Source organism: Saccostrea echinata, unplaced genomic scaffold (genome assembly GCF_033153115.1).
Source record: "Saccostrea echinata isolate AGI-Se365-2 ecotype Australia unplaced genomic scaffold, CSIRO_AGI_Sech_v1 ptg000027l, whole genome shotgun sequence".
In the NCBI taxonomy this organism is placed as follows: Eukaryota; Metazoa; Mollusca; class Bivalvia; order Ostreida; family Ostreidae; genus Saccostrea; species Saccostrea echinata.
Genome location: NW_026889776.1, coordinates 7797809 through 7869897, shown reverse-complemented (window position 1 = coordinate 7869897; position 72089 = coordinate 7797809). Strand labels below are relative to the sequence as shown.

The 72089-nt window shown below is 32.4% G+C and overlaps 1 protein-coding gene across 2 annotated transcripts; it reads right to left on the bottom strand.

The window, feature by feature from the left end:
• Nucleotides 1-17055: 17055 nt before the first annotated feature.
• LOC133193488 (lysM and putative peptidoglycan-binding domain-containing protein 1-like) lies at nucleotides 17056-63777 on the bottom strand. Of its 2 annotated transcripts, none has more exons than XM_061329458.1 (3): nucleotides 63543-63777; nucleotides 52108-52448; nucleotides 17056-19729 (listed from the first exon to the last, which is right to left on the bottom strand). In XM_061329458.1, exons 1-3 carry the CDS (start codon nucleotides 63744-63746, stop codon nucleotides 19498-19500), a joined length of 777 nt encoding a protein of 258 aa, XP_061185442.1. In that variant the 5' UTR covers nucleotides 63747-63777; the 3' UTR covers nucleotides 17056-19497. The 2 variants fall into 2 exon arrangements, with proteins under 2 accessions (XP_061185442.1, XP_061185443.1); XM_061329459.1 differs by lacking the exon at nucleotides 17056-19729 and adding an exon at nucleotides 32629-32725 and having other exon boundaries at nucleotides 63543-63776.
• Nucleotides 63778-72089: the final 8312 nt, after the last annotated feature.

The window sequence follows — 72089 nt, the reverse complement described above, 5'->3', positions numbered from 1 at the left end:
TTGCATCTTGCATTTTTCTCCTGGGTTTTAGATTCTCATTATCAAGTTGAATACTGAGAGAGCAGTGTCTCCTTCATGTTCATTAATTGATTGATGACTTACTTTGTCATTCACTGAATTCCATTTTAAAAAGTTGAAAACACATCATTAGGTCTTCCGTTCTCAACGGAAGACCTATAGTGATTCTACTGATTCTTTTTTTTTTTTTATTTTGACTTTCTAATTTTGTGCGCGCGATTTCTCAAAGACTATTGGATGGATTTACATGAAGTTTTCAGGAATTGGGTGTTGTAACATGAACTTGACCTATCTTAGAGAAATTATGAAATTCATTTCCGGTGCTAAGTTACGGATCATTTCCTGAATTTAAAATGACATTTTGTCCGCGGATAATCCAAGAAAGGCTAAAAATTTCAATGTCAAACTTTCAGGGATTATAGATCGTGATAGGTACAAGCCTGGTCGCTCCTTTTCGTTCGTCGTCGTCACATCAGGTCGCTCACGGAAGTGATAAAAGAAATCGTAAAATTTCAACTTTCCTTTTTAAAATTAATATTTACATCACATTATTGCATCTCTTTTGTAGTTTCGAAACATGTTGGTCCCACCGGAAAAAAAAACGCCAACTCCCGGTTATAAGAGAAAAACTACATTATTTGATTATTGAACTTTCCTATAAATATCGCTTATATATAAAGTATTTGAAATGATTTTTATATATGTTAGTCAGATTGGAAAAGTCTAGAGTAACGTCAAATATCTTTGTAAAATTTTAATTCCAGTTGCGCGTTTTCATGTCCTCAAAATGAGAACTTACCCGAGTGAGATCTCTGAAATGGTAAGTGATTAAAACACCAAACTAATAGAATAATAGACCTTGAGGAGTAGGCGAAACTATTGGGGTTAAGAGCGTCAGACGTCACTTCCGGTTGTCACAGGAAGTGATCAAAGAAATCGAAAAATTCAACTTTTCTCGTTTTAAATGAAACTTGCATCAAATAATTATATCTCTTTCACAGTTTCAATATGTGTTGGTTTCATCAGAAACAAAAAAACGATAACTTCCTGTTATAAGAGAAAAACAACATAACTGTTTTTTTTTTAACTTTCCTATCAATATCGGCAATAGATAATTTTTTTGTAATGATTTTTACATACTTTATTAAGAGTACAAGTGTCTAGAGAAATTTCAAATATCTTTGTAAAAATCACTTCCGGTCGCGTGCTTTTCTGTCCCCAAAATGAGATTTTGTCCACGCAATTGCTCAACAACAGTACAAAACTGAAGTCTAAAACCTTCAGGACTGATAGTCAGTTATCAGTTCATCTGCATCATCAAAATCGTACGTTGCCGTCACTTCCGGTCGTGACAGGGAGCAAATAAAAAAGTAAATTTTTCAATTATTTTTGTTTCTACGGATATTTTGGACTAGTACCGAAGTTAAATATGTCATGCCCATGCAAACTATTTCCGCCGAAAGTGCCAGGAAGTTGTACTTGTACTGTAAACCGGAAGTTGTCTCAAAACATGAGAATTTTTTTATGTAAACTAGTAGGGATGATCAAATGTGAATAATTTAGATGCAAAATAAAATTTTTATTCGTTTGGAGCACTTACGGTGATGAAGGAATTCTACCCACCTATTTCATTGTGATAATAATAAGCATTTCTTGAAAGCGTGTTTTTCCTGTGTGCGTCACTATAATTAGCATAAAATATAAATAAATAAATAAATACAGGTGACTCTCGATGGCTCGAACTCCGATCTCTCGAAGTTCTCGATCTCTCGAAGTGAACCTCCGGTCCCGTTTTTTTCCTCTATATAACTAAGCAAATTTACTTCCGATCTATCGAACTTCCAATCTCTCAAAGTTCTCTATCACTCGAACCAAGACCTGGGTCCCGTTACACATATTTCATTGTTTTTTACTCTCTATCTACACGCCAATCAAGCGTAAAATTAATGCAGCTTGGACTTACCTTGATAATCGTGAACGCCTGGGGCTGGCATGGAGGTGCTAATTGGGTGTTTACATAGATGACATTATACCTGTGAACATCCGAGTGTTGATATAAATAATTAATGGATTATAAAGGAATTGCTTCACAACTTATTTTGACTTGACAGCGAGACGAAAATTTTTAGAAAATAATTTAAGAGGCGTGTCAATAATTTTCCATAGATTATGAAGTTTTATTAGTGTGTACATAATCCCAGTATGACATACATTATGCAAATAATCCTATCTCAAGAATTAAATACCGATTTAATACGAGAAATCTGGTGAAGGACCCGATCAAGCCCGGAGGTAGCCATATCGACGATTGCTATTCAGATTTCGTGTAATCATGAAATGAAAACAAATAGATATTGAAACTTTAAGAGATCATTTTATTTATTCAAAATACGTTCATTATTGTTGTAATCAAGTGAATAACTTGTAAAATACGAATGAAAACGTGCAATAACATTATCAACATAATACTTCCGGTATTTATAAAAGTTGAACAATGATGATCAAAACAGAAAATTCCGGATTTTATTCACTTTCTATCTCTCGAACCCCTCGATCTCGAGAACTTTTCTTGCGGTCCCTTGAACTTCGAGAGATCGAGAGTCACCTGTATGTTTGTTGCATACAATAATACATGGATGGCGAATAGGACCTCTCGTTGCTCGCATCGAGTATCTAGTTTTTCTGTTATTGTTTCATGTTTATTTTTCTGGCGGCTACTTTTGCCACATGTTATTAGGTCTTTCCACCTTTCTGTGGAAAGACCTCTTGAAATGCTTATGTTTATTATTATTATTATTATTTTTCTTCCCGGACTTTTGAAACCGCAAGACTTATCGAAAAACTTTATAGTTCATGATACTGGATATTAAAAGTTATTCCGAAAAACGACCCCCCATGTTTGAACTTTGACCTCTTACGAAGTTATTGCCCCTTTCGCAAGAATAGCTTGTTATCGCTACTCCTTCGAAACCGTAAACCGTAGAGGTACGAAACCTTCACCAATGTCTTTGACTAATTGAGGGATTCTTCAATCTATTCATTGCGAAAGAATTCGTTGACCACTTCAATGAGTTATTGCCCCTGAAAGTTTGTGATATTCATGAAAAATTAAAAATTTTCAAAACCATAAGTCGTAGAGACATGAAACCAACTGCATTGAATTCTTTGACATTTGACCTTGAAATTTATGTCAAGGTCAAAGGTCAAGGTCATTCAAACTATGAGATATTTATAATTCTCTTGTCTTTCAACATATACTATATGCCTTTGCATCTTTAATATGTCCTTCTAAAACTATTTCAAAGATTTCATTCTTGTCCCCTAAACTTAACCCCTTTGAAAGTTATTGCCCCTTGTGCGAAAAACCTTGTTATCGCTACTCCTCTGAAACCGTAGACCGTAGAGACATCAAACCTTCACTAATGTCTTCAGGGTCTTTAGACACAACTTCAATCTATTCAGTGCGAAAGGATCTGATGACCCTTTATATGAGTTATCGCCCTTTAACGGCTTTGCGCTTAATAGTAGGCCTTATAACTTTAAAAGTATAAGTCCTAGAAGCATGAAACTAATTGCAATGTGATTCTTGACCTTTGACCTTTAATGTGTGGTAAAGGTCAAAGGTCAAGGTCATTTCAAAATTTTCAAAATTTTCATTTTTTTCTATTTTCAAGCCATTACTGGATTCTTTTTGTATAAAAATTAACTTTAGAGAGTAAAATATAAAAATTAAAGAAATTTAAAGAAGGTGGAAAGACCTCTAATTGTTCGAGAACAATTAGTCTACTAGTTATAAACTTCTTTAGACTTCAATAAGGAAGCACGGAAGTAATTTACATGGTGACGACAATCAGGTCATTTTTGCCATAGCAAAATATTCCAAAGTCATTGTCATGGAAACCAAGGAGGCACTGTCCAAAATTTACCTTAAAATAGTCTTTATATAGGACACTCTCTAATATTATATATAGTGAAAAAACAAAATTCCATGATAGTGCGTGGCCAAGCATTTTTGGTCCTTACAGAGAATTGATGTTTAGTTGTATATAATAAATTTTAGGTTCAAAACACAAACTTGAAAAATTTAGACATATATACGTTACTTAACCATTAATGAACATTGATTTTTAAATAGTGACTTTTCCGGGAAATTGTTCTCTCCTATAGTTCAATTCTTTTTAAATAGTGAATACATCCTTTCAGAGCTTGGCTTCATGCAGGTGACATCATTTGAACACACAAAGGAATTTAAACTCACAAGCAACAGTAATCCACAACTCTTCCTTTAATTTTCTCCGTTGAGAACAATCTCTACCCAGAGTTATCGTTCCCGCTTCGCTCCACTAGCGTAGCGTAGCGTAATACGCCCTCTGGTGAGAGATTGTATCGAGAATGATATGAAAAGTATGGAATCTTATAAGGGCATTCATTCTAAAACCATCTTTGAATAAATATCTTTTAAAATTTAATATTTAAAGTAATGATTTGCATCTGTAAAAGAAGCAGTGGTATTGTAAAAATATTTTTACAATATCTTTAAAAGAAATTATATGCAATGAAATTTCAGTGAATGATTTCATGTACGAGTTAGCAAGTGCTGAACGTATTCAATCTTACATTTTAACACCGATCTAGGCTTCCGTGAAGAAATCTATATCGTAGAAATATTTTATCACTCATTTTCAGCGTTCTGTAGCGGTAAATATTGTAGTTTTGAGTATACATACACTTAATAGACCATAAATATTTAGAGGATATGAAAATATTCTTGCACTTAATCTTTTACTCAAAGCAAACACGAGAATAGAGGGGAAACGAGTGAAAATTCCCGTTTAGAGTAATGTTTTTGATTACTGAAAAGAAGAAGAATTCCCTTTTAGCGTAACCCCCCTTCCCACCACACACACATACATACATTTTACCATCACTTACAGATTATACCTATCCAGCTAGTCATGTGATAAGAGTGGACACACTTTACACACACACAAAGAAGTTTTTTTTAAAGAAAACTTACAACTTAAAAGTACAGCCATCATTTTACTAATGAAGATTCAAGATGTATTCATATGGATTTGTATTTGCTGGCCAATAGTGTTGAACACCATCTGCATGAAATTCAGAGTTTTCCTGCATCACCATGAACCTAAAATAAATCAATTTAAAGCTGACATGAATTCTTAAAACCGCAACACTTTCATATATGTACGACTTGTTTCATACCAACTATAGTCGTATTTCAGATACCTAGTCTTATCTATCAATACGAGTAAAACGGAACAAACAAACAGTGTCTTTGCTGTGTATGAACATATGCAATTGATGCATGTCGAGAAAATGCGTCGAACACCGTAAACTTATCCATACCTCGAAATAAGACCACCGCACCGGTTCGAAGACGTGCATATGCCGAGTTATATACACCTTGTATTCCATGTATTGAAGTATGTATCACAAATAGTAATAAATTCAATAAAAACTCAAAAGTGGACACACTGATACTGCTTTGTACAACCTAGCATGTCAATACACTTAGTCCGTGCTGATCAGATTTCGGTCAGGGAAAATATCAGAAGTGGAAAGAGATTTAGTATTTGCGCGAGTATGGGAAAAAAGAATTGACTAAAATATTCTGATTGCTGTTCGTGAAGTATAATTAAAAATTGTCTAGTTCTAAATAAACATGTAAACATTCTGTGGGTGTATTGCATTTCTGGATTTATTTATCAATTTTTTACTGATTATTTTCATAATTATCTGAGAACTAAACCGAGTAATTTGTTAATCGAAAATTATTTAGTACATGACTTGAAAGCATTTAACCAGTATACAAATTAAAATAATGTACATCTGTACATTTCTTTAACACGCACGTGGAAAGGGGGGGGGGAGAGACACCCCTTTTTAGACTGACATTCAGGCCCTTAGCTTTGCTTTTCAGGCATGTTTAGAAAGGAATTTCGGGGGAGGGGGGGCACAACCATACATTTTCAATAGGGGGAGCACTATCAACTACAAATAATTCCTTGACAAGAAAAAAAAGGTCATTAGACGTTATTGCATATACAGAAAACCTGTCCACATTGGAGGGATTTCCACCTGACAGTCTAAATAGGTACCTATATAATTATAATTTCTTGTATTTGGAGAAAATCTGAATAGCTAGTGTAGGACTATTTTTCAAATTGAATACTCTCTCTCTCTCTCTCTCACGTGTAACCATCCGTTAGAGCAATATTGTATATAAAATCCTCTTTTCTATACATGCAAGTTAAAATCGTGGAAAATGCCATTATTACATTTTTATTTTTTTTTTTGACAGGAAAAAAAACAACAACAAACAAACAACACATCTAAACTAAACTAAATAGAAAGGTAACTAAACTGAAAACTACACGGAAAGGGAAACATGTGGACCCTTCTAACATACTTTCTCGGGGTCAAAGTCAGTTTTATATAGTTATACAATCTCGGAAGATCGCAGAGGGATGTAGACCAAAAAAAATATACAAGGGGAAAAATAAAGAGAAAAACTATTTTTGGGTAGGAGATTAACATTTTTCACTGGCAATTTGCTCTCCCTTTCTATATGCTTTGACTGTTAATTATTATATGTCAAGAAATAATTCACATTCAATTATATTTCAATCATTTAAGTACTACAGAATCAAAATAGTTTATAACTTACTAGTATTCAGGTTAAATTAGCTTTATATCTAAAACAGTTGAACCCAGTACATTGTACCCGGTACTTATTTGAATATTTTTGATCGTGAAAAATTCCGATCTTTTCCCGACGTTTGTTTAAAATATGTTTAGAAGAGTGTTATGCATGTTTCATTTGAACCCCCCCCCCCCCCCCAGGACATTTTCTTTAAAAGATTTAAGATTCGTAATAACGCGTATTTATATGGTAAATTTGATCTTTTTTTGCCACATTTATTAATATAATTTATACATCTACAGACAAAAGCAATTTCGTTTTGTAAAATGTTTGCGTCGCTATATACCAGTGAGATATCCCCCTTTGAAATTTTCCCTAACTAAAAAAGCTGATCGGAAGGGATCACGTGTGACCAAGTGCTATAACAGTGACAAAGAGTTTACCGCTGAGTTATAAATGGAATTTATCAATTTTTGATGCATATTTCAATAAAAGTAAACTAGGATGTAGTTCGATCGACATGTGCATGGACGGATACAGGATTTGTGATTAGGGTGGGCGTGGATAACTTCGATCAGGCAGGGGGTCTGGGGGCCGCCTTAAGGCCCCAAGTTGGTCCAGGGCGAAGCCCGGGGGGGGGGGGCAGGGGGCGAAGCCCCCGGAAGCTCCTGAGTTTTCGTGAATTTTAAGAGTAAAACCAGGCACAAAAATAGTGGTGTTGATTAGTTATGTACGCTATGATATTTCACTTTTTAAAAAAAAAACAAAACACACACACACACACACACACACACACCCACACACACACACACACACACAAAACCCAACCCCCCCAAAAAACAACGAACAAACAAGATCAGATTTTAAGAATAGCATTTTACCTAGATATACAAGAAGTCACAAAAATCAGAATGTATTAGCCTCAGATTCAATGGAATTGAATGCATAACAGATATGTATGGGCCGAGTACTCAGTATATTTACACATAATTTTCATGTTTTAGAATCAGTATGTAAGAGCGGAACATGCCCTAATTTTTGACCTTGTCCTGTCCTTGAAGAGTTATCTCCCTTTGATTTTATTCAATAAAAATCAATTCTAAAAAATATATACAGTGAAAAATAGTTTTTAATTGTTTTTCTATTCCTTATCATCAAATACATCTTTCCATCATAGCATTTATTGATATTCTAAGTATTTAATTTTTAAATTTTAAAAATTTACTTTTTTCCATAGAATTCAATGCAATCTTCAAAGATTAATAACTGCTTAGGTAGTTTTTTTTTTGAAAATTTCTCTTGGTAAATCCTTTTCTATTCTAAAGTGCTTTGAAATAATATCATAGTATTTTAAACACGACTAATATTTAAGGTTAGAAAATTAGGTCCTAATATGGGTCGGATACCTTAATCACCAGTGGGGTTTTCAAGCAGCATACGTCTTGGATTCCGTGAAACAAAAATATCAATGATTTTACTGATGTCAACCTGGATGTCCCTATGTATAAAATTATATGGAAAGATTATGAAATATGTGTAATGAAAAAAGTCTTGTATCTATGTAAGTTTGTTTGTTTATTGTTGTTTAACGTCCCTCTCGAGAATTTATGTATGAAATTATTATTATTAGTCATGTCATACTTTGAAAATTTGGGGGGGGGGACGATCCCCCCCCCCTTAAATCCGCCAGTGATGTGCACATTCCTGTAACAATAGCAGTATTTCAGGCAAATGTGTGTTACCACAGCGTTCGACACGTTTTCTCGGCATGCAAATCTAAACAGCTAAATTTATTGTACATGAATGCATAATATATGCAAATACCGTGTATCTCGCAGATAGCTTTAACATTACATACAGTGCAATTGGAAAAGATGCATTGAGTCGCCCTTTCCTGTGTATTGTTCGGAAATTTACGTGCATGAAAACATGCACGTGCCATTCTTGCTTTCTCTACATTGTAGCTGAAGTATTCAAAATTTATTTACTTCTAAGTAGTTCTAGTTTTGGATGGATTTTTATGTATTTGCTCAGTTCATGATGTGTCCCAAAACTATGCTATCGGAGATGTGTACATGTCGACAGCCAGGCTAGAAAATCACTCAAGTGTAACAAATATAGCAGGTACAGGTTCCCAAATAAATATGGCGGAAAGGGGCGTATAGGAATGAAATAAGGCGTACAAGGATGAAAAACAATGCCTATTTAAGAGTTCCTGTCAGCTTTAATAAATGGCACAATAATTATCAGGCTCACAAAAAAAACCTACATGCAAAACATTCACATGTGCAGACAGACAGACAGACATTAAAGGTGCTTAGACACAGATTTGAAGTTAATATTTACTCAAATTTTCTGTGTAATTTCATGACTTATATGTTGCTATAGCATTTCATACGAAAATTTGATAAAAATCTTATTTTATCTGGAAGTTATTGAAACTTCGAATTTCTGGACGCGTTTGATAGACACATCCTTGCACTTTCACAGATTTTAACTTCATCCTTATTACTTTAGAAAAGTAGTAATTTTATTGTTTATTATTAATGAAAATTATTAAAACTATAATGCAGAAATTTCAGAGTAGAAATGTAGAAAGCAAAATCCTCTCACCAGTATTTTCAGTCCGTGCTCAGTGGTGTGTGCAGAGTTTAACAATCGAACCCATCCGATGAAACGTAAACATTAACAACAACAGAGCTCGTGCCCTGTTTACAAAAACAGTTTACGTTTCACGGGTGTATTCAATTTGTTAAACTCTGTACACAACTACACAAAACTGAGCACGGGCTGACAATACTTAAGTGAGTGGGTTTTGCTTTCGCACATTTTTACTCTGAATTTTCTGGATTATAGATGTAATATTATTCATTAATACACAACAAAATTGCTACTTTCCTTAAGTATTAAGGATAAAGTTAAAAGTTGTGAAAGTGCAAGGATGTTTTAATCAAACGCCTCCTGAAATTTGTAATTTCAATAATTTCCAGACTAAATAAGTTTTTAATTTTATTTTCGTGTGAAATGCTATAACAACATATAAGTTGTGATATTACACAGAAAATTTGAGAAAATATAAACTTCAAATCTGTGTCTATGCACCTTTAAACATACAATCATACCATATTCCTTTTATGCCCATAACTTGAAATTAATTATTAAATTATGACTTTCCTCCCACTTTATTTTGCACTGATTAGTCTCAGCATTGTAATGCAGGTAAAAAGCATGTTTTACTTACAATAATTGTACATTAAACAAAAACATGTAATGCAATCATTAAATTATGGGAAAATAAATTGGTAACGTGCTTGTTCACATACACCGTTTAATTTCCAAACAACTGTAGCTTGACCGACTGCTTTGAAAGAGTGTACATGTGTAAGATTGTCCTCATTAATGTAATCCTGTTCCCGGAGAATTTAAGTTTTCATAACAAATACTGTGCAAAGGCATGAAAACTTATTTTTTCTTATCTCCTGTTTAAAAGGACAAATGCATATCACCTAAATACTGCAAGACTCAGTCACTCTGGACTAACAGTTTTGATAACTTTCAGCCACTCTACTTTCACTTTGACCTTGTCCATACCGATTCCGACCTCATTTGTGAATTTTTGTGTATTTGAAAATTAACTACATTGGGGCATGTACTTCTAAAATAATTACTCCCTATCTGAATATTCAATTGTTGCTCTGAATAAAACCAGAAGTCTCTGACGAGACTGTAGCTCTAATGGTTTGTACTTATAACAAAGGAAAAGAAAAGTATGACTTGGACTTGAAACTTTGCAACAGCAATAAATAGAGTAATGATCCTTGGTTTAGTTTCTTTTTTGTGGCAAGATTTATTGCAATCAGACTAAAACTGTAGGAAGAAAAACCCTTTAAGAGATTATAACAGAAATTTTGATTTTAGTAACCTTGGCAACATTAATCATCAAAATAAAAAAAAAAAACTGATCAAGACAATTATGTATCTCAGTGTAGCCTATTTGCATGCCAAGTTACAAAAACCGAAGCAGTGAATTATGTATCTTAGTGTAATCTATTTGTGTGCCAAGTTATAGTGAAATCAAATGAAAACTGTAGGAGGAGTAGCGTTTTAAAGGAATTTCACAGAAATTTCTATTTTTAGTAACCATGGCAACACCGTTCATCAAAATCAAAAACCGGTGCACTAAATTATGAATCTTAGTGTAGTCTACTTGTGTGTCAAGTAATATTAAAATCAGACCAAAATTGAAGGGGATATAGCGTTATGAAAAATTGTTTTACAGACAGACGGACAGACAACTAGACGGACGGACGCCAGACACCTTACTAACGCATAAGCTCTTCTGGTCTCTGACCAGTAGAGTTTAAAAATGATATAAAATCAATAGACTGCCGATACATGCTGCATGTGTAAACAATGGGAGGTGTGAGCATAAGGTGTCTGTTCCTATCGTGGGCGGGGGGGGGGGGCACTTAAGGTAGTACACAACACCAATAAAATATGTTTTAACGCATATCTTATGAAGTACACGAGAAAAGAATAATTTCACTATAATGCCAATGATCAAGGATCTTTGTAAGAAAAATAAGCTGTGACGTGTTTTCATCTTATTTTGAAGAAAAATTAAAGACATCGAATATGTTGGTCATTGGGAAGTCTGCATTTTGGATCTTGTTTATGCCATCTACGTGCCTTATGACTGTCTGTTATTAAATGCAAAGTAACTTTTGATCCATTTATAGTAGAAACCTGATATTTAAATATATTTATAAGGAGTCTCCATTTTTTTGTACAATAAAGGTCAAGGTCATATTAAGAGGTCAAAGGTCAAATATAGTGACGTCATCTACTAAATCTTTACATTTTTTTGCATTTATTTAATCGTCAAAATATCTGAAGCCACCGACTCCAATTTCCTTATTTTTACATATTTTAATCTTGGTTCCATTTTAATTATTCTGTTGATTTTTTTGTAAAAATGTAATTCTACATTTTCTTTAAAAAGGGAGTATTGTGTGGCATATTTACATGTGAATTTTCAATCCCCGGGCTATGTATGTTCTATTTTTACATCAAATTTTACTCAGATATACCGATATCAAAATATTTAACTAGATTTTAGTACAAAGAGGTTGTCTGTATAAACAACAACACACAAGTCTGCAATTAGTTATTTTTAAATAAAGCATAATCTCAGGTCGACTGTCTGACCTCACACATTTCTTACAGGGGTCTGATAGGCCATATTTCAAGCTATGTGGACAAATAATGTATGGTTGAATTTCTTTCATATTACATTTTAAAGAGAGATTTTGTATCCTATAACAAAATATCAAAGTTTGAGCAAAAATGAATTTGAGGAAAAATTGGCCTGAATATTTTCAAAATATGTATAAACAAATTAAAATTTGTTTCTTTCATAAATTTGAGCAATTAGTAGTAGTAAACAGCAACTTCAAAACAATGTAAAGATCTTTGAAAAATGTTCTCTTACCAATAGGCTCAACAACATACTTTAATTTGAAAAATATTTCATAATTTTAATTCTTGGTAATTGTCATTTCTTTCTTTCTTTTCCTCTTTTTTTTTTTTTGACAAATACGGAAATTTTGACAAATAGTAGCGATACAATTGTTGGTCGGACATAACATAAAAGTGAGAAATATCTCATTAGTATCTTCAGTTTTTCTGTATTTCTTGCAGGAAAAATGTTTTAAAAAAAAGTCTAAGGAAAATGGAAAATACCAGGGGATTTTGACTTGCAGAATTTATTCTTAGCCAAATTCGTTGTACAGATAACTCAATGATATACACATTCCAATTTGAAAAGTATTTCATTAATTTTAATTTTTGGGAATTGTAATTTTTTTTAATTTTTGGACAAATACCGTAATTTTGAAGAAAAGTAGCGATATAATTATTGCGGGGCCATGATATGGGAGTGTCAACTATCTCATTTGTACCCTCAGTGATTCTGTATTTCATGCAGGAAAAAAGTTTTGAAAAAATAGCCCAAGGCAAATGGAAAATACCCCAAGAGATGTTGAAAACAGTTTGACAGAGCAATTCGTTTTACAAATACGTTACTGATATATTTAAGAACCTCAAAAGATTAGTACATACTCTAATTTGAAAAATATTTCATAATTTTCATTTTTGTGAATTGTCAGTTTTTTTTGGACAAAAATTGTAATGTTGAAAAATAGTCGAGATATAGCTGTTGCGGGGACATGACGTAGAAGTGACAGATATTTCATTTGTACCCTTAGTTTTCTGCATTTCTTGCCAGAAAAAAGATTTGAAAAAATAGCCCAAGGCACGTGCAAAAAAGTCCCAGGGATCTTGAAAACGACTTGGCTTTAGCCATTTTAGCCAATATAAGGACCCTAGTGAATCTACTAATAACGTTAGACATTTTAAGCCCTCTAGTACCCTATATATTGAGATGCAACTGGGATTCCAAAAGTAGGCTATTGTTACCTACTTTTTAGTTGATTAAGTCCAATGAAGTGCTTTTTTGCTTAACATGCTCTAAGAATTCAAGATGCATCAACTGACAACGTTTGATGATCTAAGCCTAATTGAAATATATAGATTTACACTTCAAATTGCTAAAGAAGATTACTGGGACCCATTTTTTAGCTGACAAACTCTGAGGAGCCAAGATGCATCAACTGAAAGTTAAATGATTCTAAACAAATAAGTTGACCTCGACGCAAAATATAATAACGCAAAATGTTATACATGTAATTCAAAAAGTGTGTTATTACATTTTGCGTTAATACATTATGCATTGATAAAGACGCAAAATGTAATTGCACAAAATGTAATAATCTGATTGTTGCATTTTGTTTCATTATTACATTTTGCATTGCAACAATTCATCAACTAACAAGATTTGATAATCCTAGTCATTACAGTTGGCAAAATATCCAAGTTTTAACAAAACTTTGAAGTGATCTCGATACCAGCCCTTTGCCCCAGTGTAATGCCTTGAACAATTTTTAATCTACAATATTTCTTCAGCCTTATGTGGGTAGATTTATATATGTGAAATTTCGCATTTTGAATAAATGTTTCTATTTCAAATAAATTAACGATGTCAATGAGAATAAAAGTTAAGCTAGTTTGTATGCGCAGGTGGATTGTTGATGAACACTTGCTTTACTACTGGCTACGACTTCTCATTGGCTTTTGTCATAATGAACTATCAAATAAAATCATTTCTTTTGTAATAAAAGCGAGCCAAGTCTCAAATTTAAATTAATGCGGATCCGACGATTTCTGACTGTAGACTTTACCACCTCGCACAAGGTACTTTATTATGTGTTAATAACTTTACAATTTTTCTTAGTAAATAAATAACTAAGATTATAATAAAGTTGGAATATATATTTACTTGTCATACGTAATGCACTACTATGTATAAATTGTATATATTTATATGTACTTATATTTCTTTGTAGAATCACCTTTTAGATGTCAATAAACTATAGAAATAATTTCCGTATCTCTATATAACTCGGACGTCATAAATGAGGTCGCCGGTATTTACAGTCAAAGGTGCATATGTTTGGTGATAATCTGCCCAGTGGTTCTTGAGAAAATTTTAACAACCACTAATTTCTGTAATTTTCTCCCCTTGTTTAAAGGTCACATCCCTATTCTTAGTATAAATAAAAGCCCTTGGGCCAAGGATACTCTGTGAAAAATTGAAAAAATAACCAAGGGTTTCTTGAGTTAAGGCCTATATTCCAAGATGTTGACGCACATCCACAATTTTGGCTCAGAAGAGCTAAAAATATGAGTGATACATGTAAATACATTGTATTTCATTTGATTTTTTTTAGTTTTGTTTTACGGTATTTAGTGTACAAAAAATATTTTGACAAAATCACCTAAGTCAACAATAGCCCCAAGGATTTTGAAAACGATGTGAATTAGAAGGAAGTTTACGCCAAATTACACAGATAATACCATAAAGTTATCTTTGTGTGAAGAACATGTATGAATTTCCAATCTTCTTCATCAGAAAGTTATCAAACACACGCATATATTACATTATATCTTCTGGTGACTTTGAACTTAGGTTGAGGTCAGGTCATAAGCAATCTTTGTATCTATATAAGATCTTAAAATGTTTACTCCGTTACAAAGTTATGGCCAGGATGCAACTGCACTGACAGGCAGACAGACCGTCACTCATAACTGTAGTTCTATAAATTTAATAAATATAAAGTCTCTCATTTCTATGGTTCAAAAGTTATTAGGCAGGTTAAAGTTTAGAACAGAAATTGAGAATGACAGATTTTCAGACCTATAGAACAAAAACATCTTCCATCTTGGGTTATAAAAAGAACTCTCTGACGAGACTGTGGCTCTACTGGTTTGTCCTTATAACAAAAGCAGAGAAAAATGTAGCACTTGGGCTTGAAAACCATAAAAAGAATAATGATCCTTGGTTTAGTTTCTTTTTGTGGCAAGATTTAAATTGCAATCAGACTAAAACTGTAGGAGGAGTAGCCTATTGAAATAATCTCACAGAAGTTTCTATTTTAAGTAACGATGACAACACCGTTCATCCAAATCAAAAACTGATATGCAGAATTATTCTACTTATGTGCTAAATTATACTGAAATCAGACCAAAGTATAGAAGGAGAAGCGTTTTGAAAGTATTTCACAGAAATTTCTATTTAAGTAACCATATCAACACTGTTCATCGAAATCAAAAACAGAATTATGAATCTTAGTGTATTTGATTTGTGTGCGAAGTTATACTGAAATCAGACCAAAACTGTAGAAGTGGTGGCATTTTGAAAGTATTTCACAGAAAATTCTATTTTTAGTAACTGGCAACATCTTTTATCCAAATGTAAAAACTGATACACAGAATTATTTATCTTACTGTACATGTATTCTACTTATGAGCCAAATTATAGAAATCAGACCAAAACTTAAGGAGGAGGAGTTTGAAAGTATTTCACAGAAATTCCTATTTTAGTAACCATGGCAACACTGTTAATCGAAATCAAAAACCGATAAAAAATTTATGAATCTTAGTGTATTCTTCTTGTGTCAAGATATACTGAAATCAGACCAAAACTGTAGGAGAAGTGGCATTTTGAAGTATTTCTCAGAAATTTTTACTTTCAAAAACTGATAAACAGAATTATGTACAGCTGTATCTTAGTGAATTTTACTTCTGTCGCCCGCGAGGTCCTGTGTCGCAGTAGAAGCTGGCACGAAAAAGATCCCTCACTGCTCAATGGCCCTTAGTGCCTAGTATAGGTCAAAAATTTGCAGCTCTTCACCGCAAGTGGTGGCGTCTCCATGTGAATGAAAAATTCTCGAGAGGGACATTAAACAACAAACAAACAAAACTTATTTATGTGCCAAATTATATTGAAATCAGGAGGATTAGCGTTTTGAAAAATTGAGTACAAATGGAAAGACAGACAGATGGACTATAAGCTCATCTGGTCTCTGACTAGTGGAACTAAAATATGCCAAAAATGAATAGTCAAAATAAAATGAAGAGAAAAGAAAGAAAGAAATAAACACAAAACTAGAAAAAACAAGATGTGTTTGTGAAACACTATGCCCCCAACGGTAACACAGTTCTGGAGTGGGAGGTAGACTACAGTGCAATAGTTATGGCCAATGTTTAAGTTTTTCAAATGTAGGTCAAAGGTCACAGTTGAAGTCACATGATCAAAAATTTATGTAACAATGGAAAGGTCTTGTCATAATGAACACTCATGTCAAATATTAAAGCCTTACCCTTGACAGCGCAATAGTTATGAGCTAGGTTAATTTAAGTTGACAACCTACAGACAGACAAACAGACAGACAGGACAAAAACAATATACCTCCGGGATCTTTTGATCCGGGGGCATAAAAACTAAAAAATAAAAGAACTAAAGAAGGTATGAAGTGGGTAATATCCTTAAAATTCAAACTTGCCATGAACCTCAACATTACAAAGAGTAATGCCAAATTAGTATTGTGTTTCACAATTAGCATGACAAAACCCATTCATCTGAATTGTAAACAAACAACACAGGTATAATCAATGCAAGGTGTACATAAAAACAAATTATTATTAGCTCTGATATTGTCACTTCAAGGAGGAATAACATGTGTAATCAATGCAAGGTTTAATAAAAACAAATTATTATTAGCTCTGATATTGTCACTTAAGGAGGAATAACATGCAATAAAACTGTGTTTCAAACAATCGTGCTTCACAAATATATAATTAAATATCAATAATGACACATAACTTATGAACCTGTATATAATCACTCTATTCTTTGGAATAACTTCAGATCTAAATGGCATAAAAAACAAACAAAGAATATTAAAAACAATATATTTCAAATTTATGTATTGTAACTTTATTTTCATACAGATGTTTTTCCATGGCATACATTTGTACATACTAAATTAAATACTTGGCAAAAATCCCCATTTCAGAGGTGATTGGTATTCAAATTCTATTGATAGAATACTTTCTAAGCACAGAGAGATTGAAATAATTAATATTATATGCATGTCTGTTTCTAACCAACTGAAGAGTCAGAAAACATCTGAATTTCAATAATAATAATAATAATAATAATAGTAAATGTATTAAAAGCCAAATTTCACAAAAAATTATTCAGAGATAATTTAATTATCTTTATTCAGAAAATTGTGGTCTCCTGCTTTCAGGGTCTTATTGGATATGGTGCAAATCTATCATGATAATATATTGTAAATGTCTTGTCTATCATACTTAAATTTGAAGTCTTTCAGGAAGGTCTTGGTACAGATAATGCACATTTAAAATATAAAACTCCTGTCATTTCAGGTGCAAGAACAGACAAGGTTAATTTTTTTGAAAAGGTCAAAATTCAAGGTCAAGGTCAAAAATGATAAAACATTCAGAAAGGTCTTAATAAAAAGACTTTTGAGAACTGATTTATCAATATTTCAAAAGATTAAGAGCATATGTATGCAAACATTTAAGTCAAACACTACTCATGTAGTTAAACTGTTACCTTCATGACAAATATTTTTTTACACAGAACAACCTTGTCTTAGGAATGACAATTATACACTGCAGTAAAAATAACAGTGTCAAGTATTAAATTAAAACTTACATATTTACTAATACACTATCTAGGATATACATGTACAGTATGAGAGTAATTATACAGTAAATATGACCATCATCTTCTAATCTGCTACTGATTACTATTTGTGTCTCTTCAATCAGTTTTCGCCTGGTTAGTATGAATGTCACAATATCATATCTGGGCCCTTATTGTATTGTCCAAAAGAAAAAAAATAAAAATTAGTTATGCATAGTTTTACTAAAATAATACATTGTACTGTATTGATTCTAAAAACACATATATCTTTCATACTGAAGCATTTCAAATGATGAACTCTGAATTCAACATCAGCTCCAATAAGTAACAATGGTCTTTATTGGACTAAATACAGTACTTAAGTAACTAATGTGATTAAAGGTTATCGGCACCAAAAATGAGTTTGGGACTTCTTATACATGTATGTTCCAAGAATTGCTTATGTATTGCTAGACCTATATGTGAAATCCGCATCTGGTGCATCTAAATTGGTACCGTATATGATTTAAATTATGACACCTGGGTCGAAGCCTCTGCTGGTGGACTGTTAGTCCCCTAGGGTCTCTACAGCCCGAAGCAAGTAAAATTTTATTTTATAATCAAAATTATTTCAAAAGTTAAATCGATTTGAAATTTTGATACAACGAGGCACGCATGACTTTATGCAGCTTTGTAATATCATGCAGTCGTATGTGCAACATTATACCTATCCTAAGTATTGTGATTTTTATAAAAAATTAACATTATCTGTAACATGTATTGGTCTGAAAACATGCTTTAATGACAATAACTAGGAAAAAAAAACTGCTGAATTTGGTGAAACGATGTCACTGTTTTCAGATTTTTGTAAGCAATGCAAGGACGCTAAAGAATGATATTATGACTCGCTTGTGTATTCAAGACGTCCATGAACATTTTACTAAAAACTTGACAGAACATCAAAAGAAACATAAGCAATCTAAACATTGTTATTTTTTACCAAAATAATTCATATGCACTGAGAATTCATCTGCAGGGATAAATATGTATATATTATACCACAATATTGCAATTTTAGAGGTATTGGGCATTGAAAAAATAAAATTTGTAATTATTCCTAGACCTTACTAGACGGTCGACTTTTATGAAATTTCACAATTTGGTGAATTTTTACGATAACTTTCATATACTTGACTTAAAAAAAATCTGTAGGGCAGAAATACAACACAGATGGAAAAAATGTGATAATTTGGCGATTTTCAATGCAAATTCCCATAAGGTCCAATAGTAAAATTTGACAACTTTTGAGATGGCCCCCTCAGAAATCATTCCATTATTCAATCTTAAAACAATAAATATAATAGTGAAAATTTAATTTAAAAAAAATTATCAAGATATCTAGGGTAAAAATAATTAGACTCAGCCTTGTTAAGTCTGTTCTCAGTTTATGGTCTTGGGGCCAGGCTACAAACTCTGATGAAAAATTACACTTGTTGAGATATTTCTCTTACCTGAGGGACTAATGAATCAGCATTTTTTAAAAACGTTTTAATTCAATTCAAAGAAAAGTTTTTATATAAGTGGCTGGTAACCTTTAATTGAAATCCCAGAGTTCCGTGTTACAGCTCTGGCATTTATGAGAAAGGGTTGCATGCTTATCTATAATACACTGTATATATACACTGCTGTACACTTTCAGTTGTCATAACTGGAAGAGTTCATCATTTGTCTGTTCTAGCCTACTACTGACTGAGGACTCAAGTTTGTGAGTTTTAATACGTAACACTGGTGATTCTGCCCTGATTTGGCCCCCATTGCATGATGAACTCCAGTGAGCGGCAGATGTATTGGTTTGTGGAGGATACATACGATGAGAGGCAGATGTATTGGCTTGTGGAGGATACATCAGTGGATTGTGGATGTCATCAGAAAAGCTAAATAAAAACAGAACAGTTATAACAGTTTTACATTTTTTTTTTTTTACAAACTATACAGAAATTTGTACTTAATTGAAATGCACCTTTTGTTGAAGTGTTAATATACTGACATACTTCTAAAGGACAGTCCATTCTGAAATGCAAGTTTTTGGCAAGATTTATTTATATTTCATGTGAAAAATGAGAATATATCCTAAATCATTGTCCTAAAACAAAAACAGTCTCTTTCTAAATATTTTCTTATGTGACATGTTTGATGTACAAGTCCTGACCTTATGCAACTAAAAACTGTTTGAATTTGTTTTCTTCTCTAGAAATGAATGTGTAAGTTTCACTTTTTTATTCAGATTCATGAAGTATGTACATGTAGATAACATTATACACTTGACTGGGTTCAAGGACAACATGCGTTTTGTCAGATCCAAGAACCAAACTTAGTTTGATTTGAGGGTCGACAAAATGCATTTTGCCCAAGAAGACAGTCAATGAATGTTTCTTATACCTTTTACTTTCTATTTTGATATTATCTTACACTGGTTTCCATGTTTGCAATAATTGATAAGATATAGCTGATCTTGCTTACAGTGTGACGTAAAAAACTTCATAGTGGTCCATATCTCATTTCACAGGCCCAATATCTCAATCACTAGCCCAATATCCATTTTTTGGACTGCTCAGTAAAACATTGGAAATGTTTGACTTTTTTAAGTATAGATTTATATAGGAAATATTTTTTAAAGGTATAACAATATCTTTTAATAATTGGTAATGATTTTGCTCAAATGTATGATTTCACATACATGTATAACTTGTAACAAATTTAAAATGAATTGTTAATGCTAAACAGGTTCTCTTTCCTGATAAATGAAGTTAACAGCAAGCCTACTTAACAGATTGGATGATAGTTTTATGTTTGTGGTTACTGAATTCACACAGAGCTGTTTCCAAATCTGTGTTCATTCTGTTATTTTTCTTATCAAAACTAGAACTGTCCAATAGGGACAAATACCCCCCGCTGGGTTTTTCAGAGAAAGTACCAAATCACTAATGTTTTCTAGATGTGAGAGGTGTTCACAATTTCCTTAAACATTTCCAGTGAAAATTTAATTACTTATTATATTTTTTATATGTCCGTCTTAAGACGGGACGTATTATGTTATAGCGTTCATGTCCCTCCGTCCGTCTGTTAGCTTTTTCATGTCCGGCTTATTATTTAGTCTTATTTTTTTCATTATGTTCTCTACAGCAATCTGTAACAAGAAAAATTCCACCTCTCCCATGGGTGTAATGATCAGGCACTGGTCAAGGAAAATTTTGATAGCAGAAAATTGCATGTCAAATTAGAGATAAATTAATGAGTTTAGTGTGAGGTGATAACTGGTAGAGCATCTCTGATCAAGCAGGTGTTATCTACATCTTTTGGGAAATGGGCAAAAGGAATCAGTCTCTTAATTAATTGCTTGTGTTGTATTGAATTGTTCTTGTTGGCTAGTCTTACTTTCAAGATAAATTTGATGTAATTAAAACTAATTTGATATTGTTTATAATAATTAAAACTTATATGATATTGTATAATATAATTTTAACTAATTATTTATTGTACATTTTTTATTTGAATTTTTATATCTTTACAACAAATTGCAGACTGCCTTGTCTCACTAAGATGTCATTCGACCAATTGAATCTAAACTGTTTATGATAATTTAACAATATTTGATGGGCGTATAATGCTGTGGTGGGGCACTTTATTTTAATGAATGAAACTAAGGTGCAGCCTAATAAAATATCAACACTAATAATTACAGTGTTTTTTATTACATTGAAAAAATAGTTTGCAACTATCTGTCATCTTTGTGAGACATGACACTCTGCAAATTGATTGTTGAAAAAAAAAATATCATAATTAATTATACAAAATCAAATTGATTTTAATACCTTTATATCAAACTCATTTTAAAAATAAAAGGCTGGTTTTAGTAACTATGCATTTTGACAGACATAAATAACAATTAAGAGACTTAGACAACAGAGATCTTTATTTCTTTCTGCCCAATTCCCCGGAGATATAAATAAGACCTGCCTGATCAGAGATGCCCTAACAGCTTCCCACACTGAACTCATTAATTAATCTTTAACTGGATGCATGTCCACTCATTACTCCCAAGGGACAAATGGATTTACACTATCTGCTGTGTAATGTAAAAACTGTTTTTAATACTTTGTGGGTTTTTTTTAAGTTCTAATGAGTAGTTTTAAGCTGTAGTTCACATTTTTGTACAGATGTTCTAGATTCTATGTCTCAAACCTTAGACATGAACCCGAAATGACTAAGTCAATAAAAATTAAAAAAAAACACCTGTAAAATGCAGAAAAATTATCAAATAATGTTGAAAATACCAGGTGGACATCTTCATATGGTAAATAATAAGTGTACAAATTTTCATACAAATCTATGCAATAGTTTCTGGGAACAGATCCAGACAAAACCACATAATAAAAATGAAAAAACACCTGTAAAATGCAGAAAAATTACCCAATCATAATGAAAATACCAGGTGCACACCTTCATATGACGAATAATAAGTGTACAAATTTTCAGACAAATCCTTCCAACAGTTTCCAAGAAATGGTCAGGACAAAATCTCGTCTACAGACAGACGGACAGACAGACGGACATGCTGATTCCAATATACCCCCCTAAACTTCGTTTGCGGGGGGTATAAAAAATTGAATTAGCTTAAAATTGTGGTTTCTGATCCCTTTAATATATTTCTTAAGTATTTCATTTTTTTCAATATTGACTTGTATTATTTCCACTTTATTAATACTGTAAAACTTGGTTATAGCAAAGTCCTGGGGACACGTAAATTTACTTCACTGTCTGTGAATTGTTATATATACCCATATAACAAATTTGTTAAAAGATAAATAGCGAATTAGCAATACAAATATTTCCCCCTTATGTATGACTGCCAAATATGTTCAGGAAAATTTTGAATTTATACATATTAAAAAATATACTTTGAGAACTAAAAATTTTACATAAAGTTAATTTCAAACATAAATACTTACAAAAATAATGTCAATTCAATACTTGATAAATTTGTGATCTTAACAATTTGTCACAAAAGATGTATATTGCATTCTTTTAAAAACTTCTACAGGTACAAATTTAATTCACTTTACCCATAAATTCATTATATTGGTGTTTGTTATAACCACAAAATTTTACAAGGATTCATAAAAAGTTTTGCCAAGGATCTCAAAATTCTTTGCTATATCCATAAATTCTCCATATACATGTTTTTACTTAACGAATTTCACTGTAATGCACTCTAAAAACAAGATGTGTTTGTAAAACACTGATGCCCCCATATGGCAGCTTAAGGGGAAGTTTAAAGTTTCTCAAATGCAAGTCAATCTCCAAGGTCAAAGTCAAGGGATGAAAAATGTTGTTACCCAAAGAAAGGACCTGTGTCAATGGATATATACCTAGTAAATATGACAGGCCAAGCACCAACTATTCAAAACTTATGGTCAAGGTTAGTATTTTCTAAAAGTGGGTCAAACTCCAAGGTCAAGGGATCAAAATTAATGGTACATAGGGGAAGAACTTGTCATAAGGAATACACATTCAAAATATTAAAGCCCTAGCCCATACTGTTCAAAAGTAATGCAAAAGTTAAATTTTTAAAAGTAGGTCAAACTCCAAGTTCAAGGTCAAAATTGTTGGTATCCAAAGGAATTGTCACAAGGAATATACCTGTGCAATTTGAAGGCTCTAGAGTTAATTTTTCACAAGTTATGGCCAAGGTTAATTTTTTTTTTTTAAAAAAGTGGGTTAAACTCTAAGATCATGGTCAAAAGGTAAAAAAAAATATTTACACCCATGGAAAGGTCTTGTCACGATGAATACATGACATATGAAAACCCTTGCACCAACTTTTTGAAAGTTATGGCCAAGGTAAAGTTGGGTAAATGTTTGCAAAAGTGGGTCAAACGCCAAGGTCAAGAGGTCATATAATGGTACCTAAAGGAAGGTTTTGGCACAAGGAATACACATGTAAAATATGAAGTCATACTGTTCAAAAAGTTAAGGCAAAGGTTAAATTTTTAAAAGTGGGTAAAACTCCAAGTTCAAGGTCAAAATTGTTGGTATCCAAAGGAAGATCTTGTCACAAGGAAAATACCTGTGAAATTTGAAGGCTCTAGTGCTAATTGTTCACAAGTTATGGCCAAGGTTATTTTTTTTAAAAAGTGGGTCACCTCTAAGGTCAAGGTCAAAAGGTAAAAAATATTTTTTATGGAAAGGTCTTGTTGTGATGAATATTGAAAAATGAAAGCCCTAGTACCAACTGTTCGAAAGTTATGGCCAAGGTAAAGTTAGGTAAATGTTTGCAAAAGTGGGTCAAACTCTAAGGTCAAGGTCAAGAGGTCAAATATAATGGTACCCAGAGAAGGTTTTGGCACAAGGAATACACACGTGAAATATGAAGCCATAGCTCCAACAAATCAAAAATTACTGTAAACCAACTATTATTCATGTCATCTTTTATTCACGATTTGTCAGATTGAAATTAATCTGCGACGATTAATTTTCTAAAAGAAAAAACATTCTCTTCAAATACAAAGAAAAATAAATGGTTTGTGGCGATTAATATTTACAAGTTAAAGTAGGTCGCAAAACTCACGGATATTTCTTGTACGTGAATAAAAGAAGGATTACAGTATGGGCAATGTTAAAGTTTTTGTGGACAAACAGATGAAGAGACAGACAGACGGACAGAAAGGGCAAAAACTATGTATCCCCGAATCTTCAATTACAGGGGTATAAAAAAGAAAAAGGGGGAGACCAAAAACAAAAAAAAATGTGTATAAATTATACACAAATGTATTCAGCAATATAAAGACATTTCAAACTTCAAGTAAATACTTTAAAAGTACAATTTGAATTGTTTAAATCTACCTCACATGGGTATGCTGATATATATATATATATATATATATATATATATATATATATATATATATATATATTTATATATGACCCCTTAAATTCTCTAAACGAAGATTTGTTTTCAACATATTTCTATACATATAAATACACGTAATCCTCAATGGAACATCAAGCAGATTGATAATTTTTTTATGCTATAAACTAATTTTTTTATCCAATCAAATGGTGTTTAACAACCAAAATTTGATTAAATATAAGAGGCCCTTAGTAAGTAGTCATCTGAGAATAATACAACCATGTAAAGGATCCACAGAAGTATAATTAACATAAAATAAACTGATAGATGAAGCTATTTTGCCCAAAAGCAAAAGAAAGAGGATGATCAGGGATCAAGAAAATATTAGTTTAGTACTCAGTATTAACAAATCTTAAAGTAGATTTATTTACTTGCCTGTTCTTGTCCCATTTTGTCACTATCACCATGAAAATTAAACAAAACAATTGTGCCTGCATGAGCACTATTATTGAACCCTTCTCATTCCCTTTCAACATAGCTTCTCTTGGTCTTTGAAAAACATTTAATACATAGAAAGATAAGGTATTTTTTGTTTCTTTTTTGTTTATTTTATTTACAAGTCTACGTGACCCTTAAAACTATGAAAATACTATTTGTATCATATATTATAAAAACTCTAGTATAATGTTCTTATTTAATTGATCTTTCCATGAAAATCACAATTTTGCTCATCATTACCATGTATATTGTGAAATCACTAATTTTCAGGGGGTGGGGTGGGGGTGGGGGGTTAATTTTCGTTGTTGAAAAGACCCATGAATTCATTCATGTTCACCACAAATGTAAAATTTCATAAACTACTCAGTAGTTCCTTATTTAAGTTATTATACATAAAGAATAAACAGTTGGGAATTCCAAATCACTTCGACATCTCTCAGAAAGGTATATCAGTTTTGCCTTCATGATCATGATCTACATGTAGAATGTTGACCTACTTATCGAAAATTTTAACTTTGGCTAAAACTTCTGCTCCAGAAGAGTCAAGGCTTTAATTTTTTTTCACATGTACATTACTTGTGACAAGATAATTCGGATTGTTTAATGATATTTGACCTCATAACCTTAATCTTGAAGTTTGATGCAGTTTTAAGAAACTTTAATCTTTGCAATAACTTTTATTAAGTCATTAATTTATGTATGATGCAGAGACAAGAAGGAAACTAAAACAAGACAGGACACACAAACAAGACAGTTACAATATGCCATAAATAACTGCATCCTAACCAAGAAGACACCGAAAGCGGAAGGCCACAATTCTTTGAATTTGCTTGTATGGAATCATCTTCATGATCTGTGGCAGAAATGGGAAAACTTCAGATAGGATTCCAGATATCAGTGTTAGAGATACCACAGTTCAACTGTGTACACATTTTTTGAAAAGAAAATTTTAAAACAATTCATATATTTTATTTTTGTAATACTTTGTCCCCCCCCCCTCCCAATCTTGTGACCTAACCTTGGGACAATGATTTACATAAATTTTAAATCTGAAAGCTACTAGTAAGAGTCCATTTCAATTTTGCTTTTTCTCAGGGTCAGTGTGCTTTATTTTCAAATGGCTCTTCATATTTTCACAGTTTAAATTACCTCCTTTTGAAAAAAATCAAGAGGCCTAAGGGCCTAGCATTGCTCTTCTGAAAATTGTACAACCAATAATCTCATCTGTATTAAGCCTCTTGCTAACCTATATATATGTCGGCTTGGCCAAGATCATGTGCCCATTTCCACCTGAATGATGTTATATAGATATAACTCTTTACAGTTACATCTAATCTAAATGTCTTTTGTTGTATTGCAAAGATCAGAATGAGAGCTTTCCATTGATATATAATATCATATATATAGTATCTGCATCTTTGAAAAATCAACAGAATAAAGTCAAAGATTCATAATTTTTGAAGCGTTATGCTGTTGCACTTGATTTTTTACATTATAAAAATGGTTATTTAAAATTATTTTGAATGAAACATTCCAAAATAGATATACATTATTACAGAGAAATCATTCTGGTTAAGTTTATTTTTTACAGAAAAGAAAAAGGATAAAAATTGTGGAAATTATGAATAAATTTGTACAGATATACCTTTGTTATATAATTTAAGATTCATCAACGTTTGAATAAATGCGTAATTTCTAGGAAAATATGAGCAAATATAATGTGTTTAAAACTTTTTATTTTACTTAAGAAGAAAAGCACTATGAGAAAAATATAGTGGTTATATGATAAAATGTGTGTACATTTTGTATTTTTTTTCCATACTGGTCTAATATTTTGTATAGTCCGTAGCCCCATATTTCATTATAGTCTGTGTTCAACAAAAGAATGTATAATTTATCATGCTCTTGTTTAATTGTTTAATATTTTCACAGTTACCAGTGAAGTAAAAAAACAGTAATGAATAGCTTTTGCGCTAACACCAAAAGAAGTTATAGAAGAATGATTGGTGTCCGTAGCCCTGTATAGTCCCCAATATAATAACGTCCAGAAAAAGTCATATACATTATTGATACAATAACTACAATACAATAATATGTTTATTCGAACAAATGCAATGTTTTTAAATACAAATACCACTATAATTAAAGATAAAGTGTCTGAAAATTAACATTTTTCAAATATAGGCTTGCTTCTGTAGTCTGTCCTGCTATGTTTGTGGTCACAACATATTTCTAAATATACATGATAAAGTTTTCCTTCTTTTGATACATACTATCAATCTATTTCGAATAATTAGCATTGGAATATTTTAAAAGAATATTTGGCCACTCAAATCCTACTTACAAAAGGGCTACAGACTCTACAAATGAATTAAGCAAATTTACAGACCATACAACTGTACTTCTGTATTAGCAAGATATTTTTCCTGCCTGTATCTACTGCAAAATGGGCTTCAATGGTTTAGTAGTTCTCATCAACCAGTCTTAACATCCCATGGATGTGGGATTTGATCCCAAAACATAAGGATCAACTCCTTACTTTTCAATTAAGTACAAAGTGAGACCTTCACTCTTATAATTGCACCACCCAATCTACTTGTCACTGAATTGTAAAATTTAAAATAAAAAAAATCTTTATGGATAAATATTGTATTATTAATTTTTTTTACTTCAAATGGTCAATCATGTTTTGTAATTTTTTTTATTGAATATGATCATGATCATAAATTATATACTGATACACCTTTTGAATGACCAACTTGAGCTGTTTGTATTACATTAAAATAAAATCAAAAAAAAAAAAAATAAAGCAATATAATCTGTAACACCCCCCCATTCCCCCCCCCCCCCCCCCCCCCCGCCCCCGAAAAAAAAAATCATGCCTTGATTTAATTACACCTTCTGTTGCTTTTATTCATCATAGTTTGAACACCAATAATGCTTTAATTAGTTGAACTGGAATTTCATTTGGCATTGAAAGTACACAGTACATTAGACAATTAATCTTTAAACATGATACATGTATTATAAATACTCAAACTAAGTGGTGTGAACTGTTATAGAAAACCAAATAAATAAAAAAAAATGCCCAAAATTTAATTTTCTTTAAGATGATTGTCCACAATAGAGATGTTTTATGGTATAGTCTGTAGCCCCAGTGCTCACATGAAATTCATCCTTCCAAGATGCTAAATTAAAGATCATTCTTGGTCTTTAGATGGTCATAGACTATATTTTGTTATCAAAACACTAATTATACATGTAATTCTGACATGTACTACATGTATTTTGTTCTGAAAATTCATATTTTACCCGTATTGGGAATTTATAGGAAGTTTTTGTTTTATTTTGTTAAATTTTACAGGATTTTTGCATAAATTGATTTAATATCTAAATGAAAGGATCTATTAAACACATGTGAATTCCAAGATGATAATTTTAACAATTATTTTCTGATTCAAGCAACTATTTTTCTATGGTCTAATCATTAAATGAAAAATACTCTCTGTATAGTCCGTAGCCCTAGGTCTCAAAATAGTCAATCAAAAAATATCTGACACAGTTTTTCTCTGAGTATTACCAAATAAGTTTGAAATTTTCATCCCCAAATACAGTTTCTTTAGAAAAAATGAAAGTACTTCAAAGTATTTTTTCTTCAAATGTCCAAATATTAAGAGTAGAAAAACTCTCCAAGATTAACAAATTTACCCATGTCCTTTATATGCTGTAACAATTTAAAGGAAATGAGTTATGTGATTATTTTTGCTCAGACAATATTTTGTGAAGAGTTTTTATTTGAATTATACTTTTTTTGTTCAGTTGAATATGATAAAGATACATGTTATGCCTGATTATGTATAGTCGGTAGCCCACTTGGGCCTCTCTTATAGTAAGAGTGAAATCTTTTTAACCGCTTGACAGAAATGGACAGAAATTTCAGACAATCTGCCAAAAGGATGTAGTGTCACATAGATCATACTTGTAATAAATTTCATTGAACTTCATTTTTTTGTTAATCTGCAACCAACATGGGCACCTGATCTTGGCCAAGCCGATATATAAATAAATAAGGATAAAGCCTTGAAATTCCAAAGTAGATCAGCAAGGCAACAACTGAAAAAGTTTGATACTTCTAGGCCAATTAGTATCTGAAATATTTAAATTTAGCCATGAAGTTGCAAAAGTAGGTCACAGTGACCTACTTTTTGTTTGACACACTCCGAGAACTCAAGATGCATTAACTGACAAAATTTGATGATTCTATGCCAATTAGTATCTGAAATAGCCGTCAAATTCCTAAAGTAGGTCACGATGATCTACTTTTTGGTTGACACACTCTGGGTACCCAAGATGCATCAACTGACAAAGTTTGATAATTCATAGCCAATTAGTATCTGAAATATTCAAATGAAGCCTGAAATATTCAAATGAAGCCATGAAATTGCAAAAGTAGGATACAATTACCTACTTTTTGGTTAATACACTCCAAAGACTAAAGACACAGTCGCCCACGTGGTGCAGTGGTTAGAGCGTCTGCTCTAGAGTCGCACAGTAAGGAGTTGATCCTTACATCGTGGGTTCAAATCCCACTGAGGGACTTTGATACCTGTCCCTTGGATGAGACTGTATAAACAGAGGTCCCATGTCGCAGTAGGTGCTGGCACAAAAAAGATCCCTCACTGCTCAATAGCCCTGAGTGCCAAGTATACGTCAAAATTTGTAGCCCTCCACCGGCAAGTGGTGGCATCTCCATATGAGTGAAAAATTCTCGAGATGGACGTTAAACAACAAACAATCAATCAATCCAAAGACACAAGATGCATCTACTGACAAAATTTGATGATTCTAAGCCAATTAGTGACTGAAAAAGCCATCAAATTCCAGAAGTAAGTCACAGTGACCTACTTTTTGATTGACACACTTTGAGGACCCAAAATGCATCAACTGACAAAGTTTGATAATTCCAAGCCAATCAGTATCTGAAATATTCAAATTAAGCCATGAAACTGTGAAAGTAGGTCACAATGACCTACTTTTTGGTTGATACACTCGGAAGACTCAACGTGCATCACCTGGCAAAGTTTGATGATTCTAAGCCAATAAATAACTGAAAAAGCCATTAAATTCCAAAAGTAAGTCACAGTGACCTACTTTTTTTTGATACACTCCAAGTACTCAAGATGCATCAACTGACAAAGTTTGATAATTCCAAGCCAATAAGTATCTGAATTATCAAAATTCATGGTGACCTACTTTTTGGTTGATACACTCTGAGGACTCAAGATGCATCAACTGACAAAGTTTGGTGATTCTAAGCCATTTAGTAGCTAAATTATTTAAATTAAGGTCAAGATCTAGTAAATGATTTTAGACTGCACTTTTTTTATGCTAGATCCATTATGACATCATAATCAAATTAAACTTTCTTTTTTCCCGTATTTTACGGCTGTAATAGAATTATGTAGAAAATAAAGTATTTTCCTGGAATTCAATTTGAAATCATGTGAAAAGTTTTGGTTGACACACTCCGAGGACTCAAGATGCATCAACTGACAAAGTTTGATGATCCTATGCTTTAAAGTGTCCAAAAAATGCCTCTAAAACAATTTAAAGAAGAATACATGTAAAAATTCCAAAAGTAGGTCACTGTGACCTATTTTTCATAAATCTGTTTTAAGGCCCTTAGGTGTATTACCTTACAATGTTTGATGATTCTAAAGCACTTACTATCTGAATTAATGGCCTTTAATGTTTAGAAAATACTTAGCCATAAAATTCAGAAAATAGGTCACAGTGCCCTACTTTTTAGTTGACACACTGTAACATCCCATTGTGCATAAACTGAAAAGTTTTGATGATCATAGGCTTCAAAGTATCCAAGTTATGCATCAAAATTAAAATGACCTACTTTTGAGTCAACAAGATATGAGGTCCGAAGATGCATCATCTTACAAGATTTAATGATTCTAAACCTCTCAGTATTCGAATTAATGACCTTAATTGTTTTGAAAAAGATTAGCCATAAAATTCAAAGTAGGTCAAGATGACCTACTTTTTAGTGGACGTACTCCGAGGACCCAAGATACATCAACTGACAAAGTTTGATGATCATAGGTCTTAAATTGTTCAAAATATGCCTCTAAATCATTTTGAAAGAGAATGGCCGCAAAATTTAAAAACTAGGTCACCATGACCTACTTTTGAGTCAACATGATATGATGTCCTTAGATGCATCAACTGGCAAGATTTGATTATCCTAGTCCTTATAGTAAGAAAAATATCAACATTTTAATAAAATGTAATTTTTGGTCAATTTGAAGTGACCTTGAGACCACGCCCTTTGCCCAAGGGTGATGCCTTGAACAATTTTTAATCTTCAACATATCATCATCCTTTTGTGTAAGTTTGGTGATAATCTGCTCAGTGGTTCTTGAGAAGAAGATTTTTTAGCAACCAGTACTTTTGTTTCTATTTTCCTAATTATCTCCCCTTGTTTAAGGATCACAACCCTATTTTAGTATAAAAGGGAGCCCTTGGGCCAAGGATACCCTGTGACAAATTTGACAATAATTGGCAAAGGGGTTCTTGAGTTATGGCCCATATTCTAAAAAGTTTACGCACATTGCACAAATGGCCATAGCATGAGCTCTTTGGCTCAGAAGAGCTAACAAAACATAAATTTTAATCAATTTTGAAGTGACCTTGAGACCCCGCCCTTTGCCCAAGGGTGATGCCTTGAACACTTTTTAATCTACAACATACTGTCATCCTTGTATATAAGTTTGGTGATAATCTGCCCAGTGGTTCTTGAGAAGAAGATTTTTGAGCAACCAGTACTTTTGTTTTTATTTTCCTAATTATCTCCCCTTGTTTAAAGGTCCCATCCCTGTTTTTAGTATAAATGAGAGCCCTTAGGCCAAGGAAACTTTGTGACAAATTTGACAAAAATTGGTCAAGGGGTTCTTGAGTTATGGCCCATTTTCCAAAAAGCTGACACACACTAAACAAATGGCCTTCTGCTCAAAAGAGCTAAAAAGTCAAGCACATTCATCTTGAGTCAGTATTTCCCAAAGTTGACAGATAGACTGGCAGACAAGAGGACAACAGAAAACCCTGATTAAGAAAATATTACTCAAGCAGTATATTTGTTCTAATTAGCTAAAAACTACTATGATAAAATACAGCTTCATACAGTGCTACAGATACTAGCTCTAAAGAATGTGTGATTTGAGAGAATTAAAATAAATTCTAAAGCATTCTGCTTACTTCTAGCATTCTACCAATGTCCTGCTTAATCTACTTAGGAAATCTCACTTCCCTTTCTACATGTATATGCATGTTTAAATTAAATGGGGTTATATAGGTTTACTGGTTATAGAAATGCGTAAGCATTGGAAAGAAATAAGAACATTGTACCTAGAGAATATCCATCCTAACCTAACAGTCAGTGTCAGGGCACACAGAACTAAGGTCATATTTATTGCTGAGGGGAAGACTTTCAATCTCAGATTTTTCTGTGTTGCTGAAAAAGAGACTATTTTAAGTAAAACTAAAATAAAAATAACACACTGATACAATCAGTGACACAGTTTCCAAATGTGTGAAAAACAAGGAAGATCTGTTCAATATTATGTATACATGGCAATGTATTCTTTTTCCAAACTTTCTGATCAGATTGTGTATTCACACTGATATTAAATTGTGGGGCTAACCAACAACTTGGCTCCATTTCCGTACGATTATGGGGTGCCACCTAGAATCGTGTCAACTTCCTTAATGACTTACTATACTAACCAGAAGCCCAAAGGGTGCAAGGCTCACCATGGCCCACTGTTCTCTCAAAAAAATGCTTTATAAAAAAAAAAAACTTTCTCCTTTATATTCCTTTGAAAGAATTGATTCCATATTGTGGCCCAAACCTCACTTTTCCTGGGCGTCATAAATAGATAAAAATAACTTTGATCTCCAAAACATGATGTTAGCTTTTTAAAATAAAACTAACCTTGAAAAGCATTTCCCTTTTTCACTATGTATAATCTATTGTGGCCCAACTCTCCCCCTGGGGTTAGGTTCAAACTACCATTATCTGTACTTCATGAGAATGCTTGAATATTAAAAGTGATCAATCATATCCCTGCTGTTCCTCAGGAAAAAGTTTTTAAGGTAGTATACGATACCTCCATGTTTTGATGTACTTCCGTTTGAAGTATTGTTTTGATTTGGTTGAGTGTTTATGATCAGGTCTAATTTATAAAAAATTAGTAGAGACACTGAGAGAGATTTTCCATTCATAATAAGAAGAAAGGCATTTTGTTTCAAATAGACAAAAAATTGCAAGTTTGTAACTCTTTATATTTGTACTATGGACATAAAAAACTATGAAAAATAGTTTAAACATTGTTGCTTTTGGACATTTTTATGCAAAAGATGCACATTTATTTCCATTGTTTGAGTAACAGTACACAATTGATTCAAAATTTCAGGCAAAGGAAGTTAAAATAAAAAGATGATGTGAATAGAACCTACTTGTTGTACCTGATGTGAAGGCATACTCAAAATAAATGAAATCCCCAACATCCTTTCACGGAGACTTAGTTTCAAATTCTTGTTGTTTATCTCTGCAGAGACAAAGTTTCTGATTGGTTAGCTTGAATACCCACAATACAACTCTAGAGAAGTGTAGTATAATGTAAAAATTCTAAGTCCACACTTATTCTGGCTTATACAATACTGATCTTCACTTATAAGTGAAGTACAGTTAAACTTCGCTATCTCAAGGTTGACGGGACCGTTGATGAACTTCGAGATATCTGGGGGTTAGACATATCGAAGGTTATAATTCAAATGAACTCCACATAAACTTAGCACAGTTAACTTGTACTTAATAGCAAGTGCAGCCAGCAGCGCGAAGCGACAATGTCTGGGCGAAGAGAAAATTTGGACTTGCGCATTGATCCAAATGATTTTTTTTCCACAGTAACTTCTGGACCCACAATGCATCACTTGTTTAAGGTACGTTCTCGCGAGAATAAAAACAATTAAAAGTTTAACAAAAAATAAACTCGCCTTGATTTAATGGATATATTGCAGATAAATAGTACATAAAACGTTCTTCATTAAATCAACAATGTTCAGGCTTAGGTTTGGTAATGCAACTAAAGTACGACGTCATGTGACGTCAGAGTCTAGACACACCAAATGTCACGTGCATGTTCACGATCAAGTCCAATCTAAATACAAGAGGCCCAAGGGCCTTGAATCACTCATCTGATAAACTGTACAACCTATCACTTCTATTTGAAGCCACTAAGTATCCTGTATATTAAGATAAACCCTTGAAATTCCAAAGGTAGGTCATCATGACCTACATTTTAGATGAAAGACTCAAAGAACCCAAGATGATTCTAAGCCAATTAGTACCTGAGAGTTGGTCATGGTGACCTACTTATCACTTGTCATTCTTTGAGGACCCAAGATGCATCAACTAAGTCTGATGATTCTAAGCCAATTAATACCTAAAATATTTTTAAAATTATAAACCATAAAATTTCAAAAGTAGGTCACAGTAACCTACTTTTCAGATGACATACTTTGAGGACCCAAGATGCATCAACTGACAAAGTCTGATGATTCTAAGCCAATAAGTACCTGATATATTTAGATAAAGCCATAACATTTCAAAATTAGGTCACAGTGACCTCCTTTTCAGTTGACTAACTCTGCGGACCCAAGATGCATCAACTGACAAAGTTTGATGATTCTTAGCCAATTAGTACCCGAAATATTTAATTATAGTCATAACAAGAGGCCCAAGGGCCTTGAATCGCTCTTCTGATAAACTGTACAACCTATCACTTCTATTTGAAGCCTCGAAGTATCCTGTATATTTAGATAATCCCTTAAAATTCCAATTCCAATTCACATTCAGAGAACCCAAGATGATTCTAGGCCAACTAATACCTGAGAGTTGGTCAGATGACCTACTTATCACTTGTCATTCTCTGAGTTTGATGATTCTAAGCCAATTAATACCTAAAATATTTTTTAAAATTATAACCATAAAATTTTTTAAGTAGGTCAAAGTGACCTTCTTTTCAGTTGTTGTACTCTAAGGACCCAAGATGCATCAACTGACAAAGTTTGATGATTCTAAGCCAATTAGTACCTAAAATATTTAATTAAAGCCATAAATTTTCAAAAGTAGGTCAGGGTGACCTACTTTTCAGTTGTTGTACTCCAAGGACCCAAGATGCATCAACTGACAAAATTTGATGATTCTAAGCCAATTAGTACCCAAAATACTTAATTAAAGCCATAAATTTTCAAAAGTAGGTCACGGTGACCTACTTTTCAGTCAACCTACTCTGAGGACCCAAGATGCATCAACTGACAAATTTTGATGATTCTAAGCCAAATAGTACCGGAACATATTAAATACAACCATAAAATTTCAAAAGTATACTTTTCAATTGTAGTACTCCAAGGACCCAAGATGCATCAACTGACAAAGTTTGATGAGTCTAAGCCAATAAAGTACTTGAAATATTTTATTAAAGCCAAAAATTTTCAAAAGTAGGTCATGGTGACCTACTTTTCAGTTGCTGTACTCAAAGATGCAGCAACTGACAAAGTTTGTTGATTCTAAGCCAATTAGTACCCAAAATATTTAATTAAAGCCATAAATTTTGAAAAGTAGGTCACAATGACCTACTTTTCAGTCGACCTACTCCGAAGACCCAAGATGCATCAGCTGACAAAGTTTGATGATTCTAAGCCAATTAGTACCTGAAATATTTAATTAAAGCCATAAATTTTCAAAAGTAGGTCATGGTGACCTACTTTTCAATTGATGTTTTTTAAGGACCCAAGATGCATCAACTTACAAAGTTTTATGATCATCAAAAATGTCCAAATTATGTCTCTAAAATGCTTTGAAACCGAATGCCTGCAAAGTTCAAAAGGTAGGTCACTGTGACCTACTTTTTAATAAATATGTTTTATGGCCCCAAGATGCATCATCTTACAAGATTTAATGATTCTAAACCTCTCGGTATTTGAATTAATGACCTTAATTGTTTTGAAAAAGATAAGCCATAAAATTCAAAAAGTAGGTCAAGGTGACCTACTTTTAGTTGATGTATTTCGAAAACCAAGGATGCATCAACTGACAAAGTCTGATGATCATAGGCCTTAAATTGTTCAAAATATGCCTCTAAATCATTTTCAAAAAGAATGGCCGCAAAATTTCAAAAGTAGGTCACCATGACCTACTTTTGAGTCAACATGATATGAAGTCCTTTGATGCATCAACTGACAAGATTTGATGATCCTAGACCTTACAGTAAGCAAAATATCAACATTTTAATAAAATGTAATTTTTTGTCAACTTTGAAATGACCTTGAGACCACGCCCTTTGCCCAAGGGTAAATCTCCATGCAAATTTTAATCTATAACATATCCTCATCTTTTTGTGTAAGTTTGGTGATAATCTGCTCAGTGGTTCTTGAGAAGAAGATTTTTTAGCAACCAGTACTTTTGTTTTTATTTCCCTAATTATCTCCCCTTGTTAAAGGGTCACAACCCTAGTTTTAGTATAAAAAGGAGCCCTTGGGCCAAGGATACCCTGTGACAAATTTGAAAATAATTAATCAAGGGGTTCTTGAGTTATGGCCCATATTCTAAAAAGTTTATGCACACCGCACAAATGGCCATATCATAAGCTCTTTGAGCCTTTGGCTCAGAAAAGCTAAAAATTGAAAAGTAGGTCACAGTGACCTACTTTTCAGTTGACTTACTCTGAGGACCCAAGATGCATCAACTGACAAATTTTGATGACTCTAACCCAAATAGTACCCGAAAAATATTAAATACAGCCATAAAATTTCAAAAGTAGGTCATGGTGACCTACTTTTCAGTTGCTGTACTCTGAAGACCCAAGATGCATCAACTGACAAAGTTTGATGATTCTAAGCCAATTAGTACCTGAAATATTTAATTATAGTCATATAAATTGAAAAGTAGGTCATGGTGACCTATTTTTCAGTTGATGTTTTTTGAGGACCCAAGATGCATCAACTTACAAAGTTTTATGATCATAGGCCAAAAAATGTTCAAATTATGCCTCTAAAACACTTTGAAATCGAATGTCTTCAAAGTTCAAAAAGTAGGTCACTGTGACCTATTTTTTAATAAATATGTTTTATGGCTCCAAGATGCATCATCTTACAAGATTTAACGATTCTAAACCTCTCAGTATTCGAATTAATGACCTTAATTGTTTTGAAAAAGATTAGCCAAAAAATTCAAAAAGTAGGTCAAGATGAGCTACTTTTTTGTCGATGTTCTCCGAGGACCCAAGATACACCAGCTGACAAAGTTTGAGGATCATAGGCCTTAAATTGTTCAAAATATGCCTCTAAATCATTTTGAAAAAGAATGGCTGCAAACTTTAAAAAGTAAGTCACAGTGACCTACTTTTGAGTCAACATGATATGAGGGCCTTAGATGCATCAACTGACAAGATTTGATGATCCTATTCCTTATAGTAAGTAATGGCACCTGATCCCACCTCTGATATTTTGGAGGTCCGTGTTTGCTCTGCTCCTGTTTTGTATTGTTTAATGGACTTTCGAGCTTGAATACTGTTCGTTATCACCATATATTTCATTTCTTTTGGTTTTTTCTGGAAAGGACCTGACCACTTTGGTTAGTGAAAAGCAAAAATCAGTGCAGTATTGAAATTTTAATATATGTGACCCACCTTACCATTGGAGTGGCAGGGGAGGTGGTCATGATCTGAACAAACTTGAATCAACACTAACTGAAGATTCCATATTCATATGATTACTGTAGATTCCTTATTTTACGTGAGTACTTAATATCGTCAAAATGGCCCATGGGTGTCAAATGGCGATAACAATAATTTGTGAATGGGTGATTTATCTAGAGATTTTACATTCATTAAAACACCATAAAAATAAAAGCGAGTAATTTTATTTCGTGAGTGGTGCTTCTGGTGTAATTATGCGATAATTTATTCCTCGCCTATATTTAGGAATCTACAGTAGTCATGGCTTTAAAAGATTTTATAGATTTTTCTCTTATATATTCCAATGTAAGAGTTTGATCTTTTATTTGATCTGATTAAAATTGGATCTTTGATACGCTCCAAATTTCTGATAGTCATCATACAGAGACTATCTGATACTATCAGAATTCTGGAGCGTAACAAAGATTTAATTTTAATCAGATTGATCTTCTATTTTGGCCCCACCTTACCCCCAGGGTCATGATTTGAAAAAGCTTGAATCTAAACTACTATAGGATGCTTCAATATTAATATGACCAATCATGGCTTTGCTGTTCATGAGTTCTGCTTCTCGATGGGAAAAATCTTGAAAAAATTCTCCTTCTCAAAAACATCAAAGCTATGACTAGTCGTGTTAATGCAGAAGCATCCTCAGGTAGTGTAGATTCAAGATCATTTAAATCATTACCCCTAGGGGTAGGGTGGGGCCACAACCAGGGATCAAAGTTATTCATAGGAGTATATAGGAAATGTCTATAAAAATCTTCTTCTCAAGAACAGTACCAGTCACGATAGCCTTGTGGTAAGGCATTCGCATCTTGATTAGGAGGCCCGGGTTCAATTCTCGTTCATGGTGCCGTGTCAAACCTAAGAAGTAAACATAGGTAGTGACTGTTCCTTTGCAAAGCGCCCAACACTAGAGGTGAAAATCACGGGTCTTTCGGATTGAGACCTTAAAAACAGAGGTCCCATATCATGGTAGGCGTTGGCACGATAAAGAACCCTCACTGCTCAATGGTGGCCCTGAGTGTCGAATATAGGTCTAAATTTGAAGCCCTTCACTGGTGAAGTCTCCATATTTTTGAATGGGATGTAAAATAGCATACAATCAATCAATCTGAAGAACAGCAGATCATGACCTGTGGGAGTACACAATGGGCAATCAACATTAACATAGGAATACATAGAAAAAAAAATCTTTAAAAATCTTCTTCTCAAGAACAGCAAATCCCAGGGATCGACATTAACGGTTATCCGATTGCCCGGGACAAGTAAATTCTCAGTTCGGGCAAGTGAAATTGTCAATGTACTCGTCTGATCGGGCAAGTGAATTTTTCTCATACAAATGTACATATTTATTTAATTTACATTAATTTATAATAACACAATATATCGAACACTTGATATTCACACGCACCTGGATGACAATGTTTTTGCATTAGGAATTCCTTGGTAGCGTTTCTGGATTATACCGTTCATTTAGAAATTGGGTTCGTTATTTTCTTTCGTAGTAAGTACGCTCTACGTCTAACAAAATTTTGTTAACTTCTTATTAGGAAATTAGATTATTTATTCACGCACAGAATATAAGTACAGTGTAACACGAAGTATCCTGATCAAGACAAGATGTATGTTTGGTAGCAACTATCTTCCTTTAGCATTGCTTCACAGTTATCTCCGAAAGTCACGATTCACAAAAGGATCCTAACGAAAATAATTTTTTTAAAAATATGAATTTTATGAAAAGGAAATGGAATGTTATTGCTGCATGAAAGTGTGTGTTAAAAAGTTGAATTCACAAGTACAGTGGTATATATTTATGTACAGATGCAGCATCAAAATTTTTTTCAGATAGCTCAACTTGCCAAATTGACAGTAGTGTATTTGGTCACATTTTTTCTTATCATAACATTTACAGTAATTAATAATTTTCTTCTTTTCAAAAGTTCTTTCCTAATTCTGGGTAGCAAAGTTTTGCATTCGGACAAGTCAAAGTTTGAGATCACTTGCCCGTTGGGCAAGTGAATCTGAAAGTTAATGTCTATCCCTGAATCCATGATTAGGGCCAAAATAAAAAATACCTTTGTTTCCCCTAATGCGACCGACCCACTTAAATCGTGCCGACTGAAAAGTTTTTTTAACAAGATTATTCAAACATTTTTTTTTTATTGTTTATCAACTTTATAAAATACAATTTCATCAAAATCCATTTTTATCAGAACTTTGGCTTTTGTTTTACTCTCATTTGTCACCCACAACATGTGGCCACAGAGGTGTTATAAAACAACGGCGATGTATTTATCTTATTTAATATCTTTAACTTATTAGAATCCTACACTCTTGAAACACTTCGTGAATTAAATATACCATGACTAAGGAGTGTTACAAATGTGTCTTCTAAAATTAACGTACATAGTAAGCATGGCAAAGCCTGCCTCATGAGCAGATGAGGGGGCTTATGGTACAGCTTCCTGAGACGTCCAGTGTATTTTTCTTTAGCTAGGCCCTTGAAAATAGGTTGTTTCTTTGCTTTAAAATACCTTTAAAAATTGGTCTTCAACATTTGAACACCTGCCTGGTGGAGGGCTCCTAATTTAGACTTTGGCCATTGATCATTAAGCATCAGTAAGGGATCTTTTTCGTGCAAACATCTACATGTATACTGCGACACTGCACAGACCTAAGTTTTTTACGGTCTCATTCGACTGACCAGTCTCCACGTTCCACGTCGGGACCTGTGACTTAGAATAAGCTCCTGAATTACGTTGTGATTCCAAAACAAAACACTAGTATCACTGTGCCATGCGAGGCCCTTGACATTTTGCCTGGTAAGTACTCGAAGATGATAGTAGGTTTGAAAAACATACTCGGATATCCGATGGTTGAGTATTTGCAAATCTTGTCTTTTTGTAAAAATTTTATTTCAATAAATTTACGCTGGCCTGATATATTTCACAGTTCAAATAAATAATATTTGTGAATTAATTTACCATTATACATGTTGCTTTTGAATTTCATTTGTATGATATTCAGTTTAAAAATCGGTTTCATTTGTTCTTTCTTATTTATAAAGATATTAATCAATTTTTCAGAATGTATTTTCAAAACTGCTGTCAAAAAAAAAATAATTTACCTACCTACCTACCCAACTTGAAATTTTAGGGTCGGGTTAGGGGAAACAAAGATATTTTTAATGATGGCCTAGTCATATTTATATACATGTAGAAGCATCCCCAGGCAGTGTAAATCGAAATTGTTCAAATCATGTTTCTCTGGGGTGGGGCCATGATATGTGTTGAAGTTTTACTTAAGAATTATGTAGGAAAAAGAATCTGCTGAAGTAGAACAGAGGGACCAGAGGTACTCAGGTGAGCTTTATGGCTCATGGGCCTCTTGTTTTATGCAACCTTATTGGAAAGAAGATTGCAAATACATGTATCATCACCGCTTTGTAGATGAAACCTATCAACTTTTCTACTATTGTAAATTTTATATAGATAGATGTGGGTGAATTAAAAAAAAAATGACCACCAAACTGAAATTTTTTGGAAAAATTCAACTACTTCTAACATATTTTTCACTTATACAGTGTATCATCATATTGCACATGCATTCTAGTTTAAAATCCTGAAGTGGCAATAGAATAGACAATTGGATTAAAAAGTTTCAGAATTTTTATTAGGAAAATTTCTTTTGAAAAAAGAAAATATCATTACACCTTAAAAGACTTTCTAAAATACATAATCACAAGAAATTATAGTTTTTTATGCTTCAAAATGCTAAAAGGGGTATAAATGATTAAATCTAGACCTTGATTGAGTATTTTCTCTTATATATTTGACAAAAAATTGGCTTTTTGATTGTTATTTTACATTATTTTTTCAATTCTGGTTTGAAAAGTTTTAATATGAAAAAAATATGAAGCAATAAAATTCCCCAAATTTCACTTTTTTGTCCGTTCAAGCCAATTCTTTAAATCTATAAGCCAAAAAAGAATTTTTATATACGAGTATACGAGAATACTAGATTTTGAAGTGACCCTATGTTACATTATTGTGTTGCACTCCTGACATCTGATATGTATTTTATTTAACATTGTTTTAAAAATTGTAACACACAATAACTCATTCTTACTTTGTAAATTAATTTGTCGTTTTGATACTTTTGATCATTAACGGCAGGTTTTTCATATATTGAAGACCTTGAGACATGATTATTTGAAAAGTGTAATATATATAAATTGTATATAAAACTATATGTGAAATGATGAAAACTATTCCCTGAATTGACTAGAAAATTTCTGTAATTTGTTGATAGACATAGTGTTTTGAACATCAAATAGTATCAAACATTTTTTTAAACTCATTTTTTAGTAAAGATAGTTGAAAAGCATTGGTAATTATAAAGCAGTTTTGTTGCACTCCTGACTGCAGTAAAATTTAAAATTAAAACCGTAGAACACAAAATTCATAAAGTGTTGGCAACATCAAGTGGTAATGAAACTGTGCAATGTTTGTAGTCTAATACTTCATAATTAAAACAGATGAAAGTATTTAAAATTTGCATTTTATCTGGAATTATTCCCTATTTATGCCAAAAAACTAGCTTAAATGTATATTTAGAAGATAAAATATATTTTATAGCATATTTTCCTTTAGAGGACAAACACAATAACCCACCAGAAAAATTCTACTCATAATTTTTTCTTTATTTTTATTCTTATTGGATGATTTATAATTCTAACATATTTGTTGCACTCCTGACCAAAAGCATTGGAACCTTTAAAGTAGAATTGTGAAGTGAAAATTACATAAGAACTTGTTCTGTTGTTTCAGTGAAGTTGGGGAGGAATTACTTGAATTTTATGACAATTTTTTAGTGTGTTTATTTTTCACATTTCATTAAAAAATCACAGAAAAGATAAAAACATATCTGAGTTGATAAAATTGAAAAAGGAAGGATTTTAATAATAAAACTGTCAATAATTTAGTATTAAATTATACAAAAAGATCATTATTAATTAATGAATACGTCTAAGCATGAATAGAAGTGTTTTCATCACAAAACTTGAATCTTTAAAAAAATGTGTTGCACTCCTGACCATAGAAATATAGATCTGAAGCACAGACAGATCCAGTAATTGATAAATCTATTTGGTAAAAATGTTCTTTGTGTCTTTCTTTTCCAAAATAAAAATCAGAAAATCATATAATGATAAAAGTTTTTTCATGCTTGGGAGCAAAACATCAAATGTTGCACTCCTGACATTATTGGGTATGCACATATACTTGACTCTAATTAATGCTGCTTGTGATTTATATAACATTTTTAAGTTTTGAAATGTATATCAGTTATTGTTTTACACTTCGAAAATTCTTTTTTGTCTTAATTTTCTTTCAGAATTTTACAATTGATGTTTTTTTTGGCAACGCTACATTTTTTTCTGTTGCACTCCTGACATGGTATAACATTTTTTTAAACATCAGCCATGACCACAACTTGATTAAACAAAAGTTACTACAGTGCACATTTAAAGCTCAATACTTTGAATATTATCAGGAAAGTCTTTATTTTCAACATAAAGCATTATTATTTATTTCACAGATCTCCAAAAAATATTGAAATTTCAAAATGTCACAAAAAGGTGTTGCACTCCTGACAATTTTAGCATAATTTTTGGGCATAATTTTTTTGTTAATTGAGATATCAACGAGATATTTGGCAGGTATTTAGACACTATCTAAAGATATATGCTGAGACATAGAAATCTATTTTCATTGCCTGTATTTTTATTGTGGGTTGATAAATATGCGTTTGGTCATTTTTTTTTAATTCACCCATGTATATTTTATATACATGCTATAGGCAGGTTTTTCTTGTATCATCTTTACGATTATTTACCATTTCTTCAAAAATAAAAGCTTAAAGATAAACCATTAAAATGTGTTTATTTTTAAAGTGAAGAAAAATTCTTTATTTAGAGAGTATTTTTAGTGAATATCATTTTTTGCTTAGTTTGTGCCAGTTTAAATAAAGTTGAATGTACTTAAAATTATTGCTCTCAGTAAGGATTACATACATTGTTATTACAAGAACCTCTATATCCACTCATTAATAAACAAGCTCTTTACTAAGTGTTTTATAAATGTGTTCTCTCCTGAATTACTTATGATTAATGTCTGAGTGCCTCTGATCATTCCTAAAGAGTAAAAAAAACTGGAGCTGACTGAGGCCCATTACTTAATAAACTATTACCTTGCTTATTCTATATACATTATCATTTAGGCCTAAAAAAAAAAGTTTGTTTCCTGTAACCCGATCGACCCTTTCAAATTACCCCCAGGCAGATTTTTTTTCTGCCAGATCTGTGTTTGCTCTTTGATTTGATCAATAAGCTGATTCCATTTTTTCAAAAAATATTAATTGTAGCTTTATTTGAGATACAAAATATGTCATCCTAGTCAACATTTACCTTGAATATAAAGAGTAATCATTATTGTAACAATTTCCACCCACAACTTTTTGAAGTTCGTTTTCTGCTGCTAAGCAGCCATGTTGGGTGTCCACTTTAAATATAACACCTGGTTAATTCAGTCCGGGGATGTTTGTCCCTCTTATCCAAAAGCAAAAAAAAAAAAAAAAAAAAAATCCCGACCTACTGACCCTTGATTTTTTGGGAATGTTACAGGAAACAAACATAATTTTTTTTTAGGCCTTAGCACATATACAAATGATTCATAAAGCATATGCATAGTTTGCTGAAATAGTACATGACTCGCTTTCTGGAGATAACTTTAAATTTGTAAGTGTCCATGATGGATATTTAACTTGTGACACTTGGATGACTTAACTAAATACAGAACCTTTATACATTCCACACTAAACAAGCAAATAAATAAAACATAATTCCAAAAGAGTTATGTTAAATAATGATGAGTCCTGGGATCTTAATTTAAAGCAAAATTCCATTACAATTTTTGAATTTATTAATTTAATACACTTCATTACATGAACTGGTATCATGGAGTCATAAATGTGCATCAAATTCAAATTTTAAATAAAATGTGATGTCTTGAAACAGAAGGAGGAGAAAATAATTCTTGCATATACAAAACAGACTGCATAATTATGAAAATAGTGTTGTTTTTTGAATTTCATGTAATATGCCTAAGGTTAAACACATAATACAAAAACCTCTTGTTCATGCACTATGTGTTAAATCCAAACTGCTGTTTAGATGCAGCACAGACAGAAAACAACTCTATTATATAATAGGAGAGTTAAGAATCTTCTGTTTTCAATACTCAAAATCAAAATGAATGTTTGTCTTGTATGAAAGACGCATATTTCAATTAGTATTACAAATATTACACCTCTACTGATTTTTCACTAAAACTAGAAATATGTCCATAGGACATGAATGCCCCTCCGAGGGTATATTAGTAATGCAATATTTTAACACAAATTGAGAAAAGTGAGTTCAAGGTCAAAGGAAAGGTCAAGGTGAAAAAATATTGATGCAGTTGAATAGCTTACATCAGTATGTATCAGCATATGAAGTTTGACACTAATTTAAGAAAAGTGAGGTCAAGGTCAAAGGAAAGGTCAAGGTCAAAACATGTTGATGCAGTTGAATAGTTCTCATCAGTATGTATCAGCATTTGATGTTTGATAACACTCTCTTGAATGGTATCTTTAAAACTGAGCTAAACACTAATTTAAGAAAAGTGAGGTCAAGGTCAAAAGAAAGGTCAAAGTCAAAAAATGTTGATGCAGTTGAATAGCTTACATCGGTATGTATCAACATATGAAGTTTGATTACACTATCTTGAATGGTATCTTTAAAACTGAGCTAAACACTAATTTAAGAAAAGTGAGGTCAAGGTCAAAAGAAAGGTCAAAGTCAAAAAATGTTGATGCAGTTGAATAGCTTACATCGGTATGTATCAACATATGAAGTTTGATTACACTATCTTGAATGGTATCTTTAAAACTGAGCTAAACACTAATTTAAGAAAAGTGAGGTCAAGGTCAAAGGAAAGGTCAAGGTCAAAACATTTTGATGCAGTTGAATAGTTCTCATCAGTATGTATCAGCATTTGAAGTTTGATAACACTATCTTGAATGGTATCTTTAAAACTGAGCTAAACACTAATTTAAGAAAAGTGAGGTCAAAAGGAAGGTCAAGGTCAAAAAAAGTTGATGCAGTTACATAGCTCTCATCAATATCTACCAGCATATGAAGTTTGATAAAAATATCTTGGATAGTTTCTTTGAAACTGAGCTTTGAACAGAGCTAAACGCAAAGTGTGACGGAAGGACAGAAGGATGGAAGGACGGAAGAAGGACATGACAAACACTATATGCCCCGGCCATATTCATGGCGGGGCATAAAAATTAATTTGATATATTTTGCTGATTCCAGGAAAATCAAGGTAAAAGACTGAGTCCCAGCAAAAAGGTGCATCAGTTTGATGACCTGATACACATCTATTTGGAACACCTTGGAACACAATTTCTTTTAATCATCTGTCATTGAAAAGTTCTAATATGTTCCAAATAAAATCATGAATATTCAAAAAATAAGGTTACATACAAAGAGGTGGGGCCCAATGAACAGAAAATTGTTTACAGATTCGTGTATTCTATAGACCAATTATTCAAATGCAATCATTTCTATTAAATCCATTCATTTATTAATAACTATGTTCTGGGTATCCAATATTTCCATTGCACACCTTATAATTTGCACTGCATATAAAAATTGCAAAACTTTACGAGTTAATTGGTCCAATTTTTGTATTGGTATAATAAAATAATTAAAGTATATCATTGAGGGAATCGGCAAGATTCCAGTTCCCCTCAAGCAAACCTATTTCACTTGGCTTTGCCTCAGGAAATAGGCTAGATTTTGGGGAACTGAAATCTTGCTGACTCTCTCGGCTTTGCCTTAGGAAATAGGCTTGCTCTAATGGAACTGGAATCTTGCCGACTCCCTCAATGATTTACCTTAACTGTACTTTAATAAAATAAAATTCCCATTTTATAGGTTTTAGTACTTCAAAGTGAGTAATGTTAAGTTATTAAATACATTTCCCCATCAGCCTCGGTTGTTCAATGTGGAGAGTAAATGAGCAGTTTTGCAATAGTTTCTCATTAAAATTTAATTATCTTAACTTTAGAACATTTAGTTAAGGAAGAACATGATATTTAATTGTATTCACCATGTTTGAAAGTCTCCATTACTGAAAAATAATGGAGTGCTCAAACAAAAGAGTTTTCACAAATGGATTTTAAACATTTTTTGGACACGAACTTGGGTGACCTTTCACCATCTGTTTTAGTCTTTCATTGTCTTCAACCCCATTATGCTTAAGCTTTTTACAGTTTCAACTTCTGTACACATGCAATCACCAAATCAATTTCAACAAAACTTACCCAACCAGGGTTTGACATTAACTTTTATGAGTACTAGACCAGTCGGGCTACTTCCCATAATTTTTACTAGCCCTGACCATAAAATCACTAGCCCTGACCAAACTTGAAAATTTTCTTTTTATAACCTATTATAATGGAAAAAAAAAGTTTCGAAACCATACTACAGTGTATCTCTTGCTTCTGTTCATGTGTACATTGTTCCATAGGTAGCAGCCCAATGAGAACAACAAGGAACTTAAATAAAATTATTACCATAAGAATACATGTAAATAAATTAAAAACTATATTATTCAATGACTATTCATACCAAATGATACTGAATGATTGATTGATTGTATGTTGTTTTACGTCCCATTCGAGAATTTTTCACTCATATAGAGACATCACCATATAACGGTGGAGGGCTTCAAATTCAGACCTTTACTCGGCACTCAGGGCCATTGAGCAGTGAGGGTTCTTTGTTGTGCCAATGCCTACCGTGACACGGGGCCTCAGTTTTTAAGGTCTCATCCAAAGGACCTGCAACTTTCACTTCAAAGTGCCGAGCGCCTGGTGAAGGAACAGTTGCAACCTATTTTTTATCGACTTAGTTCAGTCGCGGCCTTGATTCAAACACACGACCTTCCGATCACGGAGCGAGTGCTCTACCGACTGAGCTATCATGACGGTGATATTGAACGAAGCTAGTTTCGATTGTGATTTGTCTATTACAGCCGGGCTCAAAAATAGCGATTGTGTCATGCAAAGAAGTTTTCTTTTTCAGAGCAATGGCTGTGTTTGCAATCTGAAAGTTAAGAAAATTTCTTTTAAAAGTTTTTAGAGCATTTATTTGAAAGACTGAAATGAGGGTTAACATTTATTTCATCCACACGACCAGTCGGTCTAGTTCATGAACATTTAACAGGACCGGATCACGCATTTACTAGACTGGGTTGGTCTGACGCGCCTTAGTGTCAAACCCTGCTAACATAATCCTTAAATAATGAGGACTAAAGTTTGTTCAGATGAAGGGCCAGACTAGTTTCTATGGGGACATCATTAAGGAAGAGAAATATTGGGTGGCGACATTTGATAAGAGGTTCATGGGCCATATCATCACCTTTGGCTTTCTGTTCTTTAGAAGATTTTGATGAAAGATACTGTATGTGTACATAAATTTGCATATACAAAATTTAGCGCAATCACTGGGTATGGAGTTGATGGCGAAATTATGAATTAGCGCTATACATGTCCGTGCCGTATATTGTATTGATAAATAACTTCTTAGCGGTATTCATGAATTAGCGCATCGTTCTCTGCGCCAAAGCCGCTAAAATATGAAGCTCGCTTTTTTAAGTACACATACAGTACTTCTCTCCTTCACATTCCAATGTAAAACTTTCACCCCCTCCCATTTATGCTCATCTCAAGTCTAATGGGTAATGATTTGCATACAATGGATTGAATACTAATAATGTGAATTGAGGTTAGCTAAATGCTTGAAATTTCAAATAAAGCTAAGAATGAATTAAAAAGCATTTGAATGATTGACAGTTCTAGTAATGGCAACCAACAAAGAAGGCCAATCCAAAGGGAAAGATTTTACTCAGTGTAAATCATATTGTAGGATTCTTTCGACAGAAAGACCATATGGAATGGATAGTAATTTTGCAAAAGCTTGTGCCATCTTTTTTGGATAGCTGATGATCAAAATAAGTGTGATATGAAAATTTCTAATCTTTTTATTAATCTAATTAAAATAAAATCCTTTGTAACATAGTCTCTCTGTTGAAAGAAATTGAAGAACGTTTCTCAGTTATAACTATTAAATGATTAATGGCATGAAAGTCTCGTTTTCCTTTTTTATTCTGATTTTACTTTCACATATTAATATTTACATTTGCTGTGTTTTTCTACTAAGCCAACTGTGAAATTGATTTGGAAATCATTTTTGTGTATACTCACGCGTAGAAATATACATGACAAAACTCGTGCTAAAGTGACATCACAATGAGGCTACAGAGACGTTAAAAAAAATATGACGATATAGGGCAGTGAGAAATTCAAACAGTGAGTATTTTTTTGGTGCATTTAAGCATGTAAAATGTAAATATAAGGAATGTTTTTAAGTTTAGTGTGAATTATTGGTGTGTAAATCACACAGACTTGTCATGTAGGCATATTTCATGAAGAATATGCCTACATGCCAGTCTGTGTGATTTACACACCAATAATTCACACAAAACTTAAAAACATTCCTTAATTGTAGTTTTTTTTTTTTATTCAAAACATTTAACTTTCAAATTGATTACAAGATCATAATCACATCATTTCTGGTCCATCTTAGAAAAATTTTATTAGAAGTCAGGACAGCAAATAAATTAACAAAATACTCATTTGAATTTTTGCAGAGAAGTAAAATCTACATTGAATTGAAAATCAGGGGGTAAATATACCTTAAACTAAAAAAAAAATCAGGAACTCTGCTAACATTAAAAGCTAACTATATAGGTGAATTATCAGAGATCAATGATCAAAAGTTGACAAAATCTCGGAGATAACACTGAAGACGGGTCATGCATTTTCAAATGTGAAATTCACATTTAGCTTTAAAGTTGAACTTCAAAACTTAGATGAAAATCTGTACATAGTATAATACAATATTTACATTCAGTGTAATTTTCTTTGTGAAATCCATTAGAAATCCACAACGTTCAAACCTCTATAACATACGCGAAACCTTGTCACCGCACGGTAGAATACACAGTAGGAACTATACATATACATTTTCATAACTCTAGGAACACCAAAATGTATATTGTTTTGACTCAATTTAATAAAAAACAACTACCCTGTTAAATTAACATAAAAATACAACAACTGTGCATTTAAAATTAATTTGTCATTTTTTTTCCTCGTAATGTTCATTTGCATTATTTAACTTTCCAATGTCACAAACGGCTCAAGATTACATCTATTAAGCACACCAGTTCTGAAAAGCGCTAAGTTCATATTAAAGATTGAAGAAATAAACAATTATGAAGAGAGAAAATTAGAGAATGTAAATATAAGAATTGAATTCTTAATTTTGGATGTCGTCGGTCCTATAACACACTAGGCCATGCCAACAAATTATCATACCACGGTATTCAATTTGTCGGCACAGCCAGGTGTGTTACAGTACCGATGACATCCCAAAATAAGAATTCAATGCTTAATTGACTGTACTTCAATATTTCTAATTTCTTGATTAAGCCTAATAACAAGAGGCCCAAGGGCCACATCGCTCACCTGAGCACTGTGGCTAGGAAAAAAGGAAAAATCAGTTTAGTATTTATTCAAAAGCTTAAATGCATAAGTGGTCCCAACCTACCCCTAAAAAGGAAGTGGGGGTCATGATTTGAACAAACTTGAATCTACACTATCTGAGGATGCTTCCGTACAAATATGACAAACCGTGGCTTTGCTGTTCTTGAGATTTTTAAAGATTTTTCCTATATATTCCTATGTAAAACTTTGATCGTTCATTGTGGCCCCACCCTACCCCCGGGGTCATGATTTGAACAAACTTGAATCTATACCACCTGAGAATGCTTCCACATAAATATGACCAATCATAGCTTTGCTGTTCTTGAGAAGAAGATTTTTGAAGATTTTTCCTATATATTCCTATGTAAAACTTTGATTGTCCATTGTGGCCCCACCCTACCTACAGGGGTCATAATTTGAACAAACTTGAATCTACACCACCTGAGGATGCTTCCACATAAATATGACCAATCATAGCTTTGCTGTTCTTGAGAAGAAGATTTTTGAAGATTTTTCCTATATATTCCTATGTAAAACTTTGATTGTCCATTGTGGCCCCACCCTATCCCCAGGGATCATGATTTGAACAAACTTGAATCTACACTACCTGAAAATAATTCCACATGAGTTTCATCTTTCCTGGCCCACTGGTTCTTGAGAAGAAGATTTTTCAATAATGCCATTAATTTTTTGCTATTTCATAATTATCTCCCCTTGGAGGAGGGCACGGCCCTTCATTTGAACAAACTTGAAACCCCTTCACCCAAGGATACTTTGTGCCAAGTTTGATTGAAATTGGCCCAGTAGTTCTGGAGAAGAAGATGAAAATGTGAAAAGTTTACGACAACAACGACGCCGACAGACAACGGACAAATTTTGATCAGAAAAGCTCACTTGAGCCTTCGGCTCAGGTGAGCTAAAAACTACTAATATGTCAATGTGTATGCAATGAGAAAACAGAAACATAATTAAAATATACAAAATGTTTCATCATGTGCACTTTTATGAAAGATCATATGACAACATCTAATATCACCAGTACTAAAAAACCTATTTTATCCAAATATAAAAGCAAGCAGATCCGATGCTTAACCTTTCTGAATATCTGCACAAATGAAGAAAAATGTTGCCTCTTAATGTGAGGTTGATGACATGATAATAGATTTAATATGAAATTGCATTACACATCCAAAACTATAAAAGTAAATAAAAAATTGTATATATAATTTTTATAGCTTATATCTGCATAAAATTTCTTTTATAGAGCCATGAAAGTAATGGAACTGCGCCTTCATGACCTAAAATTGACCTTGTATGTCTAAATAATAAATGGTCTTAAAAAGTACCATGTGATAAAAGATAAAAGTACCTTGTATTCTGTTCCATTTTCTTCACATTGGATTTTAGAACAGCAAACGAATTGTCAAACTTGCTTAGGAAGTCTTGTCCTGTGGCATCTAATTCCTTTGAGGACTTCTTTTTGTCAATCGTCGTTAAGTCCGTACTTTCACTTACACTTCCAGAATTGTTTGATGTTGCTTTTTGTCCTGAGCTATTAGAACGAGATCTAAGGGTATTGTCAGCTTCTATTACTTCACAGTTATTAGGTATATCACTTGCACTTTCATTAGTTATAGGGATTAACAAATGTTCTCTTAGAAACAAACTGTCATTTGTCCATAATTTGTTTTCTCTTTTAATTTGTTCTACCTGCAAAAATGATAAATACATATATATGCATTTATAATACAGTCTGTTTTTGTTTATTTGTTAAAAACAGGTGAGAAAACAGTGTAGAGTGAGCAAACCTACATACAGAGAGTTGGATGATAAGCAATATGTTACTCTTTGAAAAATGTAACAAGAGGCCCATGGGCCACAACACTTACGTGAGTCAATATGGCCCTGTTGTTCTTCATCAGCAGATTTTTTTTCTATTATATATTCCTATGTAAAACTTTTATCCCTATTATGACCCCCTTACCCCCGTCATGATTTTTATAGATGTACCCCCCCCCGGGTCATGATTTACCGGTAAATAAACTTGAAATCTACACTACCTCAAGATACTTCCATATCAACATGGCTTTGCTGTTCTTGAGAAAAAGATTTTAAAGAATTTTTTCTTATACATCCATATGTTAAACTCTGATAGTGCATTGTGGCCCCACCCTACCCATGGGGGTCATCATTTGTCTACATTACCTGAGAATGTTTCCATATCAATATGACTAAACATGACTCTGCTGTTCTAGTGAAGAAAATTTTTCCTTATATATTCCTATGTAAACTTTGATCCCTCATTGTGACACCACCCTACCCCCGGGGGTCAAGATTTGAACAAACTTGAATCAACACTACCTGAGGATGCTTCCAAATCAATATGACTAATTATGGCTCCAGTGTTCTTGAGAAGAAAATTTTTGAAGATTTTTTTCCCTATATATTCCATTGTAACACTTTGATTGTCCACTGTGCCCCCCCCCCCCCAGTGCTAACCTTACTGGTTACTAGACTAACCCATTATACAGTGTTTCATTTTTAATCACTATTTATTTTCAGCATTTTAAATGTATAAATTCATCAAATAGTCACAATTAGTATTGGAATGTGTTCTGATTCTATGGTATTTTTATGGATACAGAGTAATTTGTCATTAGATTTAAAATCAAACAAATATACAGTCTATTACTCAATTTTGTAGTTAGTGCAAGCATTCTAAACATTTGAATAGTCGAGTATAAATAAACTGAACACTTTATTTGTATGCATTCATCAGTACTTCAATGTCTTTAAATAAATTTCCTGGAAGTAAATGCACATATTCTATGTTGCAAATGAAATAGATAAGCTCATTATTTGTACTTTTAAGCAATATAATTTTCTCAATGCCTAAATAACATTTTGATTTAGTGTACTAAAGAGGACCCTTAACAGTCACCTGAGTATCATTGAGTTGTCAGACTATGACCAATCTGGATCCACTTAGAACTGGCTTAGACTTATATATCACACATTTTACAGTTTGATTAGAGCTCTTTAATGTTATTTTTAATATATATTCAGCTTGTCCCCATAAATTCATAAGTAAATGAAACAAGGAACACTGTATAATATATTTTAATATATGACAACAACTCCCCCCCCCCCCCCCCCCCACTCCCCAACATGCGAACAATTTTTAAAGATTTTTTCCATTCCTACTTTGATCCCCCTCTCTTCAACCATATGATAGGAAGAAACTTGAATCTGCATTAATGGAAGATGCTGACATATGACCCTGCTGTTCTGGAGAAGAATTTTAAAGATTTTCCCTACTAATATGCATCTATAGACAAATCTTTATACATCAAGGGGGCTATTGGTCTATAAGAGCATAATAGTTTAATACAGAAAATGATTTTGAAATAATAAGCAGACGCAAATATGTGCACTTATTATACCAACTTAAAATTGAATAACAATGTAGTTGTGATATATGCAAACTGTTGATCAAATACTAAATTATTAAGAATCAAGTTAATATATAAGTTTAAGACTTCTTTAGATGTTAGATTGCAGATGTTTAACAGAAAATACAACATACATGTAGGCCAATAAATGATTTGAAAAAAATTTAAAACCTTTATTATATATGATGATATAATTTAGATAATTGAGACATCAAAATAGGAAGAAATACACCACTGTCTCTGAAATTCCACCAAAATAATGATTTAGATTACATCTCTGCAATAAAAAGTGTAGCCTGGTCAGAAGGTTCTTTGAGGTCTTAGAAATGAACTTGTAAATTTACAAGCTGACATCTGTACCCCATAAAAGTATACAAAAACAAAAAAATTTGTAGAAAAATGTGAATATCCTGTAATCTAGCCTTTTATAACAATGCTTATTAGCATGATATGAAATCGAAAGTGGTCTGTGATGTCTTGCAATGGTTGTGGATAATTGACCTAGTTAACTCAATCAACAGAGTGACTGACTAGTGATACATGGGTCGGGTCCCTGGTTCAATACCCAGTTCAGTCATACATTTCTCTTCTTTCCAATGCGTGGATCTAGAAGGGGAGTCAGGGTTGCCCCCCTTGCAATTTGCAGAGTTATTAAAAGTATACTGAAGCAAATTAAAAAGGACTTTGGACCCACCACCACCCCCATGAAATAGTTTTTTTTTTTACCTTTGGTAATGGACCTTATGGTTTTTTCCCAAAATTTCTGGATTGGATTTTTTGACTGGGATGGACCCCCCCCCCCTCCCCTGGAAAAAATTCATGGATCTGCATGTTTCCTGTTAGTCGTACATGTAATTATGATTAGCTATAATGATAAATTTTTTAAGACATACCATGGGTAAATACACATTACTTTTTGAATCCAGATACATTTTTGTGAGCATTTTCAAATACTTAACTGTTGATTTTCAGAACCTGAGGATTGGACTACCTTAAAAGAAATACATCAAAACTCATAATGATTTAAATGAACAAAAGATAAAATCAGTATCTTTTTTTATCATTCATTTTATCATTATTATTTTATTTTTATCATTTTATCATCATTTTATCATAAATTTATCATTCATCATTTTAAGTTAAGCCTTTCCATTTCCATTACTTTCAATATACATACATCTTCATGGTAATATTCCTCTATCACCTGCATATGGGGTTTATGTCTCCCAAATTATTCAATACTCAAAAGCATGCTTTGAGTATAATCAATTCATTTTATCAAAAATTATCATTCATCATTTTAAGTTAAGCCTTTCCATTTCCATTACTTTCAATATACATACATCTTCATGGTAATATTCCTCTATCAACTGCATATGGGGTTTACGTCTCCCAACTTATTCAATACTCAAAAGCATGCTTTGAGTATAATCAATTTTTAAACTGAGGAAGGCTGCTAACAGATAAGTAGATATTACAGGGAACAAACTTGTTTAAAGTAAGCATTTCAAAAAATTTGATGGTCATTATAATGACCTTGTTAACAAATATAAACTTTTAATGGGTAGTATTTTGGCTGGATGTTTTTCATACAGATTTTTAGGCCTTTGTTTTTCTTCGGTCCGACAAAACGTATGTTGCCCTCGAACCCAGTCAATAAATGTATCATATTTTCAGTATAATATCATGACTTATATGTTGCTAGAGTATTTCACACTGAAATATAATAAAAGCATGTTAAGAAACTTTTTTATCTGGAAATTATCAAAACTACAAATTTCAGATGCATTTGATTTGTAACATGCAAAATTTTTTGTAAACAAAATGTCAACTATTATAGTCTTGGGGCCTTATGTCATGATCCAAATAGAGCTGGGTTCGAATTGACCAGACACCATGTTAAATTCATTCTGAATATCAAACTCATCTCTTTCCAGTCAGTTGAAGAATTATGAAGAATTTATGTATTATTTCATAAAATTCATATGATATTTTCCTAATTGCCAATGTCTAAGTGCTGTTTTAGTAATTGCATCTATACAACCTAACTCTGCTCTGTTACGATTACGATCGAGTTACGATCGGGCGTGGTACAGTGGCTGAAACGTTATTGTTGACAACTTGCACGAACGATCACGTTACATGAACGATTCTGCACGATTAACGCACGATAAAATCTGTTACACGAACGATCCTTCATGCACACGATTCTACACGTTACACGATCTTACACGACTGCTATCGCAAACGCACGATTCTTCACGCAAAATAGTTCAAATTCTTTAGGAATGGATATTTTCAAAACGAAATAAGGCTTAATACTTATTTTAGATTTCAAATAATTATTGATATTATTTCATCGACTTGAAAAATGAAAAAAAAATAGAAATGGATATTTCTGGAACTAAATACATGTAAGACTTATTAATTATTTTAGATTACAAATAATTATTTACATAATTCTCCGAGTTAAGAAAACTGATTTTTTTTGTTCTATCAGAAGATGTACATGTAGGTGGACCGTGAGTTTTGATTGAATTGGATTTCATAATATGCAGAAAGGGATAAGTTTGAAAAAAAAAATGGCATGAAAATGAATTAAATTATACATGTAAGTTATATCCATGTTTCCATTTGTGAATCTCAAAAATCAACAATTATTTTACAAATCATTTATTTGCAGAAATTATTTTAAAAAAATAATTAAAAGTAAGCACCAGAGATAAACACAGATAAACGAAACCCCGACAATTTTACGTAAGCAATGAGAATTGTTTATTTATTCATTTGTAAAAATATCTATTTTTGATCTATTGATTTTAAAGATATCTTGACCATAATTAGCAGTAAATATAATTAACATCAGAGAAAAAAATCCTTAAACATCTGAGTAAGGTTTATCACAAAAAATCACGCTATTTAACGAGCACACAATAGTGTACAACTAACTATATTGCTTATTTCTAAGCAATAATTAGTTCGTACTGCTTTCGATTATGTAAATTGCGTTTCATTTATTTTATTTGGATTGAAAAAAAAAAAAACAGACAAGCCAAATGCTTGTATAACAAATAACATTCCGATAAAAACTTACAAAACGAAATTTACACGTTTCTTAACGCACGATCACGCACAATTAAAACCACAAACGATTGAGCCTGATACACGCACGATCTCGCATGTTACACGAACGATCACGCACATTGCACGAACGATTCTACACGATTGGTTTGTCAACAATAACGTTGCTGCCACTGTATACGGGTATACTTGGAAATGGAGGAAATGGATAAATAAAGTAAAACAGGTCAATAACTTCGGTTTTAATGATAAAATTGGTCATTAGATTGTAAAAGTAAGTTCGGATTTTGAAATTCAATATTTTAAGTCTTCTGGTATTCGTGTTTATGTAATTTTGTGAATGTTTTACCACCTGTTGGGTTGTTATCGTTCCGAAACCTTATTCATGTCATTTGACGCGCCCTTTCTTTAGAAATTCATCCGCAAAAACTATCACGTTTTTCTTGTGTGAAAATAAACATAGTATCTTAGTTTTTTAACAGAATTAATTGTAGATATAACTGATGCAATTTTATTTTCAAGCTATTATCAATTGTGAGCATTTTTGAAGAAATTGATTTATAGCTACATGTATTACTATTTTCTTTTGCGGATGCATAGACCGATACATTCGGTCACGTAAGATTTGATGGCGATTTCGATCGGGGCCATAGCTAGATGACGTTCGAGCTCTAGAGCTCGACGCCATAAAAAGTTGAAAATTTGTTTTTCTATTAATAAACAATATTAAATCTTTAATCCAGAAAAGTTAGAGCAGAAACTTGAGAAAGCAAATCCAACTCAATGGTGTTGTCAGTCTTTGCTAAGTGATGTGTGCAGAGTAAACAAATTGAACACACCTGGCAAAATGTAAACAATAACAGAGCTCATGTCCTGTTTACATACACAGATGTCTGACCTGATGTTATGAAGAATTTCCTTGTCATTGAATTTCAAAAATTTTCATGCAAGTTCAATTCATCAAGCTGACATTATTTTTTAATATTTACATTTCCAATGTCTTTGTCTGAGATAGAATTACAAATTGTAAAAATACTTTATTTCTACATAAAATCTACTGGTTCATCGATAGGCGCGGTTAAAAAAAAATCACGTGCGGGGCGGGACAAATTGATACAGAAACGGGGCTATTAGCACGGGAATTTGCAGAGTCAGGAGCATGTAAATATAAGGAATAACTGTCAGATTTTTTGGATTCATGACGATGATCAATCGATTGGCTTGCGTGATAATTTTATGCATAAACGCCTTCGGTGTTTATGCAAATTATCACGCAAGCCACTCGATTGATCACATCATGAATCCAAAAAATAAGACAGTTATTCCTTAAATAAAGACAGGAATTTTAAAGTGTATACAAAATAGGAATATGCAACTGTGTCCAGGTCCCTTTAATTTTAATACCAAATTTGACTATGGAATATTTCATCTACCTGAGCAATACCTAGGGCTCATGGCAGAGGTGTGACAGGTCCACAGGGGATTCTTACTCCTCCTAGTCATCTGATCCCAACTCTGAAATTTCCAAGGGTCAGTGTTTTATGCCCTGTTCACAAAATAGTGTTATTTGTGGATTTTTCTCTAGATCAATTACTAGTACTGTCTGTTATCTTCACCTTTTTCATTATGTTGAATATGTGTCTTTCACCTTATTTTTTAAAATAATAATAATCATTGTTGATTTTATATCTCTCTGTTTCAAAGTTCCTAAAAACTAGTAAAAAATCTGTCAGACTATTGTCCTGTAAATACTCAAAATTTACCAGTTATAAAATTTACCAGATATTAACATGGTTAATGCTTTAGATAAAATTTTAAAAAATCATGTACATAAAAGTAATAATCAGTTAAAAAACAGTTCAGCTTAATTTATTCCTATTTCTATATAGTTTGTCTAAATTGTCACTGTATTCTGTGATCAGGTGGGCCTTAGGACTGCAAGTTCCCATTATGAATCCCCCTTAACATTCTTTACTTCATTGTTAATTACGGATCAAAGGTGAAAAAAATGTCATGAAGACTAGTTAAAGGTATCAGGTCCTGGTATAACACATAGATGAGTTTTATATGATTGATGGCTTTTTTTCTTGTAGCTACTAACTACATCCTTGTTCCTATATTTCTAGCATCCATTTTTAACTCAAATAAGAAATTGTCCTAGTAAGGCCACACCAATTTGTAAAATAGTTCTTCGGATTTTGAAAAATAAAAAGTGAGGCGAGCGAGCGAAATAATTTTACAAATATTATTTTTCATTTCGGGTTTCAAAATTATGAGGCGAGCGAATATAATTAATATAGGTGGCAAAATTTTCTAAGTTCTCCTCTTTTTCCTATTATTTTTTTTCTGGGAGAGAAAACGTTTTCTCTGCACTCATAAGATGTGAAAACGTGTCTTTCTTTTGTTTCTCGTAACATTGCAATTTAGATGTAGTTTCATTTCTACAAATTTTCTGTTTAATTCTTTGCAAATTGTTAAGGTCATGTCAGGTTTCAAAATCACAATTGCATCGCTTCTTGAATTTTCTTTAATTTTTATTGAACAAATATGGTCAATATTTACTTAACCTTGTGTGTATTTTTCATATGTTGATGATATTCTCTTTATTGTTTCATCAAACAAAGCTTCAAACGTCTCCTATGCTTCCATTTCTATTGCTGTGTATGGAACTACTTTGTACCCATTGTTTTTAACTATAGTACACAGGGGTGTGCAATAAAAAAAAAAATCAAGTAAGTCAATCAAAGTTACTAGCCCCAAGTTAAAAGTTACTAGCCCAAATAGAGGGGCAAAAATTAAAATAAATACTAATTAATGTTGAGAAGAAATTAATTGCTGAAAAAGTCAGGGTACTGAGGTCATTCTTTTTAAAATTAAAGTTAAAAATTCTCACTATCAATATAAATCATGTATAAATTATTATGAAAGAAAATTAAAATGAACTTAAGTAAATTATCTTTCCTTTTTCTGATCATTGCACTAGCTCATTTAGAATGAAATTATATTCATTTTGTTTTCATCTTAAATCATTAAATACACTAGAAATATATTTAATGTAAGTCACAAAACACTTATTTTTCAGTTGATTGAGTGATCGTTAATAATTTAATGAGATATCTGCATGTATTTACCATAATTGGAGGAATAGAGGAAATTCGGATTAGGAAAAAACGATCGTTTTTGGAAGTAAATAGTTAGATAGAACTGTAAAACAGATAAGATTATGGAGATTTATTGACAGTCGGAGCATGTTGTCTGGAAAATTTTAACTGGTTGGGAATTTTATAGCAAAAAAATGAGTGAAAATACTGATTATGCTTGTCATGTATTGCGTGTGTAGTTAAATTTTTTACTAGCCCGTCGGGCTTCCTCCTTGCAGAAAACCACTAGCCCGACCCGCAAAAATGGTAGCCCCGGGAGTCGGGAGATGCTAATTGCTCACCCCTGGTACATACGAACAGTACGTTACACAGGCATCGTGCAAAACTTCACAAACTGTTACAAACATTCTAAGTCCCGCACTTCTGTCAAACAAGTTTCCAAGTCTTTTGTGCGTTTTGTGTAAAAAGTCGGGAAAAAAAATTGTATACGGATATTTTTGGACGAGCGCACGGATTTTTTTTTTATAATATTATAATTTGGATTTGTTGTAAATAGAAGCGGCGAATCCGACGAACTATATTAGAAATTGGTATGGCCTAAAAGAAGAGTTGGAAAATATAGATTGAAGAAAAAAAATTATTTATTACTTTGGCTTTTCTTAAAAAATTTCTCTATATTTATAATTTGATAAAATGACAATTGAATAAAATGATTTTGTTAAGATTTTCTGTGTCATTTTAAAAAAGTCTAGAAAAACCACCAGATATTTTGACAAATAAAATTCAGATTTTACTGGTCCCATTCAAAATTCACTGGGGATGCCAGGCAGATTGGTGTTTTTTTTGGAAACTCTGCTATTTCTGATATAAAATCCTTTGAAAACAGTGTATATATTCTAAAGAATAATCTTAAGTGGGGTATTTCTTGCATTAGTCAAACATGTCTTCAGTGATGGCTACCAGTGGTAGTGTGCAATAAAATTAAAAACATTATCATCTTTGGTAATTTTTTTCACAACATTTAAACAAATAGGGGTTTATTTCTGATAAATTAAGTCAGACCTGTGACATTTTTGTTTACATCAAATCAAATCAAAATATCTATTAAATCTATGTACTTATGTAATAATTACAGTAATCCTCAATCTTTTTTTCATCACATGCCCCTTGGGTAATATTCACTATAATTATTAAACTAGCCCAAACATAGCTGCAATAACGTAGCCCTCTTTTTTTTTGGGGGGGGGGGGGCTTACTTCTCCTTAGGATCTCTGTAATGGTGCAAGTGCAGGAGTGATTCACTCCTGCTCAAGTAGGCTCAAATTATCAGTAAATGGCTATTTTATTAACATTTCTTACCTGTACTCCAAAAATGTAGTTATGCAAAGCATAAATCGATCCAAAATAATACAGAACAATCCATATACATATATCTGTTATTTTTCATGTATGTTAACATCACAACTTGAATTTATCTGCCATGTTTACTGACCTTGATCGATTTTATTTTGGGACAGCCAATGAGAATTCAGGATCTAAGGAGCGGAACTATTTAGGAATTCCCCTATTTTAAGTATAAATATCACTGTTTACAAAAAATCATTACATGTAATAGTTTTATTTATCAACGTTTAATGATGCGCCATACAACACAATCATTTATCAACACTGACCTATGCTTTATCAAGTTATTCTAAATTTCAAGCGCAAGTCTCAGTACATCACGTGAGAACTGTCATGGCCGGCTGCTAATGAAAGGAGAATGACTGGTAAACACATAGATTTATTTTACCTAGTTTTTGCATTTAAAGGGCTATGTTGTTGACAGTGAATAAAAATGTCATCTGATAAGAAATAAGTTGAATGTAAAAACAATTTACATGTATTTTGCCTGCAGTCTCCCGTATTTAAAAAATAGAATTTGCACCACTACGGAGATGCTATGGAATTGTAGCCCTCTCCAGAAAATATCAAATTGAAAAAAAATTGGAGATGGCTACATATTGCAGCTAGCCCGAACAAATAGTTACATGCTCAGAGTTTACCAAGTACTTTTATTCTAATTTGATATTTCATGCCAAGAAAATCCATTTTCCCAAGAGATCTATTGTCATGCCATTGTTCTCAATCTGTCTCCAATGTGAAAGAGTTTCTTGGAAATTTTGGTAAAATAGTCTGTCATTAAAATTCTATGCTTCACTTTGGATGAAAAAATCAGACAACACTTTCATAATTAATGTTATTACTGTTATCTAATTTGATATGTTGTGTTATTCCTGAATGTAAGTGAAACATATGATGAATAAATTTATCAGGTACTGGTTGTTAACTTATTTCTAAAAATCATATGATTGTGATCTATATATAATTATACGCAAAAAAAAAATTCTGATTAAGCCTACAATTCATCGAGTTGACATCAATCCTCAGTTTATTGTAAGAACATTAACGTTGTTGAAATCACATACTTACTTTCAAGATGATAATAAGAGCTTTTATCTATCTATGTTGTACTTATTTCATATTTGAGATTTAACAGAGACTTGGGGGAGCACTGTGACCCATAGTTAGAATAATCTAACTGTGTCTCGGGACAGGCCCTCACCACAGTTAGAATGCCTCCCATATACCCATAATGTAGCAGAAAATTGCAGAATCGCTCCGAAACGATTTTGGAGAAAATTAATGAAGTTGCATTGAAAATAACAGTCAAAGTAATCATAACAAACCTTTTTGAGACTGTAAATACCTTTCATCTAAAAATTTAATCCACAAAATGGAAGAATTCAACACTTTTCACCAACGTTTTTTACTCGTTTCAAATTTACACACCATGTTGACATTCGGAACTCTCGGGATTTTTCCTAGTAAATGCACTGAGTTAGAGTTATCTCCCGTATTTTCTTTGCTATATTGACAATACACGGAGCGCATTCTATCGTTAAACCGGGTCCGTAGGACATTTATCATTTTAACGATAGAACATTCTATCTATGTGACCCATTTTGTGTCTACATAGAGAATAAAACAGTCGTGAATTCTCCATTCAAGGAATTAATAAATTTGTATCTTATCAGAGTTTAACTTTACAAAATATTTCGGTTTCTAGGTATCTTTACCAGAACTGGAATTTAAAATATGGTGAAAAGATGTGTTTTATTATACTTTACCGAAGATCCGTATTTCAAGGCAATTCCCATCAGAGTATCCGACTGACACACTCTGTGTTTTACCAGTAGAGATGACTTTGCCACTAATCGTGTTGCAGTTCCATACTTCGTTTGTTTTTCTACGAATTTACCTAGCAGCTGACTTTCCGTCCCGCTGTCATCCGCCATTTTGGACAAGGCAAAATCACGTGACACAAAATTCATCTTGATCGGCAATGCGTTTTTTGTAATAATTCAAAAGGCAACAAATCCAAAAAACTGTGTTTACGTCGGGAGTCAGTGAAAAGAAAAATGAGCTACCAACTGTACAGAAACACAACTCTCGGACACACGTTACAGGAAAGTCTGGACGAATTGATATCGGTATAAAAAAAACCCTTACTTTCTACAGGCTCAGTAAGGACAAGTGTTGGTAAAATGGTTTTAAAACAGGAAGTAAAAAATTGCGAAAAAAGCATGTAACAGTTTTAGTATTATGTAAAAATATCACAAGGAAGGACAGTCCGACATAATATAGAGACTCATTTCCAACGTGCAGATGGTGAACTTATTCCTGACCTTTAAGACAGCTCTTAAAACTTATTTTTATTGTGAAAAAAGGGGTACAGGGTTCGAATGTAGACCATGTCGGTAGATAACAGGTTCAATAAAGACATGTCAGTTGTAAGGTTTGACCATAGATTTTAATTATGGTAATATATACAAGAAAAACAAAGAATAAAGCGATAATAATTAAAAAACATTTACAAATACTAATACTTACTTTTAATTACAAAGATAATAAAAAATGTGTATAAAAATAAATATATTTACCAAGCACCACTGTAACATCTATCTCTGTAAAGTAGGGCCGAAATGACCGAAAAATCACGGTCCAAGTTGTTCGGTTCAGTTTTGGTTCCATTTTTCCGGATTTTGGTTTGGGTCTGGTTTATATATTAGAATCTGTTCCAGAGGTGTGCAATTAAAAAAATCAAGTACTAGCCCACGGGCTAGTGGCAGCAATAAAGTTACTAGCCCCAAGTAAAAAGTTACTAGCCCAAATGTAGGGGGGGGGGGGGGGGGGTAACAACTAATATTGAATTCACTGTTGAAAAAGTCAGGGCTTTAAGGCCATTCTTTTTAAAATCAAAGTTTAATTCTCACTAGTAAAATTGAATCATGTATAAATTATTAATTACGATAGAAAATAAAAATGAAATTTTAAAATTACTTTTCCTTCTTATGTGCATTGCACTAGCTCATCTAAAACGAAATGAAATCATTTTTTATAATCTTAAATAATTAAATACACTAAAAATATATTTATTTAAAGCACCTAACACTTATTTTTCAGTTGATTTCGTGATCGTAAATGATTTAATGAGATATCTGCCTTTATTTACCATAAACACATGAATGAAGGAAATTCGGATTAGAAAAAAAAACGATCGTTTTTGGAAGTAAATAAGTCAGGAAGTGCTGCAAAATGGATAAGATTATGGAGATTTATGAACTAGAGGAGCATGCTGCCTGGAAATTTTTCATTGGTTGGGAATTTAAAAACAAAAAATGAGTGAAAATACCGGTAGTTATTTTCATATATTACGATGGTATTTTTAATTTTTACTAGCCCATGGGGCTACCTGCATGCAGAAAACCACTAGCCCGACCCCAAAAAATGGTAGCCCCGGGCGTCGGGCGATGCTAATTGCACATCCCTGTGTTCAATACAAAAAATGGCATTGAAAATAAAGAAATGATGACAATAACAGTTATAAATAAACGTCACAACTGAAATCTTCTTCACTCCATGACAAAACACTTGTCACGAAAGGATTAGATGATTATCAAAACGAGCAGGAATAGTCAGGCTGTGACTAATAGTAGGCTAATAGTAGGCCAAGTAGTTCTACACACCGATGTCTAGGGCTGAAACGATTCAACGAAATATCGATTAGTATTGTTCAATATTTCTGCTCGGTTCAATGTTTGATTCACTCTCAAGATTTTCGGTTCAGTACGTTTTTTTATAATCAGGTTTGGTTACTATTTGAAATACATCGGGTTCAACTCATTTTGATAGTTTGACACAGACGAGGGAGAAAATTGTGACAGAGAAAGTTTCAGAGTGTATTATTTTGTGTAACAGGGATATAGCACCTGTGTATTAATTTGTGTGTACACAGGGAGGTGTCATAGGAGGTCAGCTGTACAGTCCCTGAAACGTTCTACTTTCCCATTTTTCCGTTCGCTCACCGTTCGTTCAGCGTGCGTTCACCGTTCATTCACTGTGCGTTCACTGTTCACTCTCCATTCACAGTTTTGAGTTCTGTGTTCACTGTGCGCTCGCGTTCACCGTTCACATAGCATTCAGCATTCGCTCTCCGTTCGTTCACTTTGCATTCAGCGTTCACTTATCATTCAGTCTTCAGTGTCATTCGGAACTCTGAAGTGAAAGGACTTATCTTTTTGTAAGTAAGGATTTACAGGTTTTTTAATTTAATAATTAACATATCGTGTTTAAAGAATCTTTATCTCATTGGAAAAAATATCCACAATATTCTAACATTATTTTTTTTTTATTACTCTAACTTTGCTGTAAGGTTATTTATTAATCTACTCTGGGAAATAAATGTTGTTATAAGTATGTACCTACATGTATGTAGAACGATGCTGAAAAATTTAATTGAAATATGGGCGATATCTAGATACTTCAAGCACTGCAACATTTTGTTGTTATGTTATAGACGACAAATCGTTAATGGAGAGATAATTATCCAAGTTAATTAAGTTACAAACTGCAGCAAAATTATGAAAATATTTATTTCTAACACTGCAGCAAAATTACGAAAATATTTATTTCTAATTAAACTCATTTTTTTTCAATTACTACAGAAATACATGATAGAACTAGTTCTGAGAATTATACATAGTACTGCGGATATCTTGTTAATTAAATATCTTTGGAGCGAATTAAATTGATAGTGTGGTTATAAAAATATTTATTTTAAATGTAATACGTACACTACAGATTTTCTCTACTATAATAATATAAAGTCTATAGTTACAGAGAAAATAAATTCTTCCTTCACTGTAACTTTACATGTATATGTTTGCCATTCGATATGATTAAGAGCCCCCCCCCCCCCCTTTTTTCCTGCCTAAATCAGTTACTTAGTCAGTATTTCCAGTATATTTTATAAACATTCAAAAAGGAGTTAATGTGTTTTGTACAAAAAAATTTCAGTCTCAAAAAAAACCACGCATCTAAAAAAGTCATTAAACAATAGTAGTTCAAAATATACACGTGTCGGCGGTGGTATTTTAAATTGGCAGAGAGTATGTTTCAAATTGAAGTGTTAATGCCCAATGTATATTAATTATTTATTTATATAAAAATGTTGGAATCAAATCTAGAAATGATTGAAAAAAATTTAAAACTTTTTGGAGATACTAGCACTTCGTCTTCAGTGTGACGAGACTTACACACCTGCACAGTGTCGAATAATTTTGATTGACAGGACAAGCACCTGGACTTCGTGTGAACTTGTGAACTTGAAGCAGGAAAAAAAAATGAGTGAAAAAAGAAACGAGTATGACTGTCAAACAAATGGATTTGTTGATAAAAAAAAAAAGTTTCTTTCATTGCCTGATATATTTAGAAAAAAATGAAGAATTTTTGTTTGATATCGGTACAAACATTTGATGAAGCCTGAAAGGGGGGGGCTAAAACCGAATTTCTCTCTCTCTCTTTCTCTCATTTGTCTTTTTGATAAAAACGATGACAGCATATTGCTTAAATATCAAGTTCTGAAAGTTTAATCTATAACAAAAATATGAATAAGAATGCCTCTTTGTATAATCTTGTCCGAGTTTAATAACGGGAAAATGTCTACAGGTACATGTACATGTAGAAGTTTGCTTAATAAATCATCATAAAAAATAGAAATGACACATAAAATATTATTGCAGTAAAAAGGGAATGTATTTATGCAGTATGTCCACAGACCTTTGTTCATTTTTTTCCTTTTCTTTTTTACACGGAATCGTCTTGGCACGGAAATATATATGAATGGGTGTTACAACTGTTATAACTCATTCTATAAATCAGAAGTGTTCTCTTATTTGTACTGTTTTTTTTTTTTTTATATCAAATAAGAATAAACATATTTATTTTCAAACTAAAATATTTTTATCTTTTATAGTACAGCGTTCAGTAACGGGTATGTCTTTTTACCACAAGGAACCACAAGGAACCACAAGGAATGACAAGGAACCACAAGGAATGACAAGGAACCACAAGGATACCACAAGGACACACCAATGACATCTTATTTAATCTTAATGAATCTAAATATGGTCTATATGCATTTTTAAGTCACCTGAGTCACACAGGTGACTTATGTCTATCTGTTATTGTCCAACGTTGTGCATCCTGTCCATCCGTTTCATAATGTTTTGAGCCATTTCAGCTTCTTTTCTGGAACAGCTTATCCAATTTCAACCAATTTTGGCACAAAGCATAAAGGGGAGCAAAAGGGGATCTTAAAATCTCTTACCCCTGGGGCCTGAGGGTGGGGCCTAAACCATTAAACTTAATTCAAATTTCAATCTTGAAAATCTTCTTCCTTACTACTGGGCATCAAGCAGTCAAAATACTGGCCTGATTTTAAAATGCATTTAGCCTTCTATAAAAATTGTAAAATTCATATTCAAAGGATAAAGGACTCTGTAGGTAGAGTAGGTGACATAGGCCAGTCCTATTATTAAAATTTTTACAAGCCTCACTAAGGGAAGTTATTTCCCTTTATCATTCAGAGTGGAGAGGGTTTATATAGACAAGGAATGCTGCTTATTCCATTTTTGTTTTTGTAACATAATAAAATATGTTCATATCAACCTTAATAATGATTTAATCACTGATTATTATGACAAATATGGATGAACGTATGATAAATGGAATTATTATTATAATTTTACAGGGTTGTTGCTGATGATAGAACCAGACTAACTATTTCATTAGTCTCTGATCATTTTATTCCTTTATGTTTTGGGAAACTTAGCTATCTCTTTATTTTGTTTTTTTATATATATATATGGATATATAAGTACATAGTTGGCCATTCCATGGATCTTTAACAGAGTTGGATTATACTCTAAAAGTCTTGTATTATAGGAAACCATTAATCTTATGACACAAGAGGCCTTGTCATGTGTTATATATACCATTAACATTTTTAATGTACTTTTCTTTTAATTTTGAAAAAAAAAAAATAAAACAATGAGAATATCCTAAAGTAGCATATACTTGGATAATTCTCATATCTTTGAAACTAGAACTGTAATAAGTATTTTAAGAGTAAAAAATTATATAATTGTAAATTGTGTATTGAAATACACAAATAAAAGATACCACCAAGAACTGAAAGGACAATCTGAAATAGATTTAAGGGAAGATTTTATATTTACCACTTTAGATCTTTAGATCTAAATTTATAAATAAATTAAATTAGAGATGTACTCATATATGTAATACCCATGAGTTCATACCACTTTTTTGGTTATTTAAAAAGAAAACAAAAAGATAATTTCTTATAATTACAGTAATAATAATAAGAAGAAAAAGAATAATTGTAAACTGTAGTGTGAATTTTTTATGTAGAATTATTAGACAAGACAATCAAAGGATTCTACATTTTAATTTTTACAGTTACTTTCCATTTTGTGAAATAATTATTATATTCATTTGGTAATTTCTAAACTAATTTAAATAAATCTTATACTTATTAGTAATACACATTCTTATTTTTGTATCTCAAAAAATAAAATAAGTTGAAGAAATTTTACTAAAATAAATTGAGTTAAAAGCTCAGATGTTACCTGTCATGATTCATTTATTACACAAAAAAAGGGGGGGGGGGGGGGAGAGAAATACTCAACTTCCAAAATTTAAGAGATTTTTTTTTAAAGAAAAAATTTTAAAAGAAAGAGGTACAAAAAACTTTTGATTGTGCTTTGTTCTTGCAGTTGAGAAAAAAATTCTAGCAATGATTAAGAAAATGCCCTGTTTAAGAGCTACCTGAAATTAACAAAGGTAAAATATTGTTTACCTCCTATAAACATGGCAGTGCTAAAGGTAGGTGTCATATAGGTGAACACTGCACACCAGTAATGGCTCAACATGTTGTGTTCTCCATACCCAAGGGAGATATCCCTGTTCAAGAGCTACCCCTAATATACAAGGGTTGTCTACCCCCAATATACAGGTACATGGTATTATTACAGGTGAACATTCTGACCACTAATGGGTCAACCCATTGTGTTCTACAGATGCAGGGGAGGTAGCCCTTTCCCAAATTGAGTCTTAACTTAAAAGTACCCCAAAAATTAAGAAAACACCCCTCTGCCGATTGTGAAACATAGGAAAGGGTATGTGTAACTAGGAATCATCTTCCTCACTTCGTTTGAAAATTTCACTGAAAACACGTTGAAAAAAAATTGTCAGAAGCTTTCAGCCAGAATGGTTCAGCAGAAGAAGAGTTGCAGATTTCCCTGTGGTGACTGTTATGAAGATTGCAAGTCCCATAGTGTCCTTTGTGAGGTAATTTTATAAATTTAAATAATTTTTTGAGCCAGTTACTGAAATATTTACAAATATCTTAGTTTAGAACAAATTATGGAAAACATTAATTGGATACATTTTATAAAAAAAGAATACGCTATCAATTTATATTTTATATTGCTTTACTACGGTGTTTCCTAGCTACTGTAATCTTGTTGAATATCCTGCAAGGCCAAAATAACCAAAAAAAAAAAAATGGTTTGTTTGGAAATGTCTACCTTCTTCTTTGACCCCTTCCGAAAAAAAAAAAAACCTATTGACCTAAAAAAAAAAAAATTTAAAATATTTTATAACTTTTTAGCCTGTTACCACATGCAACATCAAAACACTAATGTAATATAATAGTGTCAGATCTATAAGCAGAATCGGGGTTCTTTGTTGTTGGAAGATATTATTTAAAGAAGAAAATAAGTTTTTAAAATTCACTGTTAAGATTTTTATCAACAATTTAAAGTTTAAATTAATTTTGATTTTTTAATTTCCTTTTTCCTTTGTCTGAAAATCACACAGTTTTCGGGTAATTTTTTCAGGCAATGCCAAACAAACAATTTTCTAAGGATGGCCTATTTTGAAAATTTTTATCCCGTTTTACATTTGATATAAAATGTGTAAATTCTATTTACACATTAAAAATTATTATATATTGTCTCTATCAAAGTTCAGTGTAATAATTAAAACATTTCTACTTTAAATTTCATAAGAAATTATATCAACTAAATTTAATTTTATGTAACCAAAGTGCCAATACTGCATGCTGATGTAAATTGTGTCATTATCTGGTAAAGTTATTTAAATCACAGGTATGTTTTTTGTTATTGAAGAGTATCTAGTGTCTGTCTGTATGTCTGCATGTTTACTTGTCATATCATAAGTCATAACTTGACGTGTACATTTAAATTTGTTCAGGACATTATGTGTGGAAAAGGGGGGAGGGGGAGTAACACATATGGGATCAAGTTTTGAAAGTTTGACTTAGAGATTCATTAAGAAAAATCTCAAGAACAGTTAGGATTCAAGGAGATAAATTATGATATCTTACTAAAAATTTGATTAATTTTTTTATATAAATAAATAAATTTTCATATACCGGTACTTAAATATTGGTGAATAGCACTCCAATAATATACATTTTGTAAACTTTGTAACTATATATTTTTGAAAAAAAAAAAATACATTCGATTATTCTTTACTTCTATTTAGAACCACCATACTGAGTCATTCTACCAGCAGATAGAATCTTTGCAATTTTTCACAGTTAAATAACCTATATGATTAAGATAAAAAAAAATGTTTCAGTGTTCAAATGATTACTTAAAGCTATGTCACACAACAAACACTGTATTTCTGTTACAAAATAGAATAGATTTTGAATCATCCTTTAATTATTTTTTTTTAAGAAAGGGAATACAAAATAAATTCTGGTGATAAGATTTTTTTGTTGAAAGGCATAGATAAAAGGCTACACAATACCATTTTCACAAAACAAAGTTTAATGTTTATAGATTTTCCCACCCATAACATACATACAGTAATTCAAAACATTTATGTTAAACACTCTTCACATTTATTTACACCATCATTGTTTTTAACCTTTGTTTTATCCAGTGCTACTGAATCACTATCCTTTTCCAGTGTTTTATTAAGACTTATCCTGCTCAAAATCTCTGTTAAAATAGCTAGATCACAGAAACACAAAAAGTGTATGAAATTTTTCCACATAATAATTACTTAATTGTATCATCTGAACTATAGTTGCGGAATTGGAAATTAAAAAATAGATAAAACAAAAGTATACATTACAAGAAGCAATTCTTAACAAGTGAAAATATTTTAAATCAATTTTTTTGATCCGATTTCCTCTGAGCTTTCAAATGACTTTGGATGGAAAATGACTTTGGATGGACAAGTTCTAAATTTTCTCAATAATATGCACTAACTAAGCA

Excerpts from the sequence above, each read along its gene's own strand:
- LOC133193488 (XM_061329458.1), bottom strand. The coding sequence starts at position 63,746 with ATGAATTTTGTGTCACGTGATTTTGCCTTGTCCAAAATGGCGGATGAC. Across the intron at positions 52,449-63,542 it reads CCTTGAAATACGGATCTTCG|GTAGAACAAATTAAAAGAGA; the intron begins GTAAAGTATAAT and ends TCATTTTTGCAG. Across the intron at positions 19,730-52,107 it reads AAAATGGAACAGAATACAAG|CTTTTCTGATGACATCCACA; the intron begins GTACTTTTATCT and ends GTTTTTATTTAG.